This window comes from Sprattus sprattus (genome assembly GCF_963457725.1).
Source record: "Sprattus sprattus genome assembly, chromosome: 17".
In the NCBI taxonomy this organism is placed as follows: domain Eukaryota; kingdom Metazoa; phylum Chordata; class Actinopteri; order Clupeiformes; family Clupeidae; genus Sprattus; species Sprattus sprattus.
The window spans coordinates 9036394-9107602 of NC_137915.1; the positions used below are offsets into that span (position 1 = coordinate 9036394).

A 71209-nucleotide genomic window follows, 5' to 3' on the forward strand; every position below is an offset into this window, starting at 1 on the left:
TGGGGGGTACTGGTGAAGAGGAGACGTTTTTTTTAGGCATTCTTTTGGCCTTAAAATGGAATGTGTGAGATCACAGCACCCTCTCAACTCTCCAGACACCCCCTAACCCCCCCCCCCCCCCCCCCCCCCCCCCCCACACACACACACACACACAAACACACACACACACACATACATAAACACACACACATACATATACACACACACACACACCCCACACACACACACATACATATACACACACACACCCCCACACACACACATACCACCTCCAGATGTGTCAGCACAATCCTTACTGCTGACTGGGTCCCCAAAGTTCCTTCATGATGGAAGCAACAGTGTCTGAGGCCGCGAGAGGGGAGGAGGAGGAGGTAGAGATCACTCCGTCCATTGTGCTACTGTTTCTCCCAACTTCGCTTATGTAACTAATTCAGAAATATGCCTCCTCCCCCCATAGATAGTCTACTCAACTCTCCCTCAGGCTATCACTATCACATGGAGATTGAGGGGGAATATACAAGGACACGAATGCCTTTTTATAAAGCGCTGTTTAGACTAGTGCGGTTAATTGCAGCCAAACACAGACAGTGTGCGAGTAGTGGCACAAACAGACATAGCAAGTAGTGGCGCTGGTGTTGCCCTGGTATTGTTTTGCCTCCAGGTGCTGTACAGCGGTTGGGAGCTCTGTTACATAACCGGGCTGTTGAAGCCGTCCCTGGTGAGCCGTGAGGCTTAAGAGTCCAGGGAAATTGAAAGGCCTGCCGGTCGATTCCATCAGGCTGAAAGGCACAGTAGGTGCCCGGTGGGGTTTCGTCTGCCTGGGCTGGAACCGATCCAGGAGCATGGTGGTTATTCAAGGAGCATTATGTCTCCTGCCATATCAGACTGTCTACTCCTCATTTTCTCTCAGGCTGTTTCTGTTTTTTTTCCTGTTTTTTTTTTTTTCTGTTTTATCTTTCTCCTCTTCATTGTTGCTTCTGCTTGTCAAACACTGTAGATTGAATTTCCTTGCCTAGATGCAGAGCTTCTGTCTCTCCCATCAAATCATTCTTGGAGATCTTTCCAACTTTGTGGATGCCTCACTCCCCGAAATGTTTTTTTTTTTTTTCCATATGGAAACCAAACTAGGTCAAACGAAAAAAAACTCCAAAGAAGACCGCACATGTGCTGCAGTGGCTTATGGGTCATATGATTAACAAAAACAAATGACAGGGGGCACATTGGGATCCACCCCAGTGGCCCGAAACGAGTCCCTCCTCTCCCAAGCAGTTCCCTCTCCTGGTGCTCCCCTTGCGAGGGGGAGCTGCTGGGGGACTTTGCCGCGCTTCATCGGCTCTGTTTTTCCACATTTCTGTTTTCCTTCTGAGCGCGCTCCCTACTGCTCGGCAGGCCATATGGTTCATCTTAACCTTATTAGGAAATTGTTCACGAATGGAATGGGAATGGGAACGCGATGGGATGGGATGGGATAGATCAGAATTTCGCTGGCTTTGTTTGAGGAAAGATTATTACCGAGTCGCCGAAACATTCTTTTCTCTTCTTTCTCCATGACAATCTGGCCAACGGGCTGATTGACAGCCGCAATCAGCTTCCATAGTTCGAGATTCGGTGTGAAGGCTTGTGAGGAGCTGTGAATGCAGGAGGTGCCCTGAGATATTCCGGTCACGTATTAGCATTTGTATGCTATAGTACTCCAGTGCCAGCAAATATCATCTCTGCATTTTAACAGCTCTTTGCCGTTATTTAAATCTCTAGTAAGCCAGTGGAGTAGCTGTTGGGGAAGATTATCATATAGGTTGAGTTCTTTTGTTAATCGGTGTGGTTTACCAAGTCAGTGGAGTCTCAAGTAGGGCTTGATATGTTTTATACAGACTGGCCATCTGTTTAAACAGACACATAGCAAGATCTCTGCAGCAGTTCCAACATGGACCCCAACCCGCACCCCTCCACCACATTTCCAGCTGTCAAAAATAATAATAACAGATGAGTCGTATGCAGACGGCGATCTAAAACAGCTGTACAAACCCGCCGATATATAAAGGAGAGACATCCGCGTAAGGGATAGCGGCTGTTTGCTGGAAAGGAGAAGAACTCTCTTTCGTACTCTCTTTCACATGAACTGATGAATTTTCCATCGCCTTCCAAAATGTCTTGTTGAAAAGGTTCTTAAGAACTTGTTCTACACCGAGAGACCTCCATAGAATGTTTTCAAGAAGAGCTCCACTTCAGAGGACTCCAAGTAGGATCAGCACAGAGATGAGACAGACCCAGAACCTTTAGGTGTTTTAGTGTGGACGGTATGTTTCCTTTGTGAACCAGCCTTCAAAGGCCCCAGCCCTGCTCTCTATCCGTCACCTGTGCTTAAAAGCAGTCATGGTGGAGTGTTGACCTGGGGAAGTGTTGTTTGCTCAGCAGCCCTCTGTTAGTGTTGCCGTCAGCACACACACGCTCAAAGAGAACGCTCTCCCCTCCAAGGCCTCCTGGGTAACCCAGTCGGCCACACTGCAGGGGACGACGAGAGTCCAAGTCCCATCACTTAGTTTTGGAATCTCAGCATTGCGATAACGAAGGGTACCTTGAGGATAGTATTTCAGTAGTCTGCTACAGTCTGTGCGTAGATTATCTGCAAGTCTTATCGTCTCACCGGCAGTGAGACCCGGTGAGGTGTTTTATGGGCAGATAACACCTGCTGTCTAGTCAGACGTAGTGTTGACTCACCTCGTTTGCTCTAGGTGGGTGACTCAGGAAGTGACACCCCAGCTGACGACAGGTGAGCACACCACCTTGCAATATTGGGGAGGGTCGATGATGTATGTCCTCGTCGTGGTGACCTCATCAGGGTGTGTTTTATGCCTCACCTGTCTAGATAGCTCAGTCTTAGCTGGCATGTCTTGGATTGCCTCCTCTGACTATAACTTAGAGACAGGCTCTCTTTCTTCTTTCATGGAGGCGTCTCTGTCATTTAGAGGGAGTGTGGTCATCACTGCCTGTTGGTCCTAGTACTGACCAAACGAGTTGAGGTTGACAGGCTGGTACTGGGTGGACTCTTCAACAAAGCAGTATACACTCTGCAGTGTTTAATGACTGGACACTCTCCCTCTCTCTGACCCACACACTTTTTTTCAGTCACTCATTAGACACGTGCACCTACCAGAATTTACCAGATTTGAGAATTTACCACCTACCGGAACTTACGCAATTAAAGATTCTATCCGTGTGAAAAATGAACCTGAATTAAGTTAAACTAGACTTCATATAAACGGGGCCTCAGTCTGGCTACTTTGGTCATCAACAAGAAGTCGTGACGTGCGCTCGTAATTTTTAACTGTCAACAAAGTGCAGTTCTTTAGGTCAGTGTGAGCGTCAGCAGTTCTCTGAAGCATTTCCCCTGCGGAATGCCTTCAGGGCTGTGCATGTTTCGCTTCGTGACTGTGTGTGTGTACACGTAATGGCTTTCTGAGACGACCCAGCTGTGTGCTGTTTATCAACTGGAAGATAAGCAGCAGATAAGAGTTCAGTGCTGCTGTATGTAATGATTAGTGAAGAGGGGCTTGGGACCTATTTCCCCTTAAAGATTGCAGCACTAAAGGCATTATGATCAATGAAATGATGTGAGGAACATAATTTTGAACTTATTGTGAATTAGGTGTTAAGGTCTTGTTTATTTGTGAGTGTTCAGATGTGTAAAGTATATGCAGAATATAGCAATACTATTTACATGGTTCGTATAGTTAACATGTTGAGATTAAGTCACACACATTTGTCACCTGTGCACTTTGTTATGTAGGGGTATATGCCTGTCCATGCACGTGGGCAGTGTTGTCAACCTGTACATCCTCTGGATTTGTTCAAATCCTAAAACTGCATTGTGTTAGTATGCATTGGTGGCAGTCTAAACTGTACACAGTTCTGACGTGTGTGTGTGTGTGTGTGTGTGCGTGTGTGTGTGTGTGTGTGTCTGTGTGTGTGTGTGTGTGTCTGTGTGTGTACGTGTGTGTGTCTGTGTACGTGAGCCTGCAATTTCTCTGCCAGTTAGCCCTGAATAGCGGTGAGTGAGCGTAGGGCTGAATGGCATGTGTTTCTAGCACACAGTGCCGAAAGGCCCAGAGGGGTGCTGAAGCAGAGCTTGTTGCCCCTGCCCCCTGGACACTGCCAGCCAAAGCATCCGCGGAATGTTCCGGCCCAAGTTTATGAATGCAGCAGTGCACTACAGATCGTCAGGCTTCACAGCAAACACTGTCTGTATGCCTCAGACCATTCTGTTTATGTCTCTCTCTGTCTCTTCAACTTGTCTTTCGCACGCTGGGCCCTGATTTCACAGAGGAATGAACTGTGAGCTATGCCTGTGTCTAAATGGTGGTCCACATGGCGCAACATCAAAGGAGGGAGTCGAGAAGAATCATTATTTGCTTGTATGCACTCATAGGATGCTAGAGTAGCAGGAAGACAGATGGAATTGCATATTAATCTGTGGGTGTGCTGTTGGATTTGTCTTTTGACAAATCATACCAACAGGAATTCCGGCATGTGATGTGACGACAAGCCACTTATCATTTGTTTAGTCCAACAGGCATCAGTGCATGTTATAAAAATATTTAAACTTTTATTTTGCTATTGTGAAATGATGTAAATATGATAAATTGCTTAAAGTCCATCACAGTTCAAACCACCAGAGTGTAGTCATTGCCTTGGTCTTTACATTATTTAACATATGGGCCTAATAAACATGCGTGAAGCCAAGCTACATAAGATATTAGGGAAATGATTTATGAAGAAAGTGGAAAGGTAAGTGAAGAGATAATTAGGAACAGGTAGCTTAAAATAGCTTTCTATACAGAACATATAGGATAACAAGATGAGACTATATACAGGAAATGTATGCCGTACATCTGACAAGACGAGTTTTTGGCTTTCTACATCATGTAGACATTGAATAATACTGTAGGCAACCTATATGATAATGGTGATTCTCTCATGACACAATCACTATCACGACTGTAGTTGTATTTGACATAAAAACATCTTTATGTGGTCTGTGCTACTAATCCAAGCAACCTTACTGAACTTGGACAGACCTGCTGTGAAATTACTTGAATGTTTGTGTCAGTAGCCCGTGTTGGTAACAAAACAGGTTTAACAACTGTGAAAACGAAACAAACTTTTTATGGAATAGTCCTATTTGTAGACAGAGAAATAGCACTTCCTCTCACAATAATCTTAATTCCCACTTCACTGAGAGACATTAGGTTTTAAGAAAGGTATTGTAGAACGGTAAAAGGGAGAACAAGGCTTAGATTAGTGGTCTAATCTGCGTGAGCACTAGCTGTAAAATACAAAACAAATATGACTTCTCTGTCTCACTTTTTGTTTTTCATTAAAGCCCTGATGAATGATGAGCTTGTTTTGATGTGAGAGTATAAGAGTACTTGATGGACTGCCTGTGTGGTGTAAAGTGTAGTTACATTGTCATCTGTTGACATTTTTAGGTGAATTAAAAGATCGGAGAATAGATTAGATGTGCCTGACAGAAGTTTAAAACTACGATGCAGGTTACGTTTCAAAGAAAAAAGTGGCAGAGCGCTTTCCTCAAAACAATTTCCATGCAACGCCTACTTTAATGATCAAATACACCCAAATGAGGTGTGGGCCGGCCTTCGAAGGTGCGTAGGTCTGTGCGCATGGTACGAAATGATCAAATGAATGTGCCCTAGTAATCAAAATAACTTCAATAACACGATGCCCTTCTTTGTTGCACTTAAAAACCCGTGGTGTGCATCTATCAAATTACGGCCCACGGTGTCTTTCCTGCCTGTGTCTTTCACCCCCTGTTTCTCCTTTAGTTTGTTTTCGCTTCTCTCTCCTGCTCGCTCTCTCCCTCCCTCCTCCCCTCTTCCCTTTCCCTCTGCGTTCTCCGTCTCTCCGAAGCTTACAGTGCTTCCAGAGGCGCGTTGAATGCTCCAACCACCCCAATAACCCGAGCCATCCTCCAGCGCAGCAAGAGACGCATTTTTTCCTAGACGACGTCATGTGAAACGGGGGGGGGGGGGGGGAGGGGGGGATGAGCGCACAAGCGGTAGCAGTAGTCAGAGGTCAGAGGTCGCTTCTAGGCCGCCGTCAGTAACGCGCCACAGGCCTGTCACGGTGGCTCTTTTGCCTCAGACCTTGCACCTTAAAGAATCGTTATTTGGAAATCATCCAAGATGGCCCACCTAGGTCCTTTCCAAATGTTAAATAAAGCTAAAGAATGTGGTTGTGTCACCAAGCTGGCAGGTTTAGACATCCCCACAACTCTCTGGTTACAGCCTCTTCACAGCTGCCTGTGTTACGAGTGAGAGCAGGGATTGCACCCGGCTTTTACTGCCTGTCTGTGCTGTGTGTGTCTGCGTGACTGATTGTGTGTGTGTGTGTGTGTGTGTGTGTATGTGTGTTTGTGTGAGTCTGTGTGTCTCCCTTTACGGGAGGTGATTTATTTTCTGTTGACTGTTCACATTGTCCTAAGTCCAGTTTGCACCCTCATGTTTACAGATGGACGCTGGCTTTTCTGAGAGCAGAGTGCAAATGTTCCTCTGATTGCCATGAGCCAAACGCCAACCCCAGACCACACCACACCACCCCGCCCCACCCCCCCAACCTGACGCACCATCTCACCGTAGGGTGTTGATGACCTCATACCCCTTTGACTGCTCTTGAACACAAAAGCCTTCTGGACATACCAGTTCCATACTCCTAGACCTAGTTTACATACCAGTTACATACTCCTAGACCTAGTTGACATACCAATTACATACTCCTAGACTTAGTTGGCATACCAGTTACATACTCCTAGACCTAGTTGACATACCAAGTACATACTCCTAGACTTAGTTGACATACCAGTTACATACTCCTAGACCTAGTGGACATACCAGTTACATACTCCTAGACCTAGTGGCCATACCAGTTACATACTCCTAGACCTAGTGGACTGAACCTGGGGTGATATCAAGTCTCTCTAGGCTCAGTGTGACTAGTGTTTGTGCTGCATTTGCTTTGTGTTTGTACTGTATTTGCAGGCTTCATGTGAGTTTGTGTTGTGGCCTGTATTTTGGCAGTTGTTCCTTTCGGGACCAGCCCCCCTCATTTGTTCAAGGCTTTAAGTGTGATGTCTCAGAGCTACAGTGTTACTGTGATTGCAGACTCGGGGGAGATTTTTCTAAGCGCAGTATTTATTATTTGTATCTCTGCCGGGCCACAGTTATGGCTGAGCAGTACTTCAATTTCTTTTTGATTTCAACAAACCACAGTTCTGCCCACAGAGCGCTGCTCAATTCACTCCACTATATTCTCCTTGTGAGATTAAGCTACGTGTGTCTGACAAAGGAAACTTCCCAGAAATCTCAGTCGCGGACAATATGATCAGGGAACCTAGCAACTGGACCTTCATTCCAGTGTAATGAGTTTATCAACGTGGTCTCTCGCACAAAAGATCTACTGTTGACTCAGCACCCCCACTACCCTGTGAGGAGTGTGGGGGGGGGGGGGGGGGGGGGGGGGCAGGGCAGGGCAGGGTGACTGTAAGCTCAGCCGATGCCTCAACCAGGATGGTCTTGGCAGCTTTTGTGATGGATTCTCCAGACCCTGTCTCCTGTCTCTACAGCAGTCTGCCTGTCTTCCTGTGCGGCTCTGCACACCATCACTGGCATGTGTGTGATCATCGGACTGTCCACCCTCCACCCCCCCCCCCCCCCCACACACACACACACACACACACACACTCACACACACACCACACATAGACTACCTTCTGTTTGTCTGATCACGTCGGGAACCAAGGGCGTTGTCACGGTGGTATATTCCAGTTCCTCCTCAAGCACAAATGGAGGCCCTGGTGACTGATTCAGTAGCGGTAGTTTGTTTGTCTGTCCCATACAATCTGAACATGTGCTAACCTGTGCATACACGCAAGCGTCTAGCACCATTTCACGGTTTCACATTGGTGTGTTTGTAACTGTCCTGAGTACATAATGAGTGTGCCCTGTGTTTGTGTTTGTGCTGTTAATGCTTAGTGTTTTTGCTCTTAATTCTTCTTAATTTATGCTCTTAATGTGTGATTGTGTCTGCGTGGGTAACCCTATATTTCTTAGCCTTGCATCGCACATTTATATGTAGCGTTCCTAGACAGTAATCGGACAGTGTCAAACATCGGCCATTATGTTAAACAATCAAAATGCTGAGTTTAAAATGGATTAACAATCTATAACTTCAGTTAAATAATGGATTCACATGACAACGCGAGCGTTTTCCGATAACACACACCACCATCCGATAATTAACACCGTTACGATATGTGTGTGTGTGTCATTCCAGGTTCTGTGTAATGGGCCAGGGACGTGTGTACCTCTGTGTACGGCTGGGCTGCTGCTCGGGATGCTGGGACTGAAGAGGGTGGTGCTGGTCTATGTGGAGAGCATCTGCCGTGTGGAGAACCTCTCCCTTTCTGGAAAGATCCTCTACCCCCTGGCCGACTACTTCTTTGTGCAGTGGATCAGCCTGAAGGACAAATATCCCAAAGCAATTTACATGGGGAGAATAGTGTAATCCCAACCCCCATCTTTGATTTTGAACTGGACCACACACACAAGACTTTTGTTTTATGTAAATCATGTCTACAACATACAGCCGCGGAAAAAATTAAGAGACCACTTCAAAATGATCAGTTTCTCTGGTTTTACTATTTATTTCTATGTGTTAAAGTAAAATGTACATTTTAGTTTTATTCTTTAACCTACTGGCAACATTCCTACCAAATTTCAAATAAAAATATTGTCATTTAGATCATTTATTTGCAGAAAAATGACAATTGGTCAAAATAGCAAAATTGATGCAGTGTCTTCAGATCTCGAATAATGCAAAGAAAACAAGCTCATATTCATTTTTAAACTACACAATACTAATGCTTACACTTAGGAAGAGTTCAGAAATCAATATTTGGTGGAATAACCTTGATTTAAAATCACAACTTTCATGTGTCTTGGCATGCTCTCCACCAGTCTTTCACATTGCCGTTGGGTGACTTTATGCTACTCCTGGCGCAAGAATTCAAGCAGCTCGGCTTCTTTTCATGGCTTGTGACCATCCATCTTCCTCTTGATCACATTTCAGAGGTTTTTTTATGGGATTCAGGTCTCGAAATTGGGCTGGCCATGACAGGGTCCTGATCTGGTGGTACTCCATCCACACCTTTACTGGCCTGGCTGTGTGGCATGGAGCATTGCCCTGCTGGAAAAAACACTTCTCAGAGTTGGGGAACATTGTCAGAGCAAAAGGAAGCAAGTTTTCCTTCCGGGACAACGGTGTACTTTGCCTGGCTGAGGTTTGTAAAAGACCATAAGGATTGAAAAAGCGGACTGGAGGTTCTTCTAAATTCGTCTTCTCTGATGAGTCCGATTTCACAGTAGGTGCAAGACTCTCTGGCTTGTAGGCCTCTCCAGGTCTCCGTCTAACCATCAGACGACCATGTGTTGGGCAAAGCTGAAAATTGGACTCATCAGAGAAGACGAACTAGAAGACCCTCCAGTCCGCTTTTTTCAATCCTTATGGTCTTTTACAAACCTCAGCCAGGCAAAGTACAACGTTGTCCCGGAAGAAAAACTTGCTTCATTTAGCTCTGACAATGTTCCCCAACTCTGAGAAATGTTTTTTCCAGCAGGGCAATGCTCCATGCCACACAGCCAGGCCAGTAAAGGTGTGGATGGAGTACCACCAGATCAGGACCCTGTCATGGCCAGCCCAATTTCGAGACCTGAATCCCATCAAAAACCTCTGAAATGTGATCAAGAGGAAGATGGATGGTCACAAGCCATGAAAAGAAGCCGAGCTGCTTGAATTCTTGCGCCAGGAGTAGCATAAAGTCACCCAACGGCAATGTGAAAGACTGGTGGAGAGCATGCCAAGACACATGAAAGTTGTGATTTTAAATCAAGGTTTTTCCACCAAATATTGATTTCTGAACTCTTCCTAAGTGTAAGCATTAGTATTGTGTAGTTTAAAAATGAATATGAGCTTGTTTTCTTTGCATTATTCGAGATCTGAAGACACTGCATCTTTTTTGCTATTTTGACCAATTGTCATTTTTCTGCAAATAAATGATCTAAATGACAATATTTTTATTTGAAATTTGGTAGGAATGTTGCCAGTAGGTTATAGAATAAAACAAAAATGTACATTTTACTTTAACACATACCAATAAATAGTAAAACCAGAGAAACTGATAATTTTGAAGTGGTCTCTTAATTTTTTCCGCGGCTGTATATGTGCAATTGGGGTTGGTCATTTGGTGGGTATGTTTGCATTCTGTGTTAGAGTATTTGTATCTTTGAGCCTTCACCATGAATGTTGCCATCTAACTCGTGGTCAGGTTCAACCATTTGAGTGAAACTGGGAAAAAGTTACATCAGGTTTGAGCTATTTGGAAAATTGCATCCACTGTAAACCGTATCCAAAACTGAGAGCAGGTGTTTGTTTCATTCCTTCGTACGGTAGCGAGGCGTAGGTGAAACTGCCTTACGCCTGAATCAAGGAGCTGTTGTTGTCAAGTCACCAAGGCTTTCCGCCTCTCGAGCGTAGCACTACAGCCGTGGAGTGACAGGCTGACGGCCGAGGCGATGACAGGCAGCCACCTCTGAGTTCTCGATGCTGTGACAGCTCCCCACTGTTTTTCCACGGAGAAGAAAAGGCAAGACTTCACAGGACTGCTGTGTCTAACGTAGATGGCATCTGCAGAGGGGGAACCTCTGTGATATTTCCTCTACGAAACATCTCCAAAACAGTGCTGACAGGGTTGTATTGTTGTGATATGATGGGTTTCATTGGTCCGAATAGAAATGAAAAAGGAATTCATGAGAACCAATGTGTTTGTTTTTTCAATATAAATAAACAAATATCCTCTTTGAATCCTGTGGTATGTACCTAGTGGAGTCCTTGTACTGCTGCCTCTTTGTTTGCTGCAAATGTTCCTTGTAGTGCTCCATGCCTAGCAATGTTATTTGTTATCAAAGGACCAAATAAGACATGGTTGGTGTACCGGTGCTTCATTCGATCTGAATGAGGAAATATTAATGCATTTGTAAATATTTGCTTCTCCTGGAAACGATCAACTCATGGGTGCAGTTCTAAAACACGGAATCAACTCTGCAGTTTCACTTCAAATCAACCTACTTTGTTCATAGGAACCAGTCAAACTTACTGCTCAAAGCAATTCATTAGAGTGATGTTTTCTTTAGCCGTGCTAAACTTTTTATATCTTGTCAGGACAGGATTCTAAATGGGGCCGATTTTCCATTGTTTTGGATTTCCTGTCCCTTGCCTGTGATGGTTCTCTTCAAGCAGAGTTTACCCAGAGAGGAAGTGAACTGAATAATTGAGATGTTTTGTTTAACAACAGCAATAAGAGGTTAAGAGGGGGCTTTCTTTTGGGGGGTGAGGAAGGAAAACCATGGATTTGCAGAAAGAAGGGGCTATTTTTGGGCCTTATCTTTGCACACCAGGCGAGGCCACACAAGCAGCTGTTACAGGCGATGCAGGGAGTGTGACGTTCATGACGAGTTAGTTTTCATGATGACTGTATAGCTTATGCAACTTATCCTCCTCCACAGTCCTTGCGTCAGCTTTAAACGTCGGTGAGATGTTACTCATCCATTGCAATGGCAATTAATTCACTCTTGAAAGCCAGTTACAAGAGTATACACTATGACTTCACAGTTGAATTCCACCCAAAAGTTCCACTAAAAAAAGTCCCTGAACGTCACACATAAAGTCTAATATGAAATCCAGACAGTGCTGTGGTTTTTCTGCAGAGTGGCAGAAAAGAAGGGGGGGTGGGGGGGGGGGGAATATTTCAGTGGGTACTGAGCAGCAAAAAAAAGATATTGTCTCAATTTTATACCACCCCAGCTCTCAGTCTCTAAAACAATAGATCCCTCCCAGCTTTGGATTTACGAATCTTTCAAGATGGAGGACCGGGGCCGAACTGGACCACTGCTTAAGTGTCTGTCCCTGCTCTCCGTTGGCGGATGGCTTGGTGTTGTTATTGGCAGCCTGTCCGCAACCGACCCGACGCAAAGTGAACGACCGGCAGAGCGACGCTGAAGAGAAGAAGCAGGCCTCCGCTGTGGCTCGGCTCCAGCCCTGGGGGTAAACTGATCTGACTGGAGGAGGGGGTGGAGGTATAGGGGGATTTGGTGAGACAGGCAGAGGGATGCTTTTAAAGTCACTCCTGCCTGGACATTACCGGCTCCAACGGGAGCAGCCAAGCCTCTAATGAGTGCCTGTGGCTTCATCAGCTATCGCCTGCGCTTTCACTTAAGGGATAGTCATGTGTCTGTGTCATTATTGCACGGAGCAGTGAGTGTCCAGAGGTAGTATAGTGCTCTGAAATGGTCTTAATTACACCACTGGATCCTTGTGGGTGTTGAGACAACCAGTGAACTGGACAGTCCTGTACGGCAAGCACACAGAACTGCCATAGGTGTCCCCCCCCAATCCCAGGTGCTGTGCAGAGGCAGCGGCGTTGTCTAAAACTCACCACAGGTCTCTTTCAACACTTTCTTGTGAAATGGGAGCCCCTGAGCAGACTTCTTCTCAGACGTGACCCTCCTCATTCTAGGCGTGTCTTGCATGGTGATCCCATGATCTAGTCTTGTGGAGAAAGGGATGGTTTAGGAGAGCAGGTTGTAGGGGTTAAGAGGGTCGGGGTTTACGGTAATAACTGGCGTTTTGACAAGAGGGTCACTAAGAGGTTAACGAATGCGTTCTAAGAGCTCATTGCTCACTCTTGACCTACTCTTAGGGTTAACTCCCACAAGCGTGGATCAGGTTTTGTGTAGATAAATAATTGCAGATTCTTCAAGTAAACCATGCACTCCATTTGAGAATTGTTTTCCATTAGTGGCCATTACAGAATGTAATTTTATTTTTTACTTTTAACAGTTTTATTTGTTATGGTATGAAGCTAGAAGACAGCACATCTTGTCATGGAAATACAAACCCATCCAACACAGATAACCAAGTCAGCTAGTGAAGAGGGAAGGGAAGGGGGAAGCTCCCATAAAACTCCCACTATCCATCCCAAACCCTTGTCCTCCAACCCAGGCTCACAGCCACTATTGACCGACATAGTTTGAAACAGTGTTCCTCTATTTAGCCAGAGAGGGTTGAGTGGCTTGGGAGAGATAAGTATCACTGCTAACAGACCCCTCCTCTCTGTTGTATTGTGTGGCTTCTTCATGCCCTTGGACCTCCTCTCTGCAACCTTGGCTGTCTGAGACTGAGGACTGTGACAGCAGAGTCAGCGTTTTGTACCTGCGAGCGAGCCCTTAATGTAAGATGTTGATTAAATACTGTGCATGGACCATTGCCAAGGTGGAATTTATGTGGTGTGTTCATTATCCAGAAGTCAACTGAGCTAGTGACAAATAGCCAGATTTTGCCAGGTAGACATTTCAGTCCGCAGTGTTTCTTCAGTAGCAGGCAATATTCAGGAAACATTTGATGGAATGGAGTAGGTAGACTTGGTTATGCTTTGAATTGTTTTCCTGGACCTTCAGAATTGTGTAGTCTTATCAACAAAATGCAGGGAGAAAGAGACGGGTGGAAAGGAAGGAGAACCAAATATATTAAAACATTTAAAGGCACTAGTTTATTTAACTGTAAAATTGCATGAGAATATAAAGTACTACACATCAACGGCAAGTTATGAATGCATTTTAACACTCACCCCAACATACTGCCATTTGATTTCATTATTGTTTTTGATAGTATTTACTCCACCAGTGAGTGGTCGGAATACATTTTAGGCTGTTTTGTAGTATTTCATGCTTGCTTAGAACCACACTTTCACTGCAGCGCTCAGTAGTCTAACAATGGGAAGAGGGTATGTAAAATACGCGGCTGTGATTGGTCCGCAAAGAGCCGTGAGTCGTCTTGCGACATTTTTTTCCACTCAAAATGAGCTATTGGAGCGAGAAGTTTCAGAGTTCACGCAGCCTTTCTCTAAACTCCATTGACGGACCGACACGCACGGATTTTGCTTCTTCTGTCTGGACTATACTACACCCGGGACACCGGATTTACATCACTGCTTGAACCCTTGATACTTTGTTGCTACTTTGTAGCTACAGACAATTTTAACTATAAACTTTCCAACAACAAAAAACATGACCTCGTTCAACAAGGGACCAGCCTACGGATTATCTGCAGAAGTTAGAAGCAAGGTAAAAAAAAAAAAAATGTGAACGTATAGACACACATTCACAATGTGTTTAATGTAGCCAACATTTTGTTTTCTGGAAGGTTGTGTGAATTTTATTTTCGATGTCCTAACAGACTAAAGGTGAGATTTCCAATGAGTCCAATACAGACCTCAATAATTCTCAAGCAGTCAGTAGCAAATACCCTAGCCAGCATATGTTGAACTGACAACAACTACGTGATTCAAAACAACAACAGGGATGGCTATTTCCAACATTGGCTTATTCAAGTTATACCTGGGTAGCAGTCTGTCGCTGGTAAAGGATCCCACTATCATTTTGCTGAGATGGTTCTGCAGGCAGCATAGGATACAACATGTATTGTTTATCATATGCAAAACATCTTGATTACTTTAGGAAACTTTGGCCTATCTATTTGCGATAGTCGTTAAATATTTGACCAGTGAAGTCGATGTGAGGGGGGGGGTTCGGGGGTCACATTTTCTAAGATCCCGTCATTTTTTTTGGCTCTTGGCTTGTGGTCATCTCAAAATCTTCCATGAAGATGAACCAAAATGTTTCTTTCTAAACGAGGAACAATTTTCTGTCTTCATTTGACTGAAGTTGCTGGAGGATTCTAGACAACCTCTTTAATAACTGTTTGATTTAAACTTACGTGAAACGAAAGCCAAGTGCAACTCATTGTTATCCCGGTTTCTGGGAGGAGCCGAACCTAGCAGCCTAATGCATACGAGGCATAACAGCAAGCTGTTGGGACACATGTTGCTGTTAGTCGGGCGTTTTATTTAAAACATATTTTGGATTATTCATGTATGCGAAAAGTCAAGGAACTGATTTCTAAAAAAAATTGATAGGCGATATCTAGGCATACCAGGTAGTAGGCTCGAGAAACTTCAATCGCAGCTAGGACAATGCATGCCCTATCCCAAATCGCGTGGCGCCCCCAACCATTCTTAAATTAAATCAGAAGAGGTTTCTTTCAGCTTTTGAAGTTACCTTCCGACTGCGCATTAGTTACCTCTACTGAGGAGTTAAATTATAACTCAAACTCTGAGAATGGAATTCCGATCCAGTTAAAATTGTAAGAGCATGACATCATCGGTTATCCGATGGAAGTGGGCAGGACTAGTGTTAAATGAATGGTGAACTGCCTGAACCGAACTGAACTGTACCGACTGCCTAAAAGTTAATTTCATCCACCTCCAGTTAAAGAGTTTATATTCTTTCATAAAAGTGGAAGTTGGGCTTTATTTTATGATCAAATTCTAAAGCTTTTGGAGGACAAATGCTTAACATGTGCATTGGGATGCAATGACCTACTAGAAAACATTGTAGATTAACAGATGTAGCCTTGTCAAACCTGTAGCCATAGTTAGGACGCTACAATACCGCTTGATTGAAATTACAGTTATTGTTGAAAATCCTGAATGCTGCTGGAAGAAGATGATCTCGTTCATCTTCATTATGCCTGTGCTACTTTTTAATCATGCATAGTTCTTCATGATTTGTGTGTTTGTGCTGACACATGTGCATTCACTTTCCTTTTGGTATGCATCCATTTTGTTAAATAACCTGTTGCATCTGTGATGCTCCTCAAATTTGTTCAAAATCCCTTATCTGGAGTTTTATTTATCATATTATAGCTCCCTTTAAAACTTCTCTGAAGAGGCATCTGGACAAAGTCTGCATATCTAGTGGGTAGCCTCTGGAAACTCACTTAAGCTGTGATTCTTTGGGTTTACCTCCTCTGATGGAGGATATCTGAGCATGTGGCCAAAGCCCAGCTGCCAAGTCTGGGCTCCAAGTTCTCTTTGGGGGGGCTTTGTTACATAACTCATTTAAAAGTTGGATGCCATTGTCATTGGGCACCCTTTGGTCGGTTTCTATTGCTCTATGCTTGCCTGAGTTGGCGGTTGTTGTTTCATGGCCCAACGACTGTTGTTCACTTATTCCTCTTGTGTTTTAACTCTGTGTAAAATTTGGCACAATGCAGTGCACGTCTCAAAACGCCTTGTGTAAGAAAAGAAAAGAAAATCTGTGCTCAGCCAAGACGGTATTAAAATGAGATATGATCAGCTCCTTTCCTAATGTCAGTCTGGTTTTGAAGTATTCGCCATGAAGGCTACCTAGGGACTGGGGCTTATTTGAAAACAAATATATTTCAATGTTTTTGACAGGAAAGTGGAACACATTGTGTTTTGTGAGTCGTTTTTTCCCGCTTGTATGACTTTGAACCCTACAGACTCTCCCATAACTGTCAGCATTAATTGACAGTCATTAAGTTAGCCTTGTTTAATTCCTCAAAGTGCCAGATGAGAATGTTGGGCAAAATTCGTCAAGGAAAAACATGGTATGCTAATTGAAACCCTTCTAGTTAGGAGTTCCAGCCTTCAAGTCTTCATTTGTTTGCTTGTTATGTGCAAAATAATTTTATTTATCAATACTGTCGGATAAGGTAGGATAGAATGAGAGAAAGTTAGACCTGATTGACTCTTGATATTTACCATGTTGGTGAAAATGTGTTTGTTGTGTGATAACTGGACCAGTGGAGTGTGTATCTGGATATTATTGACCCAGTGAGGTGCTGCTCAGTTGTACTCAAGGGGCCTCCCACCTCTGATAAAAATAAGTAGTTTTGCAGGCTCACATTGTTTGAGGGGTTCTTATTGGGTCAAGATGTTGGTCTTGTTCCTCAGCTTTGACGACTGAGTTATATATTTTAAAATACTCGTGGTTCCTTGGAAAGTTGTGGAATGAGGTCAGAAGTGTCATGTTTCCTTGTAAAACGTCGAGAGAATTGGAAAATATGAAGTTGATGAGGCTAGGCCGTGTCTTTGCACATATTTTACCCTATGTTTATGTAGTTCAATATATCAGTGTTGGGGAGAGCATGGTGTGATTCACTCCTTCAACATAATTTCGACGGTGTCAGAAAGGTCCATTTTGTTTATGGCTAGTTGCCACAACTTTCCTTCACATATGGAAAAATGAAGCAGGGACAGCTGAATTCATAGACTTTGTCCACATCTGATGATTCCCTGATGACCACCTTTTGCTAAACCGAATTTGTGCTTCATTTTAGACATCATCTTACAAGAGGTCTGGGGATGCATTGTTTTTCTTGCACAATGAGGGTCTTTGGAGTAACTGTTGGGTTTTACCCATTGTGGTTTGTGTTTGTGTTTGGGTGGGCGAATTGTTGGCACAGCAGGGAAACAGAGCAAGGGATTGTACTGCATCTGAACCTTTTGTATTTCCCGGAAGAGGACTTGTTGCCAGTTAGTAGAGTTAGAGTCCCACATTAAGGAAAAAAAACTTGCATGCTGACCAATGACAAATGACAAATCCTATTTTGTCGTATTTGATATTGCAACCTTTTTAAGACTTTGCACCGGCTCAACCATTTTATATTTACAGTTTGTAGTCGTGCCAGTACTTTGATTGAATACTCAAAGGAAAGAAAAGTCACTTTGACAAAAAAAAGAAAAACAATGATTGAGCAATCCTTTGCAAGTCCTCTCTCATTTGTTTATAATAACCTTCTGGAGCAGGGCCAGGTCTGGGTTCTGCTGGCGCTGAACTCCCAGCAACATTCTGGATCGCTGAGGGTCCGGGGGTGGGGGTGGGGGGGGGGGGGGGGGGGGGGCGGGCATTGGTTAAAGATACCTTGTGTTGTTTTCTTTTAGTTTTTTTTTTTAACTTCTCTTTTTCACTAATCTGGGAAACTGTTTCTCCTCACTACTCTAGTTCACGCCTGACTGTGGCAAGGCCACCCTGGCTGGTCTCTATTTCCCTGTACTACTGCAAATGTGTGTTACTGCTGTGGTTCTGGGGCTCTGGTGCCCTGGAGGAAAGCCAAGGCCCGAATGAATAGGTCCTCACTCAGGACTCCCTGTCTTGGGAGAGGCCTAAAGGGTTTGTGAAAGAGGGCAATTTGGTAGGATGAAGGACAAGGAGAAGCTAAATGATGTGGTTTTGGTCGCTGTGTGGCATAACCAGACCAGTTATGGCTGGTTGATGTGACGCCTTAGCAATGTCATTTCTTGAAGGGCACTGAGGCGTTTTCAGAGAAGACCCCTCCTTTGCCAGCGTTTAGTAATGTGAAGATAGATGGTGGGACCCTAGGTAGAGGTGGTGGTGGGGTGGGTGTGTGTGTGTGTGTGTGGGGGGGGGTTTCATTAGTTATGCCTGAAATGTGCTGACGAGTGAGATTTTCTCTGGATTGGTTCAGGGTGTGTACAGTACCAGGACTGTCTGTGAACTCTGTGCTGCCATGTTTGGGAAGAACAGGGACATCCTTTTCCTGGACCTATTGTTTAGTTGTCTTTTCCCCTCCTTTAGATATATCCACTGCAAAATGTCCAATGTCCGTGAGTGTTGAACCTTGAAAGGATGCTCTTGAGGGCTTTGTTGACTTGTAGATCTTATCTGGTAGACACAGTGGTGTCTCTGGTATCAGTCTGCATATTGCAGAAAACTCTTGCAACAATCCTTGCAGTGATTCTCAATCGTAAATTGGAAAACAGTTTGCAAAAAACTCATGGACGTGAAGTTTTATGTTGCACACTAGATTTCCAGAGGATGTGTACATTAAAGAAGATGGCGCTGTAAGTCATTGCTGAGAGATTGTTTTGGTTGTGTGATGTTGCCCAGGCTTCTCGGATCTTATGTAAACATTTCTATTTCACTTCACTTGTATAGTCGAGGCAATATCCTCACATGATGTGGTCTGTTGAGCATTGCTAGAGCTAACGCATGGTTAAATATTAATGAGCACCAGCTGGGCTAATTGTGCATATGCAGTGCAATACTTGGTCACATGTAAGATTGAACACATGGATGATCAACATGCTAGTGGGTCACAATTTAGCTGCAGTTTGTGTTGTTCTCTAAACGGCTAACTACATCAGTTAGTTACTTCACTCGATCGTGCATTATCTCTTTCGCATTCTCTCTCGTTCTCTCTCTCTCCCATGGTTGATGAGAATTCCACATTAAGGCTTTTTAGAAGACTTATGAAGGCTTCATTTTAAAAGGAATATTTATCCCGCTGAGAAACTGTCTAGACTTGCATGAAACCATGTACGAATTGTTCTCAAGGGTGAGATCATGCTCAACACGGTTGGTTGTGCCATGATTCTGTGACCTCCCCCTAGCCCTCATCCCCACTTCTCTCCAGATGTTGCCTGGGTTCAGGGACACCATCAGGAAACTGGCTCAGGGGTGGGGCTTGTTGGAGGTTCCAGAAGTTTCCAGAGTGACTAAAATGTAAACTAGTCGTCCCCCCCCAACGCACACACACACACAGATCTCTCTAACAACTCCATCAATATGAAGAGAACTGGATCTATTCTCCACAGCTCCCCACCCACCCCCCCTCTCCTGTGATTTTGGCAGTCTTCCCAGAGAATGACCACTGAAAGAAGTGAAGAGAAGCTGAAGAAGAAAAAAAAAAAAAAAAAAAAAGCGAGTGAGGAAGCAAGCAAAGCTCTACTCTCTAATCTGTCCCTCTCTTGAGCAGTCCATCTGTACTTTCTGGTATTGGTCCCTGGCTTCAGTTTGATGAAGGGTTACTGATTTAATTCCTGCACGAATGCTCCAGAGATGGACGTCTGCGCAGCTCCCATAAACCAACCCCATTCATATCTCCAGTGCCTCACTTCTTCCATTGACTCATGTTTTGGAACAGCACAGATTTGCCCTTTCTAAAGATGGTCACCGCATTCAAGGCCTTGCCCTTTTCATGTCATTTTGTGAAGGGGGTTCATTGAACTGAATGTGGGGGGAAGACCCCTCTGTGATCTGACCTCAAATTGCACAGAGGGACAGGGACACTATGTCCTGCATGCAACAATTCATTCCTTTTTTCCTGTCCCTTATGGTGACCGTCCCATTCCTGCTGACAGTGGTTTGATGTGGATGAGTGATTGACTGTAGTGGGACGAGTGTAGTTGCCCTTTTCTTTGTGTGGGGAGTGCAGGAGCATTCGACTCAACTTTTATGGGCCTGTTCCCTTTCAGGCCTGGATTGAGGCTTTTGTAAAGCTGTCTCTTCTCCTCTCTACTGTGAGAGTACACGTGTATGGCTTTTGTAAAGCTGTCTTCTCCTCTCTACTGTGAGAGTAGACGTGTATGGCTTTTGTCTTTTACGAGTGTTAAGTGTGTTTGCCTGACATTGAACAATTTCTTTCTCCTTTCTCTGTCTGAGCAGCCCGCCAGGGCTACGTGAGTGATGTGGTGGCAAATGAGCTAATATCGGCTCGTAGGGAGTGTGTTGGGTTTAGCGTATGCAAGCAGAGAAGCCAAACAATAAGCGGACTGTGAAATGGAGTAGCGTCCAGATGTTTTCTCTCAGGCTTCCTCCTCCTCCTCCTCCTCCTCCATCTCTCTCTAGCTCTCCCTCTCTCCGGCTCTCTGTCTCTGATTCTCTCTCTAGCACTCTCTCTTGTGTGAGAAATGAGAGGAGTGTTTTACCTTTTTGAAAAGACGGCGTGTTTCATGGTTTAATTTACAGTGGTGTGTGATAGTGGCAGTGGGTGTTGACTGCTGTTACAGAAAGTTTGGGGGGGGGGGGGAGATGTCGAAATATCTATTAATGACTTTGCCGACATCAGAATGACTAAATGTTATCACTAATAGACTCTCGGTGTGTATTTGCGCCCACACGGGTGTGTGTGTGTGTGTGTGCAACCGTCAGCACTGATAACAGCAACTGAAGCCTCCGTACAATCTGAAAGCAATAACTTGGCAGCTTGTCCAAGGGCATGTGGCTGGTTCCATATTTAATGAGAATCCTGCTGATTATCATGTTATGGCTTCAAGGGGATTTGTGTTAGCGTGTGTGTGTGACCGTGAGAGATAGCGAGAGAAAGAGAGAAAGAAAGAGACACATTGGGCCTCTTTGTGCTCTACTTTCACACATGTTGCGGAGGTTTCTGTTTTCCAAAAGATTTTGTGTGGGAAGTTTTTATCTCCTCTCTCTAGCTCTTTGGGGCCCCATCTTGATATCTTCATATCACCACTCTCACTGACTGTGGCCTTCTCTCCTTCAGCACAGCACAGTAGAGAGGATTGGTCTCTTCCTGTGTCTTGTGATAACAAACGTTCATTTTCACAATAGTGCCAAGCAGGAAATACTATCTCATGACGCTCATCATCGAATTAACATTGATTCATTCATGGCTCACCAATCATTAGCACTGATAGTACTTTCTTCCAAGCGTAGTATCTCTTGAGACCTAAACATCAAGTCCAAACGTATTCATTATCTGTTTATCTGACGCGGTGTGTGGAATTGTTTGAGGGTTTGCTGAGAGTCAGGGTGGCATGTGTGGATAACTGGACACTCTGATAAGGAGGCCCTTCTATCTATCTAGGTGTCTGTGCCAGGAACACACACAGCGTTTTCCACTATATACTGCAGGGCCTCTGTTATTTACAGCCCAGAGTGTTTCCTGTGAAGGAACCTGGGAAACAGGAAGCTGATGTCACTCAGTGTGGACACATGCGTCCAATTTCCGATTTCAGTCCGATTTAAATTGGATATTGGACACATGTGACTCCCCAGAACTAGATTCATTGTGTCCAGCTTGAGTCCGACTGGACTCCGATGTAAACCCCTGGACACACGATTCGATTCCGCTGGGAATTGGACTGGGCGCGCATGTGTCTCTCGAAACTAGATTGAAATTGGACAACAACAACTTTTGCACGTGCTTGAGATCGTGCCCACAGACATATACATGCATCATATATGTCTATGATATGATAATCGCTGCTAGACGCTCAGTTCTTGTGCTCCCTCTCATTCACGTTGAAATACTGAAAGCGAAACTGAAACTTATAAACTGCAACGCAACTGTTTGGGACAGAATGCGCTAATTCAGTGAACAAATATTTTCATATTACTTTTTCACCAGTTGTTAGTCATGTAATCCTTTCATATCGATGTGAATCAATCAATACTAATACAAATTTAACTGTGGTGTGTTTTTGTTTCATTTCACAACGTATTTACTGTATAATCAACGGTAGCAGATGTAAACATTCCGCATTTGATTTGAACTGACACGGCCAAGAACTAGTTGTGTCACTGCCATGTGCTTAGAGATAGAGCAGTTAACCCCCCATGGAGACCCCATGGAGAGAATTGAATGGGATCGAAGTGCTGCCATCATGTGCCCGCACTGACTGTCTGACTCACCAAAGGGATTGACCTTTTTCTTTTTTTTTCTTTTTTGTGTGGTGGTGTTGTTGCTGGTGGTGGTGGTGTTGTTGTTGTTGAACTGGGTTTCCAGTCCATGACATGGGACTCCTTGCTTCACATGAAACCGGCCAACCAGACAAAGCTTCTAGCCTTTATCAAATGGATCATCTGCAAGTTATTTTGAAGAGGCGTCACTGCTTTTGTTCTTCTTTGTCCTCCCACATACGTTCCCATGGTTTTTATTTTTACAGTCAGAGGTTAAATGGTTACATAGTGTTTTATTGATGGTCATGCATTGCAATGAGCCCAGAAATAAATGTGTGTTTAATACAACAACTAAACACATAACATAGCGTACCCAAGTTGTTGTTGTTCTCTCCCCCCCCCCCCCTCCGGCACCTCCTTTTCCCTCTCGTAAAGGGATTCCAGTCATCTGTGCCTCTGTCTGTGTTCCCGGGCAGTGAAATAACACTTTGCATCTGGTCTTAATTCGATTTGACACGGCCCAAGTGGAGAAACCCAAGGTCTCCTGATGAGGGCCTAATTATGTAATCAGGCCCCTCACGCTCTCGTCTGTAAAGTATACCCCTCTAGCACAGCCCTCTCCTAGCAGTCACTTGCATATTTTTCAAGACAGCTGAACCCCTGTTCAAAAAAACTATGACTTGTGTTCATCATCTGATCGATGGTTGGGTTTACTGTGCATAGAAATGGGGGTTGTGCTAGGACTTTTATGAATGTCAGTTGGTTTTAGGTGGGGTTATTTATTATTATTATTATTATTATTGTTGTTGTTGTTGTTTTTCTATGTTTTATCTGCGTCATTTTGATTTGTCTCTCTTGTTCCCCAACAGATTGCGCAGAAGTATGACCTTCAGAAAGAGGAGGAGCTGCGCTTCTGGATTGAAGAGGTCACAGGCATGCCCATCGGAGACAACTTCCAGAAGGGCCTGAAGGATGGGGTCATCTTGTGCGAGTGAGTGTGTGTGTGTGTGTGTGTGTGTGTGTGTGTTTTGTCATTGAGAAAGGGCGAGGGTTTCTTTATCGTATTCATGGGTGTTGTGTCTGTACGTGTATATGGGTGGTGTTTTCCTGGTTCCTTTGTGTGTGTGTGCGTTCCTGCTCAGTTCCGGGAGACTGCAGCAGATCTGACAAGGTGACAACTAAGTTTTATTCCATGCAAGGCTTTTCATTAGCGAGACACGATCCATATGACTTGGCATATGGTTTGTGTATGTATGTGCCACTACATTTTAACAAGGATACAACGAAATGTTCTTCCCTTTGGAATAATTCCCTTCTTTGTGACCGTCAATTATAATGGCCTTACATAACAAGCAATGTACTAATAATTTGCGAGGGGTACCTCCAGGAGTTGTTAGAGATGTTAGAAATGGAACTGGAATTGTGTTAGTTTATCTTCTGTTGTTCTCATCCATTGCGATTGGAATAAAAGAATACCGCATTGGGATTTTAAGTGCAGGGATATGCACCTAAACTGATGTAAGTAGTAATCTGTACCAGCCTACCTGAGCAGCACATTTTAAGAGTAACAAATCCGTTATGTTCTTTTAAAGTCATTGCCAGTTGTTTTGCTAGCTGAGAAGGATTGTGAATAATTGATCTATTAAATCGCTGTTTAGGTCTGTAAGTACTGCTCATGGAAAGAATATGACCATGTTCTTTATCTTTCAGATTGATCAACAAACTACAGCCTGGCTCAATAAAGAAAATCAACCATTCACAGCTGAACTGGCACAAGGTAACAACTACTTAGCAATTTTCTTTTTGCTAGGGGGGTCTCCACATTGTGGAGTCTTGTAAAGGAATCGGGTTGTGTTCACATGTGTTCCTTGGGCGGTACTGTTACAGAAATAGCTCTCTTTAACGTTTAATGACATTAAAGACCTGCAGCAACATGGTGTGCCTTGGGAATAATCAGACCTATTCACTAGGCATTTGACCATTCTCACTAACAACAGCTTCTTTATCTGATTATTGCATTCTGATGGTGTTGCTGGAGAGAGAGAGAGAGAGAGAGAGAGCGAGAGAGTGAGAGGGCAAGTGAGAGGGGGGGAAATGATTTTCTCTGTTCCTTTTGTTCCCCCCCTTAGCTGGAGAACCTTGGGAATTTCATCAAAGCCATATTAAATTATGGCTTGAAGCCCAACGACATCTTTGAAGCCAACGACCTCTTTGAAAATGGGAATCTGACTCAAGTCCAGACCACACTGCTTGCTCTGGCTAGTATGGTATGTATACCCCTCAGGTTCTGGGGTTAAGGAGGTTCCTGCACTGTTCTGTTAGTGTCAGGCCATTTAGTCCAAATATAATCTCAAAATCTCTTTTGCTCACTCTTCTGACTTGTTGTTGTTGTGTCTGCCAGGGAAAGACCAAAGGCATGGACTCAAAGATTGACATTGGGGTGAAATACTCGGACAAACAAGCGCGGCATTTCGATGATGAGAAGATGAAGGCTGGCCAGTGTGTAATTGGACTACAGGTAACATTCCACACCTTTTTTTTAGTTCTTTTAGTGTTCTCCTTTAAGATAAACAACTGGATACTGATATAATTGGTGCTTACAAGTACTTCCTGTCTAATGTCACTGCTATTGTGATTCATGTATGTATGTATGTATGTTTGTGAGTTAAATGTATAAACTACTGAATGACCTTAATTTCCCTCGGGATAAATAAAGTATCCATCATCTATCATCATCTATTGCTAATAAATACATTAATAATCAATAATCATGTGGCCCACAGATGGGAACCAACAAGTGTGCGAGCCAGGCTGGCATGACTGCTTATGGGACGAGGAGACATCTGTACGACCCAAAGACACAGACGGACAAGCCTTATGACCAGACCACCATCAGCCTACAGATGGGCACCAACAAAGGAGCAAGTCAGGTACACACAGATTCCCTTTCCTGTGCGCTATGAGGGCATAACAGATGGGTCTCCAGGGGACTGTGTATGGAGACACCTCAGCCTCACACAATTTGACTATAATCATCTCTCGCTCTCGCTCTCTCTCTCTCTGTGTCTCTCTCTCTCTTTCTCTCTTTCTCTCTCTCTCTCTCTCTCTCTCTCTTTCTCTCTCTTGCTTTCTCTCTCTCTCTCTCTCTTTCTCTCTCTCTCGCTCTTTCTCTCTCTCTCTGTCCTTCTCTCTCCAGGCTGGCATGTCTGCCCCTGGGACCAGGCGGGACATCTTTGACAATAAGCATGCACAGCAGCCAGTGGACTCCTCCACCATCTCCCTTCAGATGGGCACAAACAAGGTGGCCTCCCAGAAGGGGATGAGCGTGTACGGGCTGGGCCGCCAGGTCTACGACCCCAAGTACTGCGCCCCACCCACGGAGCCAGTCATCCACGCCAACGGCAGCCAGGGCACGGGCACCAACGGCTCGGAGATCAGCGACAGTGACTATCAGGCTGAGTACCAGCAGGAGGAGTACCAGGGCACTTACGATGATGAGTACAGCGGACACTACAACGACCAGGGCATCGACTATTAGACATGGCCACCCCACCGTTAGTCGAAGCAGTATTAACTAGTGTATTATCAACAGAGCAAGTCTTTTGCTATCCTCGCTAGTCTTCCTATATTTTTTTTTTATCATTTGAAAATGTGGCTATTTAGGCATATATTGCCTGAATGAGCTTTCCCAGCCTTCCATTCAAGAGCAGTTGGAACGGCAGTGCTTTGTTTGTTGGGGATTGTGTTAGAATGGCAAGATGGTGATTTCTGCCATTTAAAGATTGAGACCATTCCTTTTAATTTCTTTTTAATGTTTTTAAAATGTGTTATGAAGTATGGATTACTGTGAAGTCTCCCTTCCCTGCCAACTATGCAGCATCTGCTTCATGCAATAATTCTACCCTTTTTAAATGCCTGATGACTTTTTGTATCAAGATTTCAATATTTTAAAAAGGAAATCAGAATCATCAATCTTAAGGTTTGGCAGCCATTTTGATTTGTCCGAAATGTTTCCTCACTCTCTACTCCGCCCCGTCATGAACTGACATCAATCTTGGGGAAAGTAGACAAGAGTTGAGACCGGAAGACAACTTCTTGCATCATTCCATTTATTTTTTACTTATTTTTCACATCACTGGAAGATCTCTTCTGACTTTCTTGATCGCTTTTCTTCTCTGAACTCACAAAAAGTGTGAGTACTTTGTTCTTTAAGAATACCTTCAGTAGACTGGATGACCAAATTTTTTTTTTCTTTTTAGTTTTCCTGCTTTTACTGCCTAGTTTTTTTTTTTATTTGTGCCATTATGTCTCATGTTTTAAAAAGAAGAGAAAAATCCGATGCACCCACTGTATTTATTATTGCCATGTCTCTCAGTATAAGCCTTTCTTCTGTCATATGGTTCTTTTTATGAATAAATTGTATGTTATAAATAAAGCCTTAAATGCCTTGGTTCTACAAGAATTTCTCTTCACAGTTTACAATTACTAAACAGAAAAAATATGAACTCAAAAACAAATTCTTTTGACATCCTAACCCTCAATCTAGTGTTTCCCTTCATAAAATCGTAATTGATTTTGATCTGAATTAAATGACATGCTTGCAGGAAGTATTTTTCCACCTTGTGATTCGGGTTGGCAGGAGGCTACTGGCCTGCCGAGCAGAGTTGAGCTGAACCGAGTGGGACTTCTGATTACATCAGCTGGCACTGACCTGCTTTATATGTTGGAACAGAGCATGGCTTCAGATGTGCCTATAATCTATTCATACAGGAAGATAGTGTCATAAATCTTTAGGATTTTTTCTTCTTCTTCGAGGCCACAGCCCTGGAGGACATTTTGGAGGGGATTTTTTTTGGTCTTTTTTTTTTTTTTTGAAAACTACCCTCCAGTCAATATCCCACAGTTTCTGGAAACAGTTATATAACTATGCTGAGTGGAAAACCAGAGTCGAGAGTGCTGCAACTCGGCGCAAAAAATATGACTGACGAGAAAATTGTGTCTTGTTCTTCTACATGTATCATATGTAGAGAGTTTAAAGTATTTATTTTTGTCATGATTTGTTGAGATGGGTGTTTTTTTTTTTTCTTACGAGTGTATTCCTGTTCTTGCATTGGAAACACGTGCAGTGGTTGATCTCAATCAAGACCAGATCAACAGGGCTGACATGCTACGCTGGGTTGCCGAGCAGATCTCTCTGCACATAAACAACAGAGGAGTTATGAGGGTATGGGATTCAGGCCCCCTTTAGCCAACATCCAACACCGAGTGACCTGGGACATCTAACGGGCCTTTGTGTTCGATTAAGCTCGTCATTCTTTCTTCTTCCCCAGTCATGAATGCAAAGTACTGGGGGGCTGATGGGGGTCGCAATGAAAGCGATGTGATGAGTGTGTGCTGGGCAGGAGTAACATTCCTCGTTGGTAGGCATGGATGAGCGATCGAGCGCTTAAGCCCTCCGCCTGTGCTGGACTTGGCCTGGGAAGAAACCAGTAATTCAGTCAAGGCCTCTGCTAGGAAGGAATGTGAAGTTTGGGCCAGTGAGCTCCTTGGCTACATTGTGAGTGTGTTGCACTGCACCATGGGACATGTCGCGTAATTTGTATGCTAGGTGTGTAGGGTACAAATCCCTCAAGAAACAGGGAGAGAATCTCAAGAGTGCTCTCTCTCTCTTTCTCTCTTTCTATCTGTTGCTGCCTATATAGATATTTTTTTGGGGATAATTGAAATGCAGCCTTGGGGATTGTTTACCCAAGTGGCATGACAGCAGTGGGTCCATGCACTCAGCTGAAAAGGTCTTGTGCAATGGATGATGGGAACCCCACGTGAGGGCGCGAAAAGCATTGCCGGTAAAAGGTACAGTCCAACCGGTGTCTAGAAAGTAACCAATGGGCTGCCTGAGAAAACCATGGCATTTATTCAATCTCTCTCTCTCTCGCTCGCTCCTCTCTCTCTCTCTCGCTCTCTCTCACGCCTGCCTCTCTTTCTCTTTCTCTTCCATCTTTTTTTTATCCCGCAGACTGCTGCCTAGGAATAATCACTGCTTTGTGTGTTGGCTGTGGAATCCGGGACGAAAATGCAAGACTCAATTATAGAGAGGGCCCCCAAAAAAATTGGTTACCGCAGCAACCACGGAAAAGGCCTTTAAAGACAAGCAGAAACCCAAACCAGTCCTGCAGCATTGAGCTTAGAGTACTGGAAACCTCAGGCGTGAGTTACACCCCCAGCCTCACCGACCCTGCCACCCCACCCCACCCCATCCTCCCCCCTCTCCTCCAACAGCAGAGGCTGCTCCAGGCCAAAAGCATGTCAAGCAGCTACCGCACTAAAACCCTTTGATAAATGGTGCATGCATGTTTGCTAAGCTACATTGCTATGGGCTCTTTCACTGTACTTTCTAATGAGCAGCAATTGGGGCTGGGCTTGCTGTTGCTTTTCTGTGAGGCTGGGAGAGTAGTTAACATTCTGGAACAAAAGCATAGGCCTATGGGAATGACAAATAGCAGTCTGACTAATTCTGGGAAAGCAGTATTAGACTCATTCGGGTAGCTACCAAAGCTTCAGCCATCCTGAAACTCACATAATACATGTCCCAGACAGACTGGCAGACTAACCTTTATCTTGGCTCACCTGACCGTAGTAATTTGTAATTTGTTTGTAATAGTCTTATGAAGAACGGAAAACTCCAAAGATATCATTGCCCTGTGGCACATTCATTGATTTCACCACAGAGCTTTTGCAAGAAATGCGATCAAGACTGTGAGGAGCCCAGTGGCCCGTGGAGAAGTCCAAAGACAACAGAGAGAGGTAGAGCAGGGGAGAGGAATGCGTCCGGCAGGCCTGGGGGGGGGGGGGGGGAGGGTTGTATCTGTTAAAGCAGTCTCAGCCATTGCAGTCTGCTCCATATTAGCCAAACACCCTCATGCTAGCTTTCTCCTCCAGGCTGTAACTCGTAGCACCTTAGCCAGAGATGGGGGAGGAGGGGGGATATATATTGAGCTCCAGACAGACACAGATGTGGGTGGGAATAGGAGAGGAGGTGGGGGAGGGGGGTGATGCATTTCCTGCAGCTGACGTTCTGCTGATCACCATGAGATACAGCCCCCACCGGTGGGAGCTGGGCTGGGGTCCAGCGCCCACGGGAATGCCTGGAGGAGAGTCAGGCCTCGCTCTTCTTCAACTTATTCTCTCTTCATTTCATTCTCGTCTTTTTTCCCCCTCGTGTCTCTATCTATCTTTTTTTTCCTCCTCTTTGTTCTCATTCCTACTCTCTTGATCTTTCTCTCTCAGAGTCCATCTCAAAAAGGAACAAGCTCTTCACCAGTACCCCTCAGCCCCCCTTCCTCCATCCCCTCCGAACAAAACAAAATGGCCACCAGACATGACCCTGTACTCTGCTCTTCGATCGGGACTTTCCCTCGGCAGCACTCGACACACAAGGAAGCTATTCAGCCTGCTTGAAATTGTCTTTAGGCAAGGCTTCAGTAGTAACTCTGCCTCAGCGCAGCATCTCAGAAAGGCTGTGCTGTTACTGTATGGCTTTCTTGTTCACTTGATCAAAGGTTATGGTATAATAAGCGTATAATCCTCCACGGTTACAGTTATTGCTTCTCTGGCTGATAAAAAAACACCCCAAGGATCTGTCTGTCTGTCTAGTGCTTGTTCTTTGCAAATTACACTTAACGCGACTGAGAAGAGAATCACACTTTTAAGTTTTTGTGCTCTGGCGTCAACGATCCTAATCAGAAGCTCCTCTTAATGGCGTGACTTGTGGTGTTTGGGTTGGACGTGACGTGAATGAGATGCGAGACTTCCTCACACGCTGATGGACTGCTGTTCACAGAAAACCCTGAAATCCCCTCTGAGAGTATACACATTTCAGCAAGTGCAAGAGTTTGGCAAGTACCCCCTCTCGCGGCCTCGCGGCCTCTCCACCCCCCCCCCCCCCCGACAAAGCCCAGCCCAGCAGCAGACTCCAGGATAGATTACTGAGCAACTCCAACCTGATGGAGGAGGAATGTTGGGACGGATTTTCATTTATTTATTTATTTTATCTCTAACTCTCAATCTCTTTGTGTATTATATCCATCCAGTGAAGGGGGTATTTTGTATAGATGGCTCTCGCTTGTCTCTGTGGCAGAAGATAAACTGGATCTGTCAACCTCTCATGGGTTAGAAGGGAATCGTAATCTCTGATATATAGACTACTTGTTGCTTTTGGAGCATACCTTAAATCCGCTTGGTATGCATTTGAAATACAGCAAGACAGGGCAACACTGAATCAACAGAAGCAGAACATTCAAGAAAGGACCTGTGCAACCCTGAACAGCCCAGCTTGAGTTTGAGAACAATGGCGTGTGTATCACATGGGGTGGCGCATGGAGTTCCCCAAAGCGATTTCATCTTAGCCAATAAAAGACAAGGTAAGGTTTCCTTTGGTTTATAGCCAATTAGTCAACCCAGTGGGCCTACTCCATAGACAGAGAACTCCCATACATGCACTCCATATGCAGGCCTCAATGTATAAACATCTCTGGAGACTGGGCGTCGCAGGATACTCTAAAGCCACACAAACAGTGGAGAAAGCACAGGAGGAAGCATTTCTTATGATTTAATAAGAAAGGGGGTACCAGTGAGGTCTATTTAGATGCGGCTCTTTGGCACGGAGTAATCTGATAGCACTGTGACCACAGTTGCAGACGCATTAACTTGGAGGTTTCGTAAAAAGAAAACAAGCCTCAAAGAGAGAGATTGTGAGAGACCATAGGGCTGTAAAAGTAGTTAGGGGAGGAATTGCTAACCGGTAAGAAGTTCTGGCTGCAATGAGAAAGCAGATACCAAGTGCATGGCTGCCTACCAGGTCGGAGAGGCTTTGCATTTCACCAAGGGCCCAAACACAGCCGACAAAAGGAGAAAAAAGCCATCAATCCCCCTCTCCCACCGATGCCAGAATAATCTTCTATAAACACGAGCACCCCCCACTCCACCTGGCCCCTCAATGAGTGTTCCCTTTCGACACCTTTTCACAGAAGGCAGCCTGTTCCCCTGCACAAAAGCCCCTTTGAAAGGCTTTTGTTGAGGAGGAATTCGGCCCAAGCCCCTAGACCTTGCGAGCTGATGAGTCTGGTTGAGATTTGGGCATATTACATAATGTGTGCAGCACAACGCACACTCGAGCTCACGTATACATCACACATACATGCATGCACAAACTCTCTCACACACACACACACACACACACACACACACACACACACAAACACACACACACAAACACACACACACACACACACACACACACACACACACACACACACACACACAAGCACACTCTCCTTCACCTTCATTTAAATATGAGGTGGAGTGCCGCTGAACAGAGGTGGTCTGTGATTATTTGGGCCCTCACACTCAATTAATAGGGGAGCGCCGCCCAAACGTAACAGTGCCAGCCTGTCTGCAGTCATGTTGTCATGGACAACACTTGCGTAATCCTATGTTCGATGCTTGTTTTCCTGTCACCAAATCCACTGAATATGCTTTGTGTATTGACTGAAGAAGGCTCTTTATACATAGGGTGACCTCACCATGCTCTGCTGTGTTTATGATTTGCTTCTGGCCAAAATAAGCGTAGACAAACTGCTTATCAGTGGCACTGCTGTTTACTGTTAACCAATGAGCTTTACACAAACACAACCAGAGTCATAGCACGGCAATGTCTCAAACAGCATTTACATTTACATTTACATTTAGTCATTTAGCAGACGCTCTTGTCCAAAGGGTCGTACAAGGGAGAGAACAGTCAAGCTACGAGCAAAAGAGACCTAGTGTAACAATAAATACTATTTTACATAAGAAATAGAAAAAAAGTGCAGGAATGTAACTGCTGTAAGGGCAAGTTAAGTACAAGTAGAAGTGCAAGTTAGGAAGAAAGGTGTTCTTTGACGCGTTGGGTCTTCAAGAGCTTCTTAAAGGTAGAGAGGGACGCCCCTCTGGTAATGCAAGGCAGCTCGTTCCACCAAGGTTGCATAGCATCTCTTGTTTCCACAGTGCTGATACAGCTACCTTCACTACATCATGGTATGCCTACACCAAGCTCCTTCTGCCTCCATTAATCATAACACAAACTGATTGGGATTATCCTGGGTATCCTCAAACCTCAGTGAAACTATTACAAAGGTCTCGGACATCTCTGAAATATTCACTCTGCACAGAGCAAAGCATTTCTAAACATACAATATTGATTTTTTTTTTTTTTTTTTAAAAGCTGACGTGTTTATTGGACCCTTTAAGTAAAATACAAAAAGTAAATAAGAATAGCCTTTATGATGTTTTTGTTTTTGTATCATATTTGATGCATCAGGTCTTTATGAGAATTTATTGATCACACTTTTTTTTTTAAATGCAGTAACAAAAACAAACATTGTTCATTTTGGAATATTTCATGTGATATTTCATGTGAGACCTTTTTACAACCTTTTAATTTTGCCTTATTGTGGCCAAAAAAAAGAACAAAACGTTTTTGGATATTATCACCCCCTAGTGGTCAAATGATGCAACAGTTTTGCACCACCTCAGGAAGAGATCATATACCAAGTTATGTATCCTCAACGAGATATGATCTTTCTGTCATCATCATGAATTGCAGAAATAGCATTCAAATGCCAACTACTGCCTACAGTGCACGTATAATCAACCAAAGGGCAGAATACGTTTCAGATTCCATACAACAGGTTTTTCAGGAAAGTGTTTTCATTTTTTGAAAGTAGTCTATCAGTCTCAAAAACTCACAAAGCAAATATGATACAGCAGTGGCTATAAGGTTAAGTAAAAGTAACATGCCATGTATTGGATAAACAGAAGAGGGTGCATTTACATTGATATGGACTGTTAAGTGTCAAAAGAGGCAAAAAGTGGCTGCTGTATTGGCAAAACTGATACAACATACAAGTTCCTTGTTGCAGTTACTTACTTTTCTCGCATTTTGACTCACATATTTTATTTTATCTTTTGACTCAATAAACCAATATCTCTAGGATCCTTAGGTTTCCAAAAATGTATACTGTATGTCCACCTGTGCACAAACCATGTCAAGCGAACACATGGTGTGACTTGTTGTTGTGACATCTTATGGATGATTTGTTTGAAATTGGGAAAATATCTTCTACATGCGATTATTAATGAGCCTACAAAATCCTATTAAGATTGTATTAGCTGCTGAATTTTGATTGGCCATTGGTAACCATTTTGTTGAGCAAGCCAGATGGAACTTCAGGAAATGTGAGCAAACACAGCCAAGCCAACACAGCATACCATATTTCTGAATTTTAGCAGAAGTGGTTCCTGAGATATTAAAAATATGTAAGTTACAGTTACCCCATGGACCAAATGGAACAAACTGGGTGTGCATCCAAAGAATGTCACCAAGTGCAACCACACCAAATCTCAGCTTTGAGATGTTGACATGTGTCGATTGCAGCATCCCCTTTGAACGGAATTTCATTTATTTGACGTCCCAAGAATGGAGTAGTGATGCATCATGGCACATTTTGTGAACTTTGAACCTTTTTATCACAAGATACTCCAAAAATGAGTTGTTATAAGCAAAGGTCGTGCACCTCCTAGAAGCCAACCTGCCAAAAAGAAATTCCTAATTTTTGATGAAACGGTTGTCGAGCTGTTGCCCAAAAATGTGCATTGAGCCTACACCACTTCAGGGGGTGCTAGCACCAAGGGATACGCCCACCTAGGGACACAAACTTTATGTTTGGTATCAGACATGCGTGGCCACAATCATGGCAAGTTTCATTTGGATTGGTGAAGTCTAAGGGTATCATATTGATGACCACAAATCGGAGCTGGGTGGAACCAATAAAAAAAAAAAAAATACATAAACTTACAATAGAAATCAAACACTTTAAGGTCATGACATGTTTGTATGTTTTTTTCTGGCATCAGTACATTGAGGGTTAGTGATCCTTTGTTAGAAATACTGATTTCATGTCAGCCAGGTTAATAATAGGCACAAATAGCTTGCAGGCAGAAGCCATATAATCAGGAGGACTATGCACTTTGATTTACTATAAACATCCTGGGTGTTCTATTTTTGGAAAATTGAAATGGCAGAAAGCACAGGCCTATTAATCACTGTGATGGCAAAATCCTGACTGAATTTTAACACCAATTTTAAAGCCAGGATTTATGACCTGACTGTGTCCGGTTGTATCACATCTGAGCCTTGTGGTTCTTATCGGACCCTTAAACCAAGTTTAATGTGTGGTCATTGTCTTTGCTGGGTCGTCTTCAGGCAAACACTGCCTAGTCACAGACACAATAGTGTTCCTTCTGAAAAAAAACTTCAAGAGCTCTTTGCACCAGATTGTAGCCTATTCCAGATGGAGTCAAAAAAGCCCAATTTTAACCGGAAGCCCTATCAATTTCCTGATGTATTAAAATTAGAGGGTGCATGGAATCAAATGGCTTGTAGCCTACAGGAAGATGAGAGACATATGTAACAATGGCAATGCATATGATTTACTGTTTCCTATCCAATGCATAGAGAGACTGTTGTTCTGTCTGAAGGTGGCGTGGAGCAGTATTAAAGCTGCTGTCAGATGGCTGTAGGAGGGGGCGTGGAGAATAAAGGGCTGGGATGGGGGACATGGATCTTCCAAGAAAGGAAAAAACACTGGCCCTTTTGTACGACGATCTCTTTCTATTTGGCCTTCAAAGGAAGAGAAAAACACTTGTGTCCCTGTTGGAGGTGCTCAACGTAAGAACATTAGTAGAATTGTCATGGTGGAGAACCAGGATTGTTGAGTGAAACCTCATCATTTCGCTTGAAGATTTAAGAGAAGCCACCATACTGTGGTTACAGAAAATGTCGGTGGCTGAGTACAAAGCTGAAGAAGGTTGAAGTTGGCCCAATAAATGGTGAAAACTGATGTAGACTTGTCCAAGTATCAGGCAAAAGGAGTCAATGTGTTGGGGAGAGCGACAGAAGTCTTGCCTGCAATCCAGTAGAATAAGTTTAATTATTGTCATCATCATCAGCATCATCACCATCATCAGAATCAAATGTACGTTATGGGTTTACAGCAACCTATAGCCACAGGCAGACATCCAACTGGAGACTTGGGTTGGATAGATGTTGAGTCTGAGGGTGCTGACTAAATCAGGCTGAGACAGCTCTCCAGTTACACCAATATACGGTAATCCTCCCAGTTCGCAAAATTGATAAATAGTGGTCCACATCAAGCTGTGGTTTGTTAAATATTAAATGGTAAAGATGAAGAAAGCTAACAGTACTGCTTTGGAAAATGGGACTAAGATACCCAAAGGATTCGTCAATACGATACAAATAAAGTATTAATCTCGTTGTTATGCCTGAGTCTTCTTGACTAATCTTGTGAATGTGGCAAATATAACATTTATTTAGTGACGCATCAGAATTTTCAAAACTTGACAATTGTAGGTTTGAAGATCACTTGTAGGTTCAAGTGTCAACTAGTTCCAAGAGATATTTCATGTCAAATATGTCCAGAATTATGAACTTTAATGCCTCAGTTTTAATTTAACCAGGTCAAGTTCTAAGCGAAAGGATAAATCCATATAACAATCAGAATAATAATGTTCATTATCTCATAGAAATGTATCTCAGGGAATGTTTTGTATGTAATGTGTGTATAAAATCTGCCTATTCAGAAAGTGTACGTGTGTTTTGCTTACCCTAGGATATAAATAAGCGAACAGAATGATGTCAAGGAGTCTAAAGGGTAACACACAAGTTGGATCTAATTCAAAGAGGTGCTGTGTTAATCTAAATTGTTGCGGTCAATTTGACCTCAAACATAAAATTGGTGAGGAATGTGAAGATAACAAGAGGGTTAAACTATTTATCTTCCTCTCACTACTATGCTGAACAGAATGGGTGTGCCACTGTAACAGATTTAGTGCCTGAAGATGTCCAGAGTAGATAACGTATCTATTTCCTTTGCCACCGCGCTCACTCACCCTCTGAGTCCCTCTTCCCCGCTTTCTTTCTCACACATATTCTCTGTTTCCTCAGGAAATATTAGAGTGGGAGTTGTCAGAGCAGAGAGTAATGGACCTTCAACCACTCACCCACATTCATGTATGGTTTGCGCCATCTAGTGGACGTAGTAAGAAAGCAACACAAAATGCTCCAACAGCGATATTTCGGATCAAGTGATCTAACTGTAGGTTACGTAATCAACAAGAAAAGGCCAAATACAAAGACAGCTGTGTGAGATTCAGCAGAGGCGCATTGTTTAGGTAAAGAATGATTATGCTGTTTTTATTGCCTCTTGGCGATGGCCCATATGTTTGGCCCATATTTTCCACTGTGGTTTCACAGGTGAAATCTAATCAGGAGCGAAGTCTTGTCTGGTGACTGTGCTTTGTTAATGATTCCTAACATCAACCAAGAGCAAACATAAGCCATTCACTCAGTAGCCTGTGTCAAACTGACCTTGGTACAACAGACTGGGCGTGAAATGTAGTTGTGGTCAGTTTCTTGGAGTCGCTGGCCCTGATGCTGCTGCCCCAGCAGATGGCTGTAAGGAAAATTGCACTTGCCACAATAGACTGGTAGAAGATATGCAACATCTTGCTGCACACATTGAATGACTTAAGCTTCCAGAGTTTACTCTTTCCCTTTCTGCAGACAACCTCATAGAGAAGGCTTGCTTTGCTTTGTGCAGGGGAGCCCATATTTGGCTGTGGAGAGAAGGATGCTACAAAAGCTGCTCAACATAATGGCCAACGCAATTTTTTTAGCTATTTTAGTAGTGTGTGTGTGTGTGTGTGTGTGTGTGTGTATGTGTGTGTGTGTGTGTGGGGGGGGGGGCGTGTGTGTGTGTGTGTGTGTGTGTCTGTGTGTATGTGTGTGTGTGTGTGTGTGTGTGTGTGTGTGTGTGTGTGTGTGTGTGTGTGTGTGTGTGTGTGTGTGTGTGTGTGTGTGTGTGTGTGTGTGTGGTGTGTGTTTGTGTGTGTGTGTGTGTGTTTGTGTGTGTGTGTATATGTAATTCTGTATTATATCTTATTATTACCTTCCTCATTGTGTGTGTTTTTGTAGGTTATGTGGTTTTTTTTTGTCATTTATGTGAATTGCTGCTGCAACACTGACATTTTCCATTCAGGATCAAGTACTTTATCTATCTATCTATCTATCTATCTATCTATCTATCTATCTATCTATCTATCTATCTATATATCTATATATCTATCTATCTACGTATGTCAACTGTAAAGCACTGGTGCAATCTAGATAGTGACACTCTACTGCACTGATATTATATTATATATAACTTAGATATGAGGCGACATCAGGCTTTTTTACTTTGGAAGCCTAAGGTCAAATTATTAAAAACACCCTGCTCCATAACCCTGTGAATAGACAGCAAGGGATACCCAAATCCTATTAAATGGATATCTCCGACTGAATAGCCAGATTTAACCTACGGTGTAGTCTATGGCCCATGTTTACATTGCAGGGTGTGTGTCCCTTTAAGAATTTAGCTGTAATTCGATTCTCATAGGAGAGAGCGCCTTGCCCTGCAGTAACCCCCCTCCCCACCCTATCACTGCCATAATCGCGCATCAGTTTCCGAGCGCATCCCATACGTTGGTCTCATCATGCCTTTTCCGTGGTATGAAATTAACACAGCTACTCTGAGCAATGTAACATAACGAGACCACATCGACCGCTCACAAAACACGTTTGTGAAACGTTGCGCCTTTTTTGCACTGGGACAACGAATGTTTATTATACCGATATGACAAACAGCGGCTGTCGACAGAATTCGTCAGCCCGTGGTTTCTTTCAAAATGCCCAAATAACCAGTTGAGTTTGGACCATATAATCTTCATGAAAGACGAACGGTAAGTCCATATGTTGTGCCTATGTCACTCAATGTAGTGTTGTATTTATTTCATTCATTATTTGTTGGCTAAACACAGCCTACAGGGCTCGTCTTGTTATGTTTCTGGCAATGCGGCGTGAGAACTGGCCTAACCTAGACCAATCAGTTTGTTGGTTAGGAATCACAGGGTCGATCGAAGTGTTGAATTCCATTTCAAGTGTTGAATATTTTTGGATATTGCACTGTTAAAGCCTATATCCAATATATATCCCATCAGGGTAGGCTACTACAGCGAGCTATAAGACTGTTTACAGTGACACATAGTTTAAGCTACGCTTGCGCCAATCAGTGAACAATACGAAATGTTGTTAACTTTAATTGTTTTGCCAAGTGCATGCGTATGATGATAGCCTGTGCTGTATGGTCTTTAAGCGTAGTTAAGTGAAAGAACCGCATTTATCTGATACCATGGCCAAATGTTTTTAGCCTATCCAAACCACCTAAATGATTTTTCATTTTCATTCAGTTCTGGGATGAGCAAGTCATTCAACTGGGAGGCTATCTGATGTTATTTTTGATCGGGTAACTTGTGACAAGTATAGAAAGGATATCCCAACTACCGCGTAGTCTATTTCTGACTGACTGTTAAGGTTGTGACTGCAGTAAAACATGGGGTACAGCGAGCGACCATGTTTTCCTGTTCATGGTCGCGAGCCAAAGGCACACGTGTTAGTTAACGCTTGATTCCTTGTTTTATTGACGCAGAAGTGATCGAAATGCTGCATGTCTGCAGGGAATGTGTACCGCTTCATTCTTTTTTCACACAGCATTCTGGTGAAGCCGTGTTTTAACACATGCCAAAGCGTGGTTACACATTCACAGGGCACACTGGTAACTGCAGTATTGTGAAATACTATGTATGTACGCTATGTAAGAACGTTCTCCAGCTGTTCTGTTTCAAACGGAGGTGAAATCTATCTCCATGGAGGAGCTGTTCAATCTTATTTTTGGAAATCCAGGCTCAATTTGTTTTTCATATATTCAGCCGAGGTGGAACTTTGCCCTGTACAACTATTAAGTAACTAGCTTTCAGCAGATCAGCAGTAGGGTTTTATGAGAGATGGTTACTGACCCAAGTAACTTCATATTGCCATGATAATCATCATAGCCTGCCAAACAGGCTCTCTTATCACCTATGGTGTACCACATCTTTTACATGCAGGAATGTCAGGACCTCACATCTGAACCTGTGCCGAAAGATAAGCTTAACCTATTCATATAAGGATTATACGTGATTCAACTGAAAAGGCAGGACAACTTAACATCATGCTTTCGCATCAGCACTGCCAAGGAAGTTACTAACAGGGGAACTGCTGTGCTGTGGCCTTGATTTGGTGCAGATCAACCACCTCCAGATCCATCCCCAAGTCAGCGGTTGCTTGAGAGGCCTATCCACGACTGAGTCCAGAGATATATGCTGCTACAATCAAATCGCTATCAAGAAGATGACTGACTGGAACAGAGTTTACGAGCAGAGTGTCACAGAGTTCATTTATATTTTCCAATATGACACTAGATGAAGCAAATTCAGTCCCTTTCAAATGCACCTCCTTTTCAGTTTTCACTCATCCTGGATCAGTTTTAAAATAACCTCCAGATCGAAGTGGCGTCAACCTTTTGACCTTGACAGCCGTGAGTGCAGGAGAGCAGGCCTGTGACCGGGGCAGTTGTTTTATGCTCCTGGCAGGTCTGCGGTGTTTACGTTGTGCCCCAGCTGTCTGTTTGTGTTACGGTCTGACTTCAGTTTCGCTCCCCTGTCCTTGAAAACCACCCTATGTTTTTTGGTTCTCCCATTTGTGTTTGCAGATGACCACATGTATGGAGTGTGTATGAAATGTGTCTGTGCAGCTATTCCTGATATAAGAGAACGTGTCGGCATGTCCTTGTTGTTTTCTGAATTTATTAGACTTGTACTGTTCTATATCTCTTCATAATCTGCGTTTTCTTCAACCAACACACACATAATTGTGTTATCGCTATGATGCGGCAGGTAAGAGAACCAGACGGCGCTAACCCTATCGAACGTTCCGCACCTGCCTTATCTGACCTTCATTCTTGGGATACCTCTATTGTTTCACAACAAACCACAGAAATGCTACTCAGCGACTACTTGACTTGCGTAGACTTGACTGAAGCTGAGGTGAGGACTCGTGACAGGTTGAATTCCTGGTCAGCATGAAGCTCAGATCATTTGCCAGCCTGTATCAGAGGCTGTAGCATGGTTATCTGCCAGTGCCAACTACTGCTTATGCACACTAGTGCAGAGAACACGTGTGGAAGTCGACATGACATAGTCGGGACTGAGTTATATACACCGAACCACATACCGATACACATATAGCGATATAAGATATTCTGAGTGAGTGAGAAAGAGAGAGGGGGGAGGAAAGAGTGGTTTGGCGTTCCACCAAAGGGCAGTGCAGTCAAATCAGACCATATGCAAACATCCCAGTGGGGCAGCCGGCTTGGCTATGGACTGGGAGCTCCCGCTGCAGCGCGCCTGGTTATCAATGGCGCTCTTTGTCATAACGGCGCAGACCTGGTGACAGTGAGGGATTTTTATGGACCCTTAAGGACTACAGTGATGCAATGCATGGTATGTTTTAGTAACTGTGGTGGAGGCTATTTCTTTTGTTCGCTCTCTCTCTCACACACACACAATCAATTTATTGCTTCCTGCTACACTCCTAGCTGCTGCCGAAGCACGTGGGCACAAAAAGGACGGAAACATGAGTGTCAGCTGAGTGTCAGCGGTACAGTGAGGAGCTGCAGCCATTTTTTCCCACACTACTCTCTGTCACCTCTTAAGACACCACCACCATCCACCCCCCACACACACAAACATGCTCGTTTTTTCTCTCTCTTTCTCTCTCTCTCTCCCTCACACTCGCTCTCTGTCTCTCTCTCTCTCTCTGTCTCGCTCAACTATGAATGTGGAGGAGCCCTCAGGTGGGTTGACAGTTTGTTTTTTTCCATTAGCCGGAGCACTGTGAACCACAGGTTTGTAAACTAGGTCAGTGTACACAATCTGAAATTGGAGAGTGGGCAGATGTTTTTACAGAAGATGTATTTTTTGTGACGCTGCTTCCTCCTCCGCGTCCCTCTAGTCCTTTCTTCCGTGCGCTCTTGACTTCACTCTCTCTCTCCATTTCTCTGCGCTGCAGAGCTAGGTCAGAATAGTTGATTGGCAGCTACAGCAGTATTTGGCGGGTTTGTTGCCATTCTGCAAGGCTGAGCTGACCCCCCTGGGTCAGGGCCCAAGCATTCAGTGCCTCATGTCAGTGGGAATGCAGCTGATACACCCTGTGTACACACAGAGTGCTGCTGCTACCACCTACACACACACACACACACACACACACACACACTCACACTCACTGTTATTCACAGATGGCCAAACCATTTTCTTCTATTGCTGCAGTTTTTACTCTCAGTCTTGACATAAAGTCATCCAGCTCAGCACATGTTCCCTTTTCACTTCTGGAAAAAAAAAAACAAGACTTTACTTTAAAACATCATGTACCAGTCAGTCCAGTAAGGTTTCTTGGTATGCCAACTGGAAGTACCACCATGACTGGCTCTGCAGGGTTTGGCCCTGGGCATATCCTTCTAGATCACTGCCTACTTTACACTGATTGAGCCAGTCATGATCGCTCTTGTAAGGACTCAGGGATGGCTTGGCTGAGGGATAGGGTTTAGAATTTACACAGGGATAGTTCTGGAAGAGCAGTGCATAGGTTTAGAGGAACAAGGCTCGTACCTAAAAAAAAAATGAAAACTCAATATTACTTGATAATACATCATTGGACAATACAAGGTCTTAAGTGAAGGGACTACAATGAGAATGCAGATTTTACTACCTGCTGTATGCAGCAAATCTTTGTTCCACAGACCAGCTATCGGACCACACTACGGAACATAATTAATCTAATGAAGATCCTCGCAAGAACAGTGCTATTCATGTCAACATTCATAGAGTCTTGAGCTCGCAAACCAAGTTATCTCTGAGGACAGTCGCAGGAGAACCGCTTGGGGTACAGTACATACCTCCCGCTTGTTTCTGCCAGAGAAATGATTGGCACTCGGCTGGTATACTTATGTCACAGATTGAGTAACTCCTGTCCTACAGATTGAGTAACTCCTCTCCTACAGATTGAGTAACTCCTGTCCTACAGATTGAGTAACTCCTGTCCTACAGATTGAGTAACTCCTCTCCTACAGATTGAGTAACTCCTGTCCTTCAGATTGAGTAACTCCTGTCCTACAGAGTGAGTAACTCCTGTCGTAATAGTCGATGCCATCTGTGATCTTGAGCGTTTGCTGGACTCTATGTTTGGCTCAGGTCTAGACAGGTGTTTGGTCTATATAAGGTTAGGTGGCCATATAGTCAGACTGGCTGCTTGTTGTTCTGTTTTGTCTGTTCGTTTTTTTTGTTATCTGTTGTCTTTCTTATTTTTCTGTTGTCTTGTTTGCTTGCCATATGTAAAGGGTCTTTGAGTATTAGAAAAGCGCTACAGAAATATGAATTATTATTATTATTATTATTTGTTTCTCAGGCAGCTCACTGTGCCAGAGGTGGGTGTGATTTTTCTTGGTAAGAAAATGTTCAGATTCTGCAGCAAGGGTTTCGTTTCTCCTCCTCCACCTAAAAGGACTGCAGTCAGTCTGAGGGACTGTGTCAGTTAAACATTGACTCTGTCGTCGTACTCACCTCGTCGGGTGTGTTGGCCATTTCATGAACCGTCGTACCTCAGGCACAATCTCATTCTCTAGCCTAGTGGTTCACCCGCCCAAATTTGATGTGATTATCTTTTCTGTCCCCCTTTTTGCAGTTCGGTAGGGTGGCCATGGACGCCTTCAGCCAGATCATCCTGCTCATCGCGCTGGTCAGCTTCTTCTCGTTCCAGTGGTTGTTCCACAGCGTGAGCCCCTGGATCTCCTCCAGGGTTTGCCCGGGTTTTCGGCGGCTCAACCCCAAGCAGAAGATCGAGTGGAACTCCAGGTACTGTCTACTTATCATCATGGCTTCTTTTCTTTTTTTATATACTTTATTTTTAAAGAAACAAAGATACAGTGAGACATACATATATACATACAAACATGGAAACAGAAGGTTGGTCACCTATACATGTATACTGCTGGTACAATGAAGAAAATAAATGTCAGTTTACACGGTAACAGATCAGTGGTGATTCTGTGAGGTCACAAACACAATCCATTTTACCCAATATTGCAGAAATGTATCAAGTCTTAGATTCATCATCATGTCTTCTTGTTCTCATTTATTAGAAACAGATACGGGCTTTCTGAGCTCAAGATCAACCTTGGGCTCGGATTGTTTTGTCAAAAAAAGGCCTTTCTTGGAAAATTATATTATTTCACAGCACAGGGCTGAAGTGAAGGTGCCATCAATGACATGGGTCAGTTTAATTCGAAACGGGAGAGGACTCGGTGCACTCGAGGGCAAAATTGCCTTATGGGATATGTGAAGGATTTGACAGGAAATTCATTATCCTTTGAAATTAAAGGAATTGAAAGGGGATTGACCTCCACCACGATTGCTTGTTGTAGCAAGCATTTTGCCAATAATTCTTTCAAGTATGGTATATGTGCAGTCTGAAGGGAGGTTTTTTTTTAAGGGGGCATTTCAATTGAGTCAGGAATAGTTATTCATGATGTCTGCTATCAAGACAGATTACAGTGCACAGTGCACTCAGTGGTTTTTCATTCAGTGTGATGGAGTGTAGACATCTAACAGGCACTCATCGCAGGATGGTAACCAGCCTCCAAGATGTTTCGCGTAATCAAGACTTGCTTCTGTCTCTGTACTTGAGATGTAAGAAGGCTAACTCTGAACGTAAAACATTAGCTAGAATAAATTTCATCAGTTTGTCGTTGTAATTAATGCAGAGTCCTCTTCCATGAGTTCCATTGAACTACGTATTTAATATTGTCAATGAACAAAGAATTGTATGTAATCTCGATACTACACACAGACCACATTGTGTTGGCTGGTCCTCTTTTTAACACGATCCTAAGCAGTCTCTCTGAGCAGCTTTAAATTGAAAGCAGACACCCTGAGGCTTAGAGTGCTGCTTTTGCCGTGCACACAAGAAGCAAACATCATACTTGAAAAATAATTTAGTGCAGGGCTCTGTTATTTGGTTACGATAGGGCGACTGCAGATAAGCCATGTTTCATAGCCACAGGGGCAGCATTGCCCTTTGCAGGAAACAAAAAGAGAAATGCCGTCCTCAAAAACAACTTATGCGTTTTAAAAAGGGGTCGGTTAAAAAAATCACGCACATACCCAGAATATTCCGACATCAGCCACTTGCCTGCCAGAGGCCTTGGAAGATGCACCCTGGGAACAGAGGAGCAGTTCGGTGAATCTGATGTGGAGTAGGGCTGGTATATCTTTTCACTGCCTCAATCGATCGCTATTAACATGACACTCTGCGGCACGGGCCTCTGCCTCTCGTTACGATTTTTCCTCGCAGAAATGGACGACAGCATTTATTACCAATACGAGGTTCCTCTTCATCCTTGGCCAGGCTGTGAACCGCATATCGGGGGATGATAATTGAATCAGGGGAAAGTGGATTACACAGACGCTACTGAAGAGGCTTTGGCAGCGTCTCTGAGTGGACTCCACAATCTCCCCTCCCCTCAAAACAGATTTATTAATCTTTCCCCAGGAGTCTGACGCACCGGCTGCATCAGGGACGCCCCTTCTTATCACCTGTTCTGTAGTCTAGTACCGTGAGCAATTACTTTTCAAATCAACCACAGAGATCCCTTTGACACATTCCTGGAGCTGTGAGAAGGGCCTTCTGTAAGCGTGTGGTGGGCTGAAGAATTCGAGGGGATGGCATTTGTAGTGTTGTACCTGATGTTTCCTGAGCTCCTACAGAGATCAATAGCACTGTACGTAGGCTGCCAGTTGAGATGATTGATCCATATATGGGAAAGGTGGAGCTGTGGACACCACCCACCTGCTCAGCAGGTACTTACTGAAAGTCCAACAGCCATCATCCCTTTGAATTAGTGCAACCCAAACCCAGTTGTTCTTTAGGGGGGCTTCACTTTCAAGTAAATATTGTACACCTAAAAGGGTTAAACTGAGGATGCGCTATGATAAGTGAATTAAATTCTGTCACCCAAGTGCTTGCTCTAGGTGGTTCAGGCTTTGTGTTCTGTAAAGCACCTTGAGACCCAAATTGTTATTGGCGCGTAATGAATAAATACATTTGAATTGAAATAATAAAGAAGCACTGACGGCTGCATTCAACATTTTTACTGAGGTTGGCGTGCCGAAGATTGAGATGTTACGTCTGCCTTTTTCCCCCTCTCAAGTAAGCTGCTCGTGTCCAAGGTGTCTCGCTGAGTCTTATTGGTACATGTGGTGACTCTGCCCCTCCCTCTGCAGGACGGTGTCCACGTTTCATGCCCTGGTGGTTGGGATCTTCTGCCTCTACATCTTGCTCTTTGATGATGCCGTCAATCAAGACCCAGTGTGGTGAGGCTTCAGCTGTCAAGCAGTACATGATGGGGATGCTGAGGGAGAGAGAGACAAAGTGTGTGTGTATGTGTGTGTGTGTCTGTGTGTGTGTGTCTGTGTGTGTGTGTGTGTGTGTGTGTGTGTCTGTGTGTGTGTGTGTGTGTGTGTGTGTGTGTGTGTGTGTGTGTGTGTGTGTGTGTGTGTGTGTCTGTGTCTGTGTGTGTGTGTGTGTGTGTGTGTGTGTGTGTGTGTGTGTGTGTGTGTGTGTGTGTGTGTGTGTGTGTGTGTGTGTGTGTGTGTGTGTGTGTGTGTGTGTGTGGGGGAGACAGAAAGCTGAAAGCATGCTGTCAATCAACCCGTTTTGCACTGGCACCATGTAGGCCCCTCTCAGGATGTACTGACGGTGATTTCGGTTTGTTTTCTTTCTTTGTCCTTTCGTCTCCCTTTTTCTCTTTTGTTTTCTGACAACAGGGGAGATCCTACGATGGTCAAGATCAACGTGGGCATTACTACTGGCTACCTCATATCTGGTGAGCTTTATGTCATGAAACTGTGTGTAACAAGCAGCCAGATCATGATCTGCTGGTCTGTGTTTTAAACGGGTTTTGGTAATATTTCACCTAGCTGTTTTGTAGTTGTAATGACATCGATGTTGGTAAGCATTCCATTTGCACCATATGAATTGGAAAGTGATTAAGGAATAATATGTAATAATTAGTCCTCACTAAAAAATACGATAAAAGGTTTCAAAGTTATTTAAAGGAAGTGAATTGGTGCAATTGTGTAAGGGTGTTAGCGTAGCCTTCAGACCGAATTTGAGTGAATTTACCGATACTTTTGAACTTAAACTATCCCCAGAAGTGATCCTTAGAAGAACATTTGAAATTAAAAAATGTTGTACTGTTTTTATCTTATTTATCTATGTGGATCAGAATGGTGCCATTTTACTTGTCCTCATTGTATCCATATCTCTCTTTGCAGACCTGCTGCTCATATTTTACTATTGGAGGGCGATAGGGGACAAGTTTTTTGTAATTCACCACCTGGCAGCATTGTATGCTTACTACTATGTACTGGTGAGTGCTTTATTGTCCAATAGCAGAACGTGCAGGCAAGATGGGAAAGACACAACCAAGGGTGAACAGTCGTACTGATGGCACTGCAGGAAGAACTCATTTAAGTGGGCTGCTGAAGAAATGTCCCAACCCACACACTGGCAGTGCCAATCTGCGGGAGTGTGTGGTACTAATCACATGCAAATGTATGCTTTTAGCTTGGCCCGTTAAGTGTAGACATCGGTTTAGAAGCCCAAGGCTGATGCAGAATAGAGGGTACTAACATGGTTTCAGTATGTGTGGCAAGGTGCAAGCTCGTGAGGACAGTGATTCAGTGATACTTTACAAAATGAGCTCTTGCCAAAGCAGTCATATTAATGATTACATTCTGCATACATTTGAATGGAGTAGAATTTCATTATTTTTTTTAAACAACCTACATATCATTTTCTGTATTTGTGTTATAACAGTTTCACACTGGGATTCAGACACATCAGCACATTGTGCCCTAATTCTAACAGCATCTATGGCAGATCTCCGTTTAGTCCAGTATTATATTCCCTGTCACAGAAACAGAAGAGTATCTTCTGTATGTAACTCTTCAACAACCAGTTAAACACATTCAACCCTCTCGCACTAAGTGTTAGGGTCCATAGACGGAAGCATTTTTGGATATAGACATCTGTCTTGGGCGTGTAAACTCCTCACCAGCCAGTCTACAGTTCTGATTGCAGTAGGCATCCGCCCGCCCAGCTGAGAGGAGGCTATGCCAAGGCCTCCGCTGTTCACCTTTGGTTCTGTTGGTCTGTAACCCTCTAGGTCACCAGGTTCTGTAGCTCATTGATATGGCTATGATGGTGATGTTGATGATGGTATTTTTTGCATGGAATGCTCATCAGTGGTTATGGCAGGAGCCTCTCATCTTTTTCCTCCCTCTCCTTTCCTCCTCCTTTTGCTCCCCTGTTCCTTGCTAAACCCCCCCCCCCCCCCCCTTGCTTATGTCTCACTGACCCGTCTCTGAGGTGATAGTGAGCGGAGCCGAAGCACGCTGGGCCCTGCTGCATGCATGCCATCCAGCCGCCCTCAGCTCTGCTCTCGTCATGGTGAAGGCTCTGTCTCTCTCCTGTGTGGTGCATGCCCTGACTACTTTGCTATGTGCCAGAACTGAGTTCCAACACGTTTCCCTCTCCCTTTCCTCTCCTTCACTGTACCCCTGTAAACCCCCCTTTTTTTCCCCTTCCCCTCTTTTTACTGACCTTCTTTTTGTACTTCTCATTTTCCTAACTCCTAACCTTCCTTTCCTTTGTTTTTGGAACCCTCCCTCTCAAACATTTCCCTATTTCTTTTTCTAATACATCTGGTTGAAAATATTCCACTCAACTGTATTGACGCTGCTAGAAGTCAAGCATTGACACAGAGCAGACCTTTATAATCACTGGTTAATGGGTTTGGAGTACAGACATCCGACAGACTTAAGCTCAATGCAGTTTCCATTTGCAAAGGCATGGCTTTAGGTGAGTCAGCATTTAGCAGGGCAATCAAAGAACTCCAGTGTTAACAACATTATTATGTTGAGTCAGCACTCAACAAGAGATATCTTAGAGTCCTCCAAATCAGGTAATATTATTGAACCACTTCCAGTTTATTAATAGCACAAACAGGCAGTCTTATAATAGCTTTGGTTATTTGCTCAGATTAGGTGTTCAGATCTGTGGCACAGTACATTTCCATATTCAGTAGGGATGTTAGACAATCTTTCTATTGCTATAGTACAATGAAATGCATCAAAGTCATTTTAGTTTAAAATGTGGCTCTATTTGAAGATTCGGTGCCTGTATTGTTTCCACCAAATGTTCTTTTCCCCCCCCCTCATTTCGCAACTTCCCGAACGCACTTTAAAGTGGAAGGGCTGTAGACCATACTGTAACTGGAACATTTCATGAATGCTGCACTTTGGTCCCACACTGAACAAGTTGGTCCAAAAATGTGTTCTGCCTGCTTTGGATTGGCAATGACATCTTCCATGGATAACAAAAACCTCTTTGCTCCGGTGACTATATGTACAGTATGTACAGTCAACTTAGAGCTCTCACCTCGTGTCATTTCTGTACCTTGCAAAGGAATCTGTTGGTCTGCAAATCGTCTTCACCGCAGTGTGTTGTACCCGTCCTATGTGTTTTGTGTAGAGTTTTGTTGCAGTAATGTAGATCATATATTCTCACATAAATATATATTTTTTCATCTCAAATTGAACCTTACATTACATGTTGATCAAAACCAGTGGAATACATTTCCTGGTTTCTCCACTTTATTTACATTAGTCCGTATCAACACTGATTACGATCCCTGTTGCAACACTCTTTGTTCTTTGATATCTAATCTTTGTCCCAAACAGACGACAGAAATAGCTAAATCGATGTCGTAAACAGTCAGCTAGTCAAGCCTGCCCTAGAGTACACATTAGTCTCTTTTAACGGTGACATTGGCAGTTGTCACAGTTCATAGCATCCTTGTCACAGGCCCCATAAGCGTGACCAGACACTTTAGCTAGTCTGTATTAGCGTTGGTTGTCATGACGGTCTGTCATGTAAAAAACACAACCTTTATGGCAGGACTTCTACCTGAAATCCTGTAGCCTCTGTCACCAGAAGTTATTGCTAGTGTTTTGATTTCCGTTGTCCTAGTGTTGTGCTCTCACATTGTGTCCGAGCCCTGTGTGTGGTGGGGTTGTTTGTTTGATGCATGTTTAACCACAATAATAACAAGAAACTAGCTGTCGGCGTCGGTTTCCTTCTTTTCTGTTTTCTTTTTGTCCTTTTGTTTCGAGTGTATCTGCACTTCTGTTTCCTGAGAGTCTTCTGTCTTGTCTGTCTGTGCTCTCTGTGCCCACCTAACATGATCTCCTTGTTTTTAAATAACGCTGCCCGCCTCTGACCAGCCGAAAAAAAAAATCCCTTCATGCAAAAACTACCAGAATAAAATGTTTAGCTTCATTTGGTGGGGGGGGGGGGGGGGGGGCGGGGCGGGTTTGAAAGAGAACAAACAGTAACCAAAAGAGAAGCCAGACTTGACTGATCTAGACTGAGTTCCTTCCCTCCTGTCTTGTCTGCTGTTGTTGCTGTTGAGGAGCTCTAAGCAGAACATGTAGCCCAGTCACAGTATGGACTTACCAGTACCTAGAGGTACTAGCATGCACCTGCTGCAAAGTTCAGTTGACCTGCTCTCAGGTGAAAAGCAAATGCTGTATTTATGTCTGTGCTCCTGATCTGAGTAAGTATGTGTTTACCAATTGGCTTTTCTTCCAGGCTCCAAGGTAAGTTGAATTGTGAGGGGTGTCTTGAGCATAAAATGCTCAATATTTCTTCATGTGTCTCATTTCTCTGACAGCCATTTCTCAAGAGCTGAGTTTATTTGAAGTATTTATGTAGTTTGACTGCATATGATCCTCAGAAGCCTGAAGTAAGGTTATTTTTAGAAAGTTATTCAAGACAGAAGAGTAGGTGCATACCTTTTGAGGTGTTCATCACTGTTTTCCCACCCGCATGGCTCTATTGATTGTGGCTCTCCTCAAAAGCTTAGCGCCTGCAAATGGCCTTGTTTCCTGTTTCTATGGCTTAGTGTTTTATCTTTTAGTTATGACTGCAGGCATGGTTTACCCTTTTGTGGAGTTAATTTTAAGCGAGCTCCTGCTAATTTCCAACAGTCTCTAATTTTCACTTGTTTACAACCAAAGAAGAAGAAGTGGTACGGTGGCACGGTGGCACGGTGGCTCAGGTGCTTGCACTGGCGCCTCACAGCAAGAAGGTCATGGGTTCGATTCCCGCATGGGGCGCTGTTGGCTCTGGGGGGCAGGTCCTCCCCAGACCTTCAGTGCTCAGGTGGGCTATCTCCCAGGCATTCTGTGTGGAGTTTGCATGTTCTCCCCATGTTCACAAGGGGTTTCCTCCACTAAGAACCCCAACAGAAAAACATGCAAAATAGCAGAACACATCCCTGACCAAAGATGGACAGTTCACTTCACCTGGTCACCTACAAGCTGCCCACTGCTCCTGGGGGGGTCCTTGAGGAAAGACGGCCCAGGATGGGAAAATGCAGAAACTAAATTCACCGCAACCTCAGGCCTGCCTGCGTGTGTGTGTGTGTCTGTGAGGCGCCTCCATATATGCACTTGTGTGTGTTCCAGGGTGTCGTGTGTGCAATTAAAAACCTGACAAAGGTCTAAATTATTATTATTATTAATGCATGACACTGGAATTGCCTGTAAATACTGCGGGTGCAGAACAGTTGGCAAAGAAGACCCCACCTCCTCTGAAGTGGTTGTTACATGACAGGTCACTGCATTAAATCATTTAGCCACATTTAAGCACCATTTCTTGGGGTCTTTAAGCTTGCCACTTTTGCTATAGTATTTGCTAGGTCTACTAATGGAGCAGAGAAGCTAAAAAGGGTGTCAGAGCCCAGCTAAATGTGGGTGAGTAAGCCTTAAGGAAGTGTTGCCGCTGAAAGAATATCTCCTGAGACTTAAGTATCTTTTGCCGTTTTTAATCGGCAACATTAGCCCTATATTCCAAAAGATCTTTCAGATTTAGAACAGACTTTTTTTTTGGGAAAGACATCCCTCATTTTAATGCCAATCTTTGCATAGCAACCCAGTGGAAGAGACGGCTTGTGTGAGACCTCAATCTACAGAAATGAAACCCATTTTGTGGAAAATTCTTGTCACCCAGTGCACTTGATGGGCATTTCTAAGTGTAAATATGAAACTGTTGTCTAACTTGTCCCTCTCCTGTATCACTGTTTCTTCTTCTCCTCACTTTGCTTTGTTCCAGGGCGTTGGAATGTTGCCTTATTTTGCTAACTTCCGTCTGCTTGCGGAATTTTCCACTCCATGCGTTAACCAGCGGTAGGTACTCGAACAACAGTGTGAAGCAAGAACATCATCCAGTGTCAAACTGAGCATATCTGTCATGTCACACTAGCATGTTACATTTTGGCACGTAATCGTTCATGTCCGCTCCAAACTTCTGACCAGTTATCTGTAGAGGCCTTCAGTCCTCCTGTATTGTTGTTTCTTAAAATCAGAACTACCAACATATATATATATAAATGGTTAATTCTCCAAATGTACCTATGTTTGCTTACCACTGCATGCCAGCCACGCAAATTCCTTTTCTCCTTCCCTTTTCTATATAAAATAAAATAGAAACTTAATGTGACTGCATGAGCCTATCAGGCTATGTATACCAGAGGTGATTACCTGACCACCTACCCAATCCCGCCTTCAGTCATGCCAACCTCCTTTCCTCACCTTGTGTGTGTGTTTCAGCTGGTTCTTTGAAGTGTTAGGTTACCCCAAATCTTCAAGGCCCAACATCACCAATGGGGTGCTGATGGCAGCCATCTTCTTCCTTGTGCGGATTGCTGTAATGCCCGTCTACTACGGCCGCATGTACACAGTCTATGGTACAGAGGCCTTCTACCGCGTTCCTCTGGGTGGCCGTGGGGCTTGGATCTTCTCCAGCTTCTGCCTGGACATTATGAACATCATGTGGATGCACAAGATTGCACGCGGCTGTTATAGGGTGATGCGCGCTCGTGACCGAGCCAAAGCCCAGCTTCACGAGAACGGCAAGGGCGACTGAAGCGTGAAGACGTTGAAACTAGCTTTTAGTACGTCCCTCTGTTCTTTTGGATGGGAAGACTTTGAGACGAGATTCTGCGCTCCTCTCAATGCACAAGTTTTTTTTTTTCCCCCTTCGGTTTCTCCTCTGGCCTGGGCCCATTGGCACAGGTTCCTCTTTATACTGCAGTCAGGTTAGATGCTGCAAATCCTTCATTGCCATGTGAGGGCCCTCCACTTCAGAGTCCTCTTCCCAACAAATCTTCTCCCCTGTCAGCAACACTCCCAGTGCATGGCAAAGTCTTTATCTGTTTTCTGTTTTTATTTTGTGTATTTTCTCCAAATGGCTCTTGATGACCTTGAACTTCTGATGACACGCACTAAGAAGCCACACAGCCGCGTGACACACTCTCTCTAGTCTCCTGTGACAATGGAGTGTTGTTTACTTTCTTTTTTAAATGAAGTAGTGTGCGTATCTGTCTCCCCTCATTTTGTATTCATGTTATGGTTGCCTGAACGTCATTGGAGCCTTAGATTGAAGCGATTCTCAGACAATTATTTGGGTTTTTGAATGTGCCAGAACATTGATATTCCCTGCCTTTTGCCCCGATATATCAAAACAAAAGTTAGGAAAATCAACGGCAGGTCTCTGAAAACCTAAACCTAGGAGAATGCCAAACACCTCAGAGATCTCAAACAACATTGGTCGCTTTGATATTTTTGCCGGCGTTGCTTAAAAAGACCCAGAAGAGGTCTACCCAGCTGTGTACGTTGCAGTCGGGCCACCAACTTTCAGGAAATCATCCATCAGCCAACAAGTGTATGATTTCCAGAGCTGAGGGAGAAGGGTAGATTCTAGTCATGTTAATTTCTCTGATCCTTTTTTTCTTTTGCTTCTTCTTTTTCCTTTTCTGAAAAGTGCACATTGTAGGTACTTAAGAGGACATGTCAGATTGCGCTCCAAGTAATGTAGGATGTAAAAGTAAAAAGGATTGTAAGATATTTAGAGGGAGACATTCCTCTGATGGATCTATCCCTCGAGTTCTTTGGGACAAGTCTCAAACTGACCATACGTGGTATCTGACAATATGTCACAATTGATGCAAAATCAATGCACACTCTGTACAGTCAGTAGTTGCATGCTACACTATTGTTCCTTGAATTGCATTCTAGACAGATGTTTAATTACATTTTTGGGAGTGAGGGAAACTGGGTGTTTTAAATTCAACTGTATGTCCTAAAAGTGTGTTCCAATCAGAACTGAACTTGAATTCTTAAAAAAAAAAAAAAAAAAAAAGATTAAAAGGTTAAAAGGGATATATAAGTTAAAAAAAAAAACTATTAAGACTATGAAAGTGGGTCTATGGTGAATGTGCCCACTGGGCCACTGTGAGAGCCTTTGGTTCATGTTCTAATGATCGGTTTGAAGAACTATGTCTGCATCATACACATAATTTATTTAAACCAGTGACACACTGGAGCCGCATGTCAATGTTAGTACCTACATATTTATTCTTTTACAAGGAAATGATGTACGGATTACAAATGTGTTTGTGATGTATCTATTGTTGATATATATATTTAAGGGAAGAGTTCACAATACCATTATATTCCTTATGATCAACTGAGAATGTGTCTGATTGATGAACATTTTAGTTTAGAGTACATATTCTGTAGGCCTCCAACAAACTGGTGGTGGTATCCACTGATGTTTGACACTTGTATTTAATGAAATGAAGAGTATTTAATGAGAAATGTATTTGGAGGGTTTCCTTTTCAATGGAACTATCCAACGAAACTGTACTTGAATTAATCCCCCACATCTACACCCCCCCACCAACAGTTATCTCTTAATTATGTCTGTACAATTCTTGTCAGCATTTCTGCCGCCATGTTTTTCAGATAATTTGTTTTCTGGTTGCCTTTTTTCAAACATTATTTTTATACGGCACATTTACTATTTTGTTACAGTCTGTTCAATGTCCATGTGTGCAAGGAACTCTCACTATCGTTGTACTTTGTATGTTTTCTATGCCTTTCTTCATTCGTCCTTACAAAAATGTGATAATATACAGGTCAGGGAATTTAGAAGAGGAAATTATACAAGATAAATGTTTAAGAAATGTCTTACCATCCCTACCAGCAGAGCCTAAGTCTTAGCATGATTCAATCAAACAGATTGTTTTGTGTGAAATATTCAGATTCTGATGAACAAGCCAAACTGTTAAGGAAACACGATGATGTAAATGAGCATTTTAACACACACTTTGCATGCTAAGCAGCATTGCCAGATATTAGTTTGCTTGCATACTGTACAGGGACTTGAGCACTGTAAATCCTGCCAAAATAGAGTTTAGTTATATATCTACATGCAATCAACTATACATATGTGTAGTTTTCTATGTAGTAAAACAATGGCATTTCCATCCCTTGGCAGTGCTTTCCTTTTAGTTTTATGACATTTAGATTTGCAGTGTTCGTAGGATAAAGTCAGGATTTTCACAATCCAAAAAGTAATTGTTTTCTTTGTTTTAAGTGGGTTACATGTAACTGTGTGGGAATGCATGATTGACTTATCTCAGCCAATATATTACATTGGATGAATCGACACTTGACCTATAAAATTCGACACAATATTCTCTTATGTGCATCGTCAACTTTTATGTTCTTTCACTGTGAAACATGCTAAGTAGAGAAAGTGCATTTGAAGGAAAGATGTCACTTTCTATTTGTTTTTTATTTCATTCTGTGACATAGGGTTAGTTTAGTTTTATCGGGCCTTTGCAAGACAATACTGTATACATGTACAAACCTGTTTTTATAATGTTATTTTCTCATGTCTTTGTTGAGCATGGGCAACTCCTTGTGACGTGATCTATAGGATGTTTACACCCATTAACCAAAGTGTCAAGGCCTCAGTAGTCTCACTCCTGGGGTAGGGACCGTTTACGTGATGGAAGGCCAGCACATTCATTTGTGAGCACTGGTTTTATTTATTAGTTGAACTTCTTGTTTTTGGTTGTTTTATCTTAATTATAAAACTGACATTGTAAAGCCATCTGCCTCAATAAAGCAATACATCCATGATCAATTCACCTTGAAAGAATTGTGAAATGTTTGATAGTTGTGAAGTGTGTGTGTGTGTAGTTTGACTAGCAAAACCATTGATCGATAATGACAGTAGTTATAAACAGCAGAAGTAGGGACTTAATTGCTTGAAGAAGACTTAACATATTCATTATTATTTTATTTTTTTAAATAATTTAAATGTAAATGTAAATCTGTAATCATGGTTGGGTTTCTTCATTTTCACATAAATAACACCAGAAGTCACATTTCTCAGTTCCATGTCTACATTGACACCCCATTGCCACTCACAAAACTGTAGTAACTTTTAGCTTTAGGTTCAATATAGTTTAGCGGTAACAGTGGTCTCAGTGATTTAACTTTAAATTGAGTATGAGGGTTACTAATTTCACTAATGGTGCAAGGAATATTGTGACAGATCCTTCAACATTGTCACTGCTATTCATCTGAGACAACTAGAGCTCTGTGTTGAGAGTACCTATTTGGATGGAACTGTTTATCCCTTCGAAACAATAACAAGAGTGGTTTATGGTGCAATGAAGTTTTGATGAAGTGTAGTCTCAGCCTACAACAAAACCACTCCCAGGCTGTTTGATGCAAATATGACATGTTTTACTTGATGTGAGTAATGTCAATCTTCTCTCAGAAAACTTACATTTTCCATTTTTCTCTTTCAGTTTTCCATCCAACTTCCAAAATTTCCATTTTCTATTCACATGACCAAATGAAGGTCAAGTGAAACAGACTGTGGTTGGTTGGTTGTTTTTGCATGTTGGTCAGGAAGTCACTTTCATTCAAAACAGGTCTGGCAGTGGTGATGTGGTTACATAAGACTAAAGGCCTTAATACACTTCTGCATCCTTCTCCGTCCTCGAAAAAATGGGCGGGCGGACTGATTCAGATGGATTTGAACCTACTTATAGGCCTTATACACTTCTACGACGGCTGTGGGTGCTGAAAGTAATTCACCGCCAGACCATTGGGTGGTGATGATGGTCAACAGTCAGGCTTGGGAAATTCGATGGACTGTGGAAATGTGCCCGAACCCCATGTTCATATCCACAACTTTAACCTAAATAATCACCCTCGATCCCAGGTTGAGAGCCAGTAAAAGTCTGTATTTTATTAGTTAATTAATGATATTTTGATTTCACAGGTAGAGGCATTAAACAAGATTAAACTTTTAAAAATACAGATAATAAATAACATTGTGTAACATTGACATTTTGAAGGTTTTTTTGCACAAGCAGATGATGTTGGAACACTGGCAAAATGAAATGTAAAGTAAGTACAGATATACTGATAACCAGACAGATTCCCTTTTTGAAGAGGAGAGAAATAACCAGAACCACCAGCATGTTGTAGATGTAGGCCACCTGTGTGATTAGCTATACAGACATAGAAGAGTTGCTTTTCTTCTTTTTCCTTCTCCGTTTGTAATAACAGCTCGTCAGGCAACCAGTATTTACAACAGCATTTTGCATCTACTATGCATAGAACACAAGCCCTTCTTTGAGTCGTGTCCTTGCCGCCAACACAATCTAACCGCACCAGCGTTGTGGGTACAGTATAGTGGACATCTCACGTGCGGTTTCCTGAACATTTCTTTGGGAATCCCTGGCCCTCTTCCTTAGGACAAGATCAAAACACTCTCATTCAAACCTCACAATCAGCAAAAACTCACTGCATGGTTCAAAGCTCTACTTTGATTAACTCTGCCAGATAAGAGTCACCCAGTCCAAACCACAGCAAGAACTCTTATCTATTTCATCTCTTCCTGTAGGGTTGAATTATACGACAGCTCTAAAATGTAAGGCATAACTTCAACAGACTGTTATAAAAGATGTCTGTGTGACTATAGCATACTAGAACAACAAAGGTATTCCAAACAGATATTCTCTTGGAAGATAGAATTATGTGCAGAACGCAAGGAGTCACAAGTGTGGTAGGAGCCAACTTCAGCAATGTTTTTTTTTCTTTTCTGGGAGACACACATCCAGGCTCTTTTTAAGGCCAGAAATGACTTTAGATGTGTTTCTTAAGTTGTTTTACCTAGAGTGGCATTAAATTACAAATCTTTCAGCTGAATGTCTTAGAACTTAGATGAGAAAACTGATGTCTTTGTCACGGCGCCTATAATGCAAGTAAGTTAAAGAGTTTTTCTTGTTTGTTTGGGGTTTCGGCTCGTTCCACTTCACGACGTCCAGCGCCACCAAGCCACCTTCATCCTATCCCACACTGCACCTAGCGAGTCGTAGGCCGGACGCACATCAAGGATGGAGAACTGGTAGGTGCTCTTGTCCACATTGCCATCATAGTAGTCAATCACATATCGTACCTCCTTCCCACAGCGGTCCACTATCCAGTCATGTCTGTCAAATGGCAACTCATACCTGCAGCCCGGGAGAGAGCAAGGATTGCTTTACAAAACGTATGCAATTACACTATTGATTAAGTCACTGGATGTTTTTCACAGCCCATAGGAAAACACTTTCAAAAAGAGACTAATTTTTAAACAAAATTTCCATTCCGATTTTTAGCAGGAGGCATGAATAAAGATCGCTTGCATTATGTTCATGCAAGCTTGACATGTTCAAATGCTCACCCCATCCAGTGCCGTAGTCTAGCCCGGGGAGAGAACTCCTTTGCTTTCCCCCCGAAACGCTTGAGGGAAGGCCCACAGGGACACTCACTGCAATAACAGGACCAGAGACCAATCACACGCCAGCAAACACATAACCAGGGAAAAGAGAGTTAGATGGAGGGTATGGATGGATGGATGGGTGGTAGACGCTGTCCAAACTCACTCAGCATGGAGGGCCTCCCACTTCAGGATTTCTTCCCAGGCCTGTTCATTGTTTCGGTTGTGGATGCTGATGATGTTCGACATGTCGTGTGGAGCGAGGTCATCTTCCTTCCAGCGCCAGCTAGGGACCAAAACACAAAAGTAAGATTACTAATTTGTAACCAATAAAGCTAAATCTAATTAAGTGAAATCAACATAGTCTGCAGACATTAGCATCCACAAGATAACAATTTAATTGAAAAAATCATTTCATGAAATCTTACTGTACTTCTATTGAGATGGCAGCAGGCAACGAGAGAATTCATGGACAATGAGTTGCTAATCACACATACCCCTTTCTCAGCATAGCATTCCAGAACATCTGCTCTGAGGGATACACCCAGTTTTTATCAGTTCCCGATCTGGGGATTTTCGACTCCTTTCTGGCCATATCCAGTGGAAAAGGCTGGTCAGGGGCTGGAATTTGATTTGGAGGTGGCATCTGGACAGAATCATTAAATACATCTTACTAATATTAAATCAAACAGTTCTTACCGAGCTCTGAGGTTGAGTTTCCTTCTGTCATACATCTCTCAAACATACCGGAGACTCGGATGTCTACACTTCTAAAGTAGTGAGACTGCTTGCAGACAGGTGTATTACGTCATTCTAGTTCAGATAAAGCTAACAAACTGATTAACAGATAAATGCACTTGTCCTGTTTTATTTAACACATCATTTCCAGAGTAAAGCCTTTACTTTAAGACCATGTCAGCTCTCATTCTTACCAGGCCCCACAACCCTTGGCTGAAGCTGACTATTTGCTGACACTTACCATATTTGCTGGGTCAATGTCACCTTTGGGTCCCAATCCTTGAGCGCCTGCTTTCATTGGACACTCCACAAACTCGTATGCCCGCTCCTGGTGCACAGGTCCCTCGGATGCGGCAGGAGCAGCTTGTTGGTGCATTGGACATTCAGGTGGAGGGGAGACTGGAGCAGCTTGTTGGTGCATTGGACATTCAGGTGGAGGTGAGACTGGAGTAGAGGCCGGTGGCGATGGAACACCTAATGGAAGAGATGAAACAGGATGTGAAACATGCCAGAGAGTTTAATGGTGAAGGTTGACGTTACAAAACGTACAGAGCACGACTCACTTTGTTGGGGCTCTCGGTGCATTGGGCAGCCTTGTGGAGGGGACAGCCCGACATTTGGAGCCACCATCACGGCCTCAGCTCTGACTGTAGGCGCGGGATTTGACATAGTCGAGCCCATTATTGAAGAACCTTTAAACCAAAGCAGAAATCAAGATGAATCCTTCCAGAAAAAGAACAAACGCGCTTTTATATGACCACCGTATCTTACAACATTGTGATTTATTCCCACGTAAAAAGTGTGTGAAGTTGTTTCTCAGAGGTTATCGGTAGCTTGTTGGTTAGAAGTGGTTGCTATGGACTTCATCAATGTTTCATCTCAGTGACATAAGCCAGTAGCTAGCTATGCTAGATAACTTGCCTTGCTAACCACCAACCATGTCACTTTTAGATAGACCGATGCACGTCGTAAACCTCACAATGATGCTATACATCGATGTATTAACGTCCCATAAACTGGAACATTGTCTTTACTGACTTGACCAACACATAGCAATACAAAACATGTTTTAAAAAAAGTTGTGTAACAAATCGCTAACAAGGCTAGGTTAATGCGGCTAGATAGTGTTAGCTGACAGACCTCAGCTCTCAACGTTACCACAGCGAAGAAACAGCCCGAAAAAAATTCACTTAGCAAATAGAAGTCTTCATAATGTCAATACAAGGCTATGATCGCTTAAAAGTCTACACACCAAAAAAGCAGACCAACCTTACAACGACCCACAGTTAGCTGATAAGTCTCCCAATGTCAACCACTCAACATGCACGCAGTAGTATACCCATAGTGCATTGCGCTGACTTTAAAGTGACACTTCCGGATTTTCTATCTTATTTTTAGATCGTTTTGGGCCCAAATTTGTACTAGGGACAATTTCATGAAATCGGCCCAGTGGTGAGTTTTACAAAAAATACGTATAGAAAAATTCACTATCATGAATATACTTTTGTGGTATATCGAGTACACAACATTTTTGCTACGTGACGCGAATAATTTGCGATGTTATGCAAGTATTGCGAGGGGATTCAACAACGGTCCTCTTGGGGGTTCCGCAGAAAATTAATCGACATAAATTACAAAAACAACTGAATTTTGATGTTTTGCTGAGGTCATTACTAAACGCAATTGCCTTCTTTCCTTGCACCATAATGTGTAAGGCTTTTCACTGATGCCTGTTCTTATGTGCCCGCCGCTAGATGGCGTTGTATGCTTGGATATCATCTTACAGGTGTTCCATCCTTCTAACTGAAGTCTATAATGTCTTCCTGCTGTCCATGGCAACTTGTGTTTAATTTGGCATGCTGTTCAGAGGAATATTGTGTATTATTCTGATGGCTTATCCGATGGCTTATTTTGACTAGAAGCAAGTACTAAGGGACAATGTCAAGCTTGGACCTAGTGAACTTTTTTGTTTCCCTATCCCTGGTGTCTTGTGCATTGTACTGGGATGCTCACACCTCTGTACCAGGCTAACTGGTCCCTCCAGTCAGTCATTATTTGTGTTCAGTATTCACAGAATGCACCATGTCTTTCTTCAAGTGTGCCCATACAGATGGACTGTGACTGTGGCTGAACCTCTACTTAAGCTGGCCTGTCTTGCCACAAGGTGTGTGTGTGTGTGTGTGTGTGTGTGTGTGTGTGTGTGTGTGTGTGTGTGTGTGTGTGTGTGTGTGTGTGTATGTGCGTGTGTGCAAGTGTGTGCGTGTGTGTGTGTGTGTGTGTGTGTGTGTGTGTGTGTGTGTGTGTGTGTGTGTGTTTGTGTGTTTGTTTGGACAGGGGGTTGAGGGGGATACTGACATATTGGTAGCTGAAGCTTCCCTCTCCTGGAGCTAAGACGACCGGGCTGAGTTTCATTTGGATTGTTTACACAACAGCCATCCCCCTGCACTATTGGACAAGAGGGAAGGTGGAAGAGAATACACAATATTAGTGCCAGGAGGGCTTTGAGTTTCATAAGAGTGATGAGGGGTAGAGGCTTCGGAGACAGGATGAACTTCAGGCATTTGGACAAATCAGGGAGAGGGGGAAAACAACCCCCCCCCCCCCCCCCCCTCACACACACACACTAACAAACACACAGACACATACACACAGAGACACATACACACCCAAAAAGAAAACAGAAAAAGAACCGTTGCTTCTGCCACAGATGAGTGAGTGGGTGTGGGAAAGTGAACTGCAATCACAGCCAGATTAAACTAAGCCACCAGTGTGTGTGCGTGTGTACACAGTTTTTGTGCTCCAAAAGAAGGGTTTTTTAACTTCAGTCCCCTGTGTAACCATGATGCTGCCCTGACTTAGAACCTGTACCCCCCCACACACACACACACACACCTCTCTGGCGCTCTCTTAGGTTTCCCTTCATTCCTTTCCACTCGTTTTACCTTTCTTCATAGTCACCTTCTCTCTTTCCCCAATTTATTTAGTTTACCTTTCCCTCTCCACATCTCTTTCCTTCTCTCTCTCTCTCTCCACCTCTCCCTTCTTTCTCCATGCATCTCTTTCATTCTCCTCCCCCCCCCTGCTCTCTCTTCACTCTCTCCTATCACCGTTATGCCACTGCACATGGGCTTTCATCGCCTCTGAAATGCGCGCGCTGAATGAATTATGTGCATGTTACATTTCCACCAGGGCAGCTGCTTGGCACAGAGTCAGATAACTCCAGCGCAGAACAGATACACAAGCAGCCTGTGGCATTTCTGTCCAACATGATGATTCTTCAACTCCCTCCCACCCCCCACACAACCACCACTACATCCACCCACCCACTCACACACCCACCTCTTTACCTCTTGTAGTCCCAACTGTACCTTCTCATTAACATACCAAAGAATGCTGTGCTGTGCCCAGTACGATAAAGGCTCTTTGTCTGCACGTTGGTACAGTTTTATCATGTGTTTCAGAGGAGTCGTATTCATGTTTGCATGCGTGTTTCGGTGCAAATTTTTCCTGCACACAACACATACTGACTAATCGGTATTCCTGACGGAGCTTGTGTGGATGGGCTCATTTGAATGTTAGCCCGTGCTTTATGGTTGTATTGATCTCATCCAGAGTCCAAAACAGAGCTAATGGAAAAATGGACGGGTTTCAATTTTCTCTCAGGTTAATATCAACAGCCTTCGGTGGTGACATGCCTGTCCTGTCTCATGTTGAAATATGATCGTTATGGCAAATTGCAAAAGTGATAGCATCTTTAAACTGGTAATTGCAAATGCTTGGCCTTTTCCTCATCCTCTCCTTCTCCCGTTACAGTGAACAAATAATAAATCACAACCATAAGAGGAGAGAAGGAGGTGCTCATAAGGAAAATCTATTTTTAGAAGTCATGCGTAAGCTCTACATAGTTGCTCCATCTACATAATTAGGTAGTCATACTAATCATCAGATTACGAAGCAATTACCTTCTGTTCTGTCTAGTTTGAGCTCTGTAGTGTGCAAAGATTATGGTGGTAGTGGTTGGTAGGGCTTCTCTCCCCTTCTTCAGTACACTAGCACCTTTCATTAGCTTCCTGATTCAAGCCCCTATCTGAATTAGATCAATTCCTTTCTCTCACGGACTACACGTCTACAAAGGAAAAACATGTAGCAAATGGAAAAGGCTAATTGTGCTTGGTGCGACTGCTTTGTAAATAATGAGCTAAAATTACCGTGATAAAACTACCATTAACTCAATGGAGGGCCCCCAGTTTCTTCCAAATCTCTGGAGGAAGCTGTTAAGTGCCGTTAGATGTGGAGAGTGGGGAGCCCACGGGGAGGAGAGATCTCCCAGGAGTACCTCTCACAGAACACACAGAGACATGACAGAGTAATCCAGAGAAAAGTACAGAAAGAAAACAAGGAGGGTGAATTAAAGAAGGAAGTGAAGCCCGCGGTCCCGTCGTCTTGGGCTCACCTAAACGGACCTGAGAGCGATGGGAATGACGTGCGCAGCGGAGGGAGCGTAGGCGGAGAAGGTGCGTCAGGGGTGCCTCTATAACTCCACCTAATGAAGACACAAATTGGCGTCATTATCAGACACACAAATCACCATTGTGTGCATATAGCGCTGCTTAACCAACTCTTGGACGGCTAAGAGATCTTACTCTCCATGTGGGAAAGGTCTTCAATAACCCCATATGTTGCTCATCAGACATTTTTATGGTGACTATGGCGACAGTTTGAAAATTATCTTTTCACACGCATGTTACCTCTCTCGCACATTTAATGTGATAATCATGCTGAATATATGGCCTTTGGATAAGACATCCTCTTGGTACATAATACATAGTTTGTAGCATTACTCATAATGCACTTAGAACACAAGTCTAATCAGATTCACATTAACACAATAGAAATGACAGAAATGGAGTTATTTAAAGAAAGATTTTTTTGGGGTAAAAACGCTTAAAATGGAATGCGGTATACTTCTTAAGGACAGTACAGACCCAGAGCCCAGCTGAGCGCAGTCGGACGGCTCTCCTCCAGCACGGCGGCTTGGTTGGATGCCCTCGAGTGCCGAGCCCTGACTGAGCTGTGTGTGCTGGTGAGGAGGCAGCCTGGGCCCAGGCTCTCTCTGATAGGCAGACTGACAGCGGGTTCGGCATGAAGCCTGACAGGCCTGTGTTCAGCTATACCAGAGGAGACAGGGAACAAACGGCATACAACTAGCACCTGAGGACTGCAGACAAAAGCCTGTCTTTTGAGGCAGGGGCGATATGGTGCTGAACTACTGGAGGATGCCAGGGAGAAAAAACTAAACGCAGACTGAAGATTTTTTTTTAACGAATGGCAGCTGTAAAAAATGGATGTGGTTCGTAGTCAAACTGCATTAAATATCATACAAAAATACTTCACTTGTGATGACTGATGATGACTTCTGCGTATAGTACACCGTGGTCATTTAAAAACCAAAACCTATTTTAGAAGCCTAAATGTTTGGCCCTCATTATTTACAAACTAAGACTGTACCTACTTTCACACTACCTGAGCAGTAGACAATCTAAGATGCCATGTTAGCTAACATTGTCAGATGAAATCCATCTCTCACTCTTCCAGACAGAATGCTGTCTTGTCCCAAATACAGGTCTGCCTCAGTATTTGGTCTCTATCTGATTTGTCCTGACTGGAGCTGGATTTATAATTTACACAAATATAACTTTTTTTCCCTTTTGGTCCAGGGCATGAACAGACTATGAATCAGTGTACTGCCTATGTATATTCATAGGGCACTCATAATATAACGAGCAGTAGAGAAGACCTTGTTGATGACACTAGAAATGGTCTAAGGTATTTGTAGTAATGTTTACGATATCAGTCTTTTGTTATACCACTAGGTGGAGCTCTAGTATAAATTAACCCCAGTTTAGCACTGATTCTGTGTGCACGAGTAAAGTACCTGAGTATACTCTGTATTGCTACCTCTGCTATTACATATAAAGCTACAAATCGCTATATTATTCTTCGTGGTCCGTGTCTTTGGCCAGGTTACTACAGTATTTATTTTCTTATCAGACATGTTTACTCACCAGAGGTTAGGCCCTATCCAACTGCCCCTCAGCACTTATGACCTCCCCTTCAGTGAAGCAGCCCACCATTGCTCTGACAGTAGCAAAAGAGCCTTATTCCCTCCTCTTAGTTAATTTATGCTTTCTCTAAATTGCTGGAGGGCGTTTGAATATTTCAGCTACGGCACCTTGGACATCACACTGTTAGCTTGTCTTGAAGTGGTGTTTGTATGTTTGCATGAGACTGTGTTTCTGTGTCCGCTTGTTTTTGTGGGTCAGTGCATTTGAGTGTGTGTGTGTGTGTGTGTGTGTGTGTGTGTGTGTGTGTGTGTGTGTGTGTGTGTGTGTGTGTGTGTGTGTGTGTGTGTGTGTGTGTGTGTGTGTGTGTGTGTGAGAGAGAGAGACAGACAGACAGAGATAGAAAGATAGAGAGAAAGAGAGAGATGGAGAGAAAGAGATAGACAGACAGAGAGAGATAGAGAGAGAGAGAGTAGACAAAGGCAGAGCCAAATATATAAGGGATTCATTCCATCAACAATGGAGCCTAATAAAACCAGTCTGGATTTCTGCATCAGGCTTATCAGTCTACTGTGGGCAATAAGGACTCGCATGTAGTCCTGTTGCAAACATTACGATAGGAAAGCTCACGTTTGAACACACACATGTGTGTGTGTGTGTGTGTGTGTGTGTGTGTGTGTGTGTGTGTTTTAATGAGATCTGATGAAAATGCAACACTGATAAGTGCAAGGGGATATAAGCTTGTGCATAATCACCATTCCAATGATCACCCCATCACCCCCCTCCTAAGGCAGATCGATACTGGAGCCCACTCTTTCTGTGTCTCACAAAATCACACTAATCTCATTTGAATCCTTTTCACTGATGCCCCATCAGGAGCAAGATTGAGCAGACAGGGGCCAAATGTGTGTGAGTGTGTGTGTGTGTGTGTGTGTGTGTGTGTGTGTGTGTGTGTGTGTGTGTGCCTGTGTGTGCCTGTGTGTGTGTGTGTGTGCCTGTGTCTGTGTCTGTGTCTATGTGTGTGTCTGTGTGTGCCTGTGTCTGTGTGTGCCTGTGTGTTTGCATAGTCTCCAATGTAAAGGAAATACACCCAAATCGAGTAATAACAATCAGCATCACACCACACACACATACTCCAGCTTCTTCTTATCGGGGCAATGACTCGTTAGCTTGATGACCCCAGCATAGGGTCCCTGAATTAGTTATGATGAGATATTTGTGCACAGACATCCTCTCGCATCATTGTTACCCCCATTGTTGCTGTTGAACTGGAAAGCACTTGCCTTGCATACACTAATTATTTCCTGGATTAGTCTCAGAAGCAATTAAGGGCTCACAGGACCGAGATGTAAGAGATCCAGCCATGCCAGCTGCTCCAGCCTGCTCCAGTCCTCCGCACGGGGGGGCTCGGGCATCCAACGTCGGTGGGTAATCGGAGTGTAGACGGGCATCGCGTGTCAACAATCAGATTTTCTCGAGAGGGTATGGTGTGTGTGTGGTGTGGCCCCCACCTGACCCGATTGAAATGAGGTGATTATGGGAGCTTGCATTCAGACAGGAGAGCTGGCCCGTGTTGGAGTCCGTCTCGGCTGTGCAGTCACACACACCAGCTCATCGAGTCGCCATCTGAGACCGGCCGAGTATACAAAGCGTCCTCTGGGCAGGCAACCAATTTTGACCAAAATGGAGTTGAACTGAGTTCCATTCATACGCTCTCTTTGGGTGAAGAAATTCAAATTGTCAGCACACGCAATACTTCTTTTGGTTGTCACTTACGGTTGTGACACCGTAATAATCATGTGCTGATTTTTACACTATATCCTTTTACTATTACTACTGTATTACTATATTGTTGTAGTCAGGGTGGTGTTACATGACATGTCTAATGGCATGACATGTTTTCAAAAGGACTGTTGTATCTTGTCAGGTTCACTTTGTTAAATGAGCTAAGCTGACTTTCGTTAGGTTGCATACTGCGCTCTGGTAAAATAAATAAATGGGGTACTTCACAATTATAGATTAAGGGTGCTTAAATACAATGAAATGCCGTAATTTCAACGTGTTGCAGTATAGGGGCATCAATCTAGTTGTAACTATTTTAGGGGGGGAATTCATTCCTATCATGAATTAATAACAAAAGAGAAACCATATCTTTAGAGATACCTGAAATATGCCGTAGTTAATTACACACATCCCAATGTAACAAGGGCCAGGCCATCAATTTCTTTCAGGGGGCCCTTGTGTCAGAATGGGGTGTGATGATTATCAGTGATCCAATTACCGGAGGCTGACCTACCAGGCCGCACCTTATTAGTCAGGGAAAGCCCTCTCCTGACCTGCGCCTTTAGGCCAGATTTGGCCTGGATTGACACAATCACACGAGACACATACACACACATGCACACACACAAACACACGCACGACTGTGATATATGATCCGTGGTGGTTGAGAGATCCTATATGGCTGGTTCCCCGTGGAAATGAACAGATGGATAGATTGATGCTTGAGTGTCGGAACAGTCCTGTGCCTTTCTCTCACTTGCCTCCCTCCCTCCATCCTCCCCTCTCTCTGGCTCTCATACTAACTCCAAGCACATTATACACCACTGATGCAACACTATATGCCTGCAGATCATGGTAATTTCAAATATAAAAAGGAGTCGTTTCCATGACTGTCATTATAACCACAGGCCACCTACAAGTAGCATGGTATGGCTAAGGGGAGTGAAAATCATAGTAATCTCGTCCACAAAGTGCATCGGACAGCCTACATGGATGTCCCGCAGAATGCTGAGATCTGGTGGTGGTCTGAGAAATGCTTGGTATGCAGTAGACTTAATGCCAAGAGGTTGGCATTATCCAGCTAAGCATCTGCCTTAAGACAGGCACTCAGTGCCATGGTTCAGCAAAGCAGCATACATTTGAATGTGTATTGTTAAAAAGAGACCCATGTCTACTCCCCCTGTCCATCTTCAGTACCAGCTCATCAATGTTCCATGTTACAGTTCAGTCAAACAGGTCCAGTTGTTGTTGTTGGCTGGTCTCTGTTTATGTCCTAACGTTCCCTCAAACAAGCATCTCTAAGGCCATGGGTGAGTCTCTAAGTTGGAAAAGACAAACAAACAAACAAATAAATAAGTAAAATCAACAACAACAACAACAACATGTGGACACTGTGGTCTGTGTGGTCTTAAGGTCTTAGTTCACCAACGGTACAAAACCAAACCAACCATGTTTACCAGACTCGAAGAAGTACTATTCTATTTACACACATTCAAACATCCAAATTCACTTCTGTGTTGCTGGAAAGGAAAACTTTTGGACAGCGAGTAGTCGACCGCGTGTGTACATATCCATTTCCACTGTGATTCTGGCCACTATGCTTTAGCCAGGCCATGCTTGGTGTGCCAGATCATACCTATCCTACCGCGGTGTTTACATGATTACATTTCGGGCAGATTATAGCTATCCTACCATGGCGTTTAAATGCTTACATTTTGGTCGGACTAAGTCTAAATGTGCACCCTGGGTTGCATGCAAATGCTTATGATAAGGAGACTTCTCTGGAAATGCGTAGTCTTTGGAGCTACAGTAGGCTGAATACATGGCCTCTTCAGCAATAGCCTCATCATGAACTACTTGACCCACATTAGTGCTATTTGTTTAGGGAAAAAAATGAAAACCTGGGAAATATGATACATGTCACCCAAGGTAAATATTTGCAGAAGTGAAGCAAAACTGTGAACATAATATTACTCCTTGCCTTAACAATAATCATTGGAAAAATAAATAAAACAGTCAAATACGTCAGACTTTCTCTGCAGAGATGTGCTGCTTACCCTTGCATTTGCTCTAATACCTTGCTAGTGTTAACCCATTAAGACCATTTGTGACACCAGTTTGCTTCTCCCTTCAGAGCTGGGAGCAATGTTTTAAACAACGGATTGCTTAAAAGTTTCTAAAGTTGCGGTTCAAACAGTGACAATGGATGCGAACCTGGGCAAAGGGAGAAACGTTGATGCAGATTAGGCTACAGCAGTTACTTTAAGAAGAACAATGAGTTAGAAGATTACATTTCAGACCCAGATTATGATGTGACTGCCGACCCAGCAGCTAAGGGTCAGTGGATGAGGAGCTGACACAGGAACGTGTTACCCCAGTGACAGCAAGGAGTGCTCCTCAACCAACAGTGACTGAGAGATACTCTCAGAAGAGAAGGACCTGCAGGCAGAGTGCGCTGTCAAGGAGTGGCACTGATGCTCGAGTCACTGCCACTGTCTATGGCTGCAGACAGTGCACCGAGGCTGTACACATCAAGTGCTTTGGCAAGCACATCTGTTGACATCCTCACTTACAGTAGATGATGACTTGATGACTTTTTATAAAAGTGCCACAGTGTTTTTTTTTAACACTTATGTTCTTGCGGTGCCGCATTTCTTACAGTGCCACAGATGTATTCATTTTTGTCATGTTTTTGTTTATCGATTTAAAAAAATGTTAATCACAATGTTTGATTTCAAATGTGTTTTATTTCATGTTTCTACCTGCTACTGAGGCTGAGAATGAGAGTTTTTAGTTAACGCTCTGTCAAGTTGTTCAGAAAACCTTAGGCTTTAGGCTGTGTTCAAACAATACCTGTTTTAGATGTTTTAGAATAGTTATTAAAAGGGGGGGGCCTTAGGTCATAAGGGGTTAATGACCTTCTGTTCCCCACACTGACTGACAGAACCACCTGGTTCAATTAGCCTGGCATTAGTTCGCCATTTTCCATTATTGAGCGCGGACTCTTAATTGCAATAACAGCAAGAACACATTATCTCATTAGCATTCCCGCTCACGCACTCGTGAATAATATATCAGAAGTACACAGGCTCTCCATAATTAAACCAGAGTAGTTGGTTTTACGTGACAAATAAGCATGGTATTGGTATTAAAACGTGAGTGTGTGTGCGCGCGTGCGTGTGTGTGTGTGTGTCTGAAGAGACCTCAAGCTTGCAGTGTTAAGGGATTTTCTTTGTTGAAACCATTTATACTTAAAAAGCGAAACTTCAGACTAGATGTCAACAGGATTTTGGCAGCATAGCATTTTAGTCTTAAATACAAAAGATATAGCAAATATGTATTAGCCTACTTGTAACTGACAAAAGTGCAACATTTCTCACCACTAATATCTGATATCACTGATGATCTGTTTATTCCATTCCATACCATTATTGGAACACTATTGAGAAATGTACCTCAATAAAACAGTTGAACAGAAAAGGATCGTATGCCTGTATTTTACTTAATTTGCAACTAGGCTACTCACACCAGGCCTATTAAGTGAAACCAGTGTTTGTGTGATTAGCCTACCTTTTATGACATAGGCAGCTGAATTGGAATGTATCACAAAAACCAGAATCAGAAATGAACGCACAAAATACATTTCAGGATTGGAATCCAGAGCGGCTTCTTCAAATAATTATCGGTGTAGCCTAAATATCACGCTGTAGATATGGATACGGTTCATCAGACATCCAAACGATTTAATATCTGCAAGACTTATCTTTGAACACCAGAGTGCGCTGTTGCCTCATTAAAAACAAAAGGTGACACAGTAACATGCGTGGGAGAAGCCCTCATCAATGCTTATCGCTAGTTCTTTAAATATAAAACAAGTTAATGAAAGTGGAAAGACAGATTAGGTTCAGAATTATGAATAATTGTACTTTAAATAACACTTGCTGTCAACGCATCGGCGGCACGGAGACATGATTACCGGCAGGCCTACACACTCCTCTTCGGTATGATTCGAAAACACCTTGTGGGCATTGTGCTAACCATTCTGTCAATTTTAATATTAGCTGAAATTAGTCCTATTTTAAATATTATCCCTGTTTTGGAGCTGCATGTCTCAAGTCAATGTTTTGTGGAACTTTTTGCGTTCTCGTTCACGATCAAAGGCAGTAATGACTTTGTTTTTCTTTTCCTTTTTTATCTTGAACATGTGCCTTCGTCAACAATCTAGTTGTTCTATTTTCAGTGTAGTTTCATCTGTTTCTCTCTCACACCCTCTGTCTCTCCCTCACAAGGTGATTATAGTTTTTATTCTGATAATATGTTATGTGAATTTAATTTGAATGTCAATTTAG

At 43.4% G+C, this 71209-nt stretch overlaps 4 protein-coding genes across 5 annotated transcripts in view; 3 read left to right on the top strand and 1 right to left on the bottom strand.

The window, feature by feature from the left end:
• alg14 (ALG14 UDP-N-acetylglucosaminyltransferase subunit) overlaps positions 1–8635 on the top strand; it is a gene marked incomplete at its 5' end in the record, with an annotated part of 12733 nt that extends 4098 nt beyond the window's left edge. The window contains one exon of the mRNA XM_080855052.1: positions 8347–8635. Coding sequence (XP_080711178.1) covers positions 8347–8577 — 231 coding nt within the window. The 3' untranslated portion in view covers positions 8578–8635. The remainder of the gene's footprint in view (positions 1–8346) is intronic.
• Positions 8636–14022: 5387 nt separating this feature from the next.
• cnn3a (calponin 3, acidic a) lies at positions 14023–26883 on the top strand. The gene is made up of 7 exons (XM_080855044.1): positions 14023–14249; positions 23306–23427; positions 24147–24213; positions 24566–24703; positions 24838–24954; positions 25220–25366; positions 25633–26883. The coding sequence occupies exons 1-7, from the start codon at positions 14193–14195 to the stop codon at positions 25972–25974; spliced, it is 990 nt and encodes a 329-aa protein (XP_080711170.1). The 5' UTR covers positions 14023–14192; the 3' UTR covers positions 25975–26883.
• An 11175-nt stretch (positions 26884–38058) lies between these two features.
• tlcd4a (TLC domain containing 4a) lies at positions 38059–55628 on the top strand. Its single transcript, XM_080855050.1, has 7 exons — positions 38059–38333; positions 43207–43376; positions 45804–45893; positions 46347–46405; positions 46857–46951; positions 51760–51833; positions 52257–55628. Exons 2-7 carry the CDS (start codon positions 43222–43224, stop codon positions 52570–52572), a joined length of 789 nt encoding a protein of 262 aa, XP_080711176.1. The 5' UTR covers positions 38059–38333; positions 43207–43221; the 3' UTR covers positions 52573–55628.
• A 1106-nt stretch (positions 55629–56734) lies between these two features.
• hccsb (holocytochrome c synthase b) lies at positions 56735–60350 on the bottom strand. Of its 2 annotated transcripts, none has more exons than XM_080855045.1 (7): positions 60286–60350; positions 59580–59708; positions 59258–59490; positions 58776–58924; positions 58445–58564; positions 58243–58329; positions 56735–58030 (listed from the first exon to the last, which is right to left on the bottom strand). In XM_080855045.1, the coding sequence occupies exons 2-7, from the start codon at positions 59695–59697 to the stop codon at positions 57832–57834; spliced, it is 906 nt and encodes a 301-aa protein (XP_080711171.1). In that variant the 5' UTR covers positions 59698–59708; positions 60286–60350; the 3' UTR covers positions 56735–57831. The 2 variants fall into 2 exon arrangements, with proteins under 2 accessions (XP_080711171.1, XP_080711172.1); XM_080855046.1 differs by having other exon boundaries at positions 60157–60289.
• Positions 60351–71209: the final 10859 nt, after the last annotated feature.

What these genes read in the sequence shown, in the direction of transcription:
- hccsb (XM_080855045.1), bottom strand. Translation starts at nt 59,697, where the DNA reads ATGGGCTCGACTATGTCAAATCCCGCGCCTACAGTCAGAGCTGAGGCC. An exon ending in GCACCGAGAGCCCCAACAAA is followed by an intron (nt 59,491 to 59,579) that starts GTGAGTCGTGCT and finishes CTCTTCCATTAG; the next exon opens with GTGTTCCATCGCCACCGGCC. An exon ending in ACATTGACCCAGCAAATATG is followed by an intron (nt 58,925 to 59,257) that starts GTAAGTGTCAGC and finishes GATTCTGTCCAG; the next exon opens with ATGCCACCTCCAAATCAAAT.
- cnn3a (XM_080855044.1), top strand. Translation starts at nt 14,193, where the DNA reads ATGACCTCGTTCAACAAGGGACCAGCCTACGGATTATCTGCAGAAGTT. An exon ending in CACAGCTGAACTGGCACAAG is followed by an intron (nt 24,214 to 24,565) that starts GTAACAACTACT and finishes TCCCCCCCTTAG; the next exon opens with CTGGAGAACCTTGGGAATTT. An exon ending in CCAACAAAGGAGCAAGTCAG is followed by an intron (nt 25,367 to 25,632) that starts GTACACACAGAT and finishes TTCTCTCTCCAG; the next exon opens with GCTGGCATGTCTGCCCCTGG.
- tlcd4a (XM_080855050.1), top strand. Translation starts at nt 43,222, where the DNA reads ATGGACGCCTTCAGCCAGATCATCCTGCTCATCGCGCTGGTCAGCTTC. An exon ending in AAGATCGAGTGGAACTCCAG is followed by an intron (nt 43,377 to 45,803) that starts GTACTGTCTACT and finishes CTCCCTCTGCAG; the next exon opens with GACGGTGTCCACGTTTCATG. An exon ending in ATGCTTACTACTATGTACTG is followed by an intron (nt 46,952 to 51,759) that starts GTGAGTGCTTTA and finishes GCTTTGTTCCAG; the next exon opens with GGCGTTGGAATGTTGCCTTA.